The sequence below is a fragment of the Aethalodelphis obliquidens genome, unplaced genomic scaffold (assembly GCF_003676395.1).
Source record: "Aethalodelphis obliquidens isolate GAN/ISIS:26980383/991018 unplaced genomic scaffold, ASM367639v1 scaffold71, whole genome shotgun sequence".
Classification (NCBI taxonomy): domain Eukaryota; kingdom Metazoa; phylum Chordata; class Mammalia; order Artiodactyla; family Delphinidae; genus Aethalodelphis; species Aethalodelphis obliquidens.
In genome coordinates, this window is record NW_020838015.1 from 8641034 (window position 1) to 8713122 (window position 72089).

Here is a 72089-nt window from a genome sequence, read left to right on the forward strand (position 1 = left end):
GCTGATGGCTTGATGGCCTCAACACCCTTTGTTTACTGAAATGGCAGGCAACATTCTTTGTCCGTGCCAATCCTTCTAGGTGCCCTTTTGAATGCTTTTTCTTTGCCTTTAGGCTTTGTCCTCAGTCATCATTTCTTCTCACTCCACATGCTCTGTATTGATGTCACTGTTCCCATGCCTTCAGTTGCCATGTTAACGCAGAGTGCTCTCATGTTGCTATTTCATACTTTTCTCCCTCAAACTCAAAAGAAGCATTTCAGAAAGGGTTCCTTGGAACATGAGTCCTGCAAGATACTCTGTGGGAAGAAAACCAGGTCCATGGTCAAATGATTTTGGGAAATGCCTTTGCTCTTAGAAATTCACAATATACATTAGCATATTAAAGACTATGTACCCGTTTAATTTTGTGAAACCAAACGTTCCCCCTAACTTCTTTTACATGGAGTCCCTGCTCTTTCGTTTTTCAGTTAACATTTGCTAATGCCCTAGAGAACTATCAGTTTTTAGGGCAACTGCTTTGGGAAATGCTGACGTTAACCCATTTATCCAACTATCTGATGGATGTCTCTATTTGGATGTCACACAGATGCAACAAACTCATCTTGCTCAAAACAGATCTCATACTATCCTTCAGTTCTTAGAGGTAATCAGTCATCAGATCCCAGGATTATATTCTTCAAATCTCACTCAACATCCCCAATCCTCACTGTTTCTACTTCAGGCCATTATTACATTTTCTACCTGGACTATTGCAGTAGTATCCTATATGTCTCTCTTATCCCATTCTTTCTCTTTCCTTGAATTCATACCTCACACTGCCACCAAACTGATCGTCTGAAAACGTACAGTGATTATGTTATTCCCACTCGTTAAAACTGAGGATTATTTCTTCATTTGCTTCAGTGAAAAGCTTGAATTCCTTAGTGGGGCCGGCAGGGTGCTCTGTGACTGACCCTTGCCCTGCTCTGAGCCTCTGGTGCCTTCCTTCTCTTCCTCTGTACCGTGTACAGATCACAGAAGGCAACAAATCATTTCCCACCCTCTGCTCCCTCTGCCTAGAATTTCTTTATCATCCTTACAGATTAGTAGAGTCAGAACTGGGTTCCAATTCCCACTTTACACCTTACTAGCTCTGTGACCTTGAACAAGGTACTTTAACACTATGGGCCTAATTTTCCTCATCTGTAAATTGGGGATCATCATAGGCTCAGTGCTTAGCAAAACAAAACCAAACAAAACCAAAAACCCCAAAATATACTTCGTACATTTTATTTTTATTTATTTTTTAAAAATATTTTATTTATTTATTTATTTGACTGTGTTGGGTCTCAGTTTTGGCACGCAGGATCTTCGTTGCTGCATGCGGGCTCTTGTTGAGGCACACGGGCTTCTGTGGTTGCAGCGTGTGGGCTTCTCTCTAGTTGTGGTGCACGGGCTCCGGAGCACGCGGGATCAGTAGTTGTGGTGCACAGGCTTAGTTGCCTTGTGGCATGTGGTATCTTGGTTCCCCGACCAGGGATCAAACCCACGTCCCCTGCATTGGAAGGCAGATTCTTAACCACTGGACCACCAGGGAAGTCCCTACTTCATACATTAAAAAAAATAAAGTTGTGACAACATTATGTTTTAAGACCCAATTTTTTTTTAGTGGCAATTTTGAAGGATCTTTATTCAAGATTGCCTAGCAAGCTGGTGTCATTTTACCTTTAGTAGTTGCTATCTCTTTTTCCTCTCCCAGCTATGTTGAGATATAATTGACATAACAGTGTAATAACATCACATAACAATGTGTTATTTGATACAGTTATAAATTGCAAAATGATTAGCAATATAGCATTAGCTACTACCACTATTCCATTACATAATTCCCATTTCTATTTTTGTGATGAGAACATTTAAGGTGTACTCTTTTAGCAACATTCAAGTATATGATATAGTACCATTAGTGGGATAATGTATCATTAGAATCACCATGCTGTATATTAGATCCCAGAACTTGTTCATCTTATAACTGGAAGTTTGTGCCCTTTGACTAATGTCTCCCCATTTCCCCCACCCCCTGATAACCACAACTCTACTCTCTGCTTCTCTGAGTTCAACTTTTTTAGATTTCACATACAAGTGAGATCATGCAGTATTTGTTATCTCTAAGACCCAATGTGTTGCATATAGCCTTTATTTTAACTTTGAATCTAGCATTTAACCAGTAGTTACACACTTCAAGCTAGGCTCACCCATGGCACTGCTTCTCCAGCAACCTAATCAGCAGCCCTAAGCCCACTGAACTTCAAGCTTTTCAAGGAGGCCCAGGCCTTACAGGGGCCGCTCAGCGTGATGATGCCTTAGAGAAGGTGTGTTATGTCACCATAACACCAGTAGTTGCAGAAGAGGCCATAGTGTGGGTGCCACCATCTTGCTTGAGGGAGAAGGATGCTGAGTGGTGCACACCAGAGCTGTGGGGACTGTTTTGTTAGTTTAAAGCATCTGTCTACAAACTTCAGTCTTCAGTGAGCACTCTAGAAAATTGTCAGCTTCCCGGATGGAGCCTATGGGGATCAGGATTGTTGTGCAAAGTTTAAGAACACAGTCTGATTTCCTGTCACCTTACTGACATCCTCTCCTCCAACCTGTCTTCCCACTCACTTCCTTCAAGACATGTTGGCCTCCTTGCCACGTGCCCTTAATACCCAGGGGCACCCAGTAATTTCCCACCTCAAGCCTCTGTGTTTGACTTTCCCTCTGCTTGGTACACTCTTCCTCTGGTTGCCCACGTGGCTGGCTGCTCCCTCATGCTCTGCTTAAAGGTCACCTTTGCAGAGAGGCCTTCCTTGACCTTCTTTCTCCAAGGCAGAAAACAACCATCCTGAATTTTAAAATGATAGCTTTTCGTGTGTGTGTGTGTGTGTGTGTGTGTGTGTGTGTGTGTGTGTGTGTGAATTTTTTTGCCCTTAATTACTTTCTGTCCACCTATTTGTTTACCTGCTTATTGCTTGTCTTTCCCACTCATATATAAGCTTTATGTGGGTAGGGATTTTTCTCTGTTCTCTTTCACTACTGTATAACCAGCTCCTAGCACACAACAAATAAATAGGTAAAGTACTGGGGGATGGCGTGGAGTTTGTCTTCTCTGGGCCTTAGCAGAATCTCGGGGGGTTCAGAATGGGTTACTAGCCTGGAGTTACCTTCCTGCTGCTGAAGACAATCTCAAGTCCTCCCCCACTGTGCCCCAGTGTATGTCCAGTCTCACGGATGACAAATATCAGTGGGCAAGGACACCAAGATCATGATCCTCACCTCCTGAGACTCTTGTTTCTTCCTCAAGGTATTTATGAGGGTCCTGGGTGATGGTGGTGAATGCTGGTCATTCAGGCAGTGGCCCACCCATTCTGTCCTGGATAGGCCATGAGAAGTGTGCGTTCATGTCTAAGAGCTGAAACTCGCGTCCCTCAGGGTCCAGCATGTGAACCACAGCCAGAACAGGTTGGAGAGACCATAGCCCAGCTGGTCCTGCAGGAGTGAGGAGGGCTGCCTGGGAGGCTGTGGAGGAGAGACAAGGTGGGAAGGATGGTGTCTGAAGGTGAAGGGAGATGTCTGAGGGAAGAGGCCTAAGGATATTTGTGCCCTGACGCCTATGTCCCTACTATTGTTTTCCCTTCCCCTTCAGTGGGCCCTCAGCTGTCTTCCCCACAGCTAACTCTCTGTGCCCACGGGTACCACGTCTCTCCCCTCAATGTGCACTATCTGTCTGGGCAGACTGGAGGAGACCACTTCCCACCTCTTGTCCACCAACACTGCATCTACCTGAGCCTGACACAAGGACCCGAGGACAGGAGATGAGGGCTTGGAGCCTCATGACAAAGTTATCCAGCAGTGGGTGAGGGGCCAGCGGGAGGGGGTCAGAAGAAATGCTTCTGTGTCAGGCTGCCTTGCTCTTCACCTCAGAAGCGGGCCAGATTGCCACGTGGAGGTTCAGACAGGGTCAAGAGTGACAGATGGAGACTAATTTTTACCAGTCAAGACAAGGGTGGGTCTGAAAGCGGAGTCAGCTGGGAGACTCCCCTTGGTGTGCGGGCACCCAGTCGGTTGAGGGCTGCAAGCTTGGGCTTGGTGATCAGTTTGGGGACTTAACATTGCACCTAGGCCTGGGATTTGGGGCCTTGCTTGGAATAAAGCAGCTAAAGTCCCCAGGCTGGAATTTAGCTAGAGTGAAACGCCTAGCAACAAGCCAGACCCTTAGCTACAGCAAGGACACTGGCAATGCAGGCCTGGAACCTCCCCTTGGAATCCTTGGCAAACAGCACTGAGGCCTAGAGATCATGGTCAGAGATGGAACGCTTAGTGGAGAATGGGTATCATGGAGACTGGGGCTTGCACCCAAGCCTGGCAGGGTGGGGTGAGGAAGATTAGATTCAGTCACAGAGCATTTGGGGGAGAGGGAGTTCAGTCACATTTGGGGTGGGCATGGCTAAAAGGAACCACCTCTCTGGAGGGCTGACAGAAGATGGCTGTGCTCAAGAAGAGGCCTGAGTGTGGGTACCACCAGCTTGCTTGAGGTTTAGGGAGGAAGGATGGTAAACGGTGCACAGCAGAGCTATGAGGACTGCTGTGTTGGTTTAAAGTATCCATCTACAACCTTCAGTCCTCAGTGAGTACTCTAGAAAATTGTCAGCTTCCCAGATGGAGCCTACGGGGATCAGGATTGTTATGCTAAGTTTAAGAACTTGGTTAACTTAAAATCTCAATGTCAGACTACACTTCTATTATTTATTTATTTATTAAAATTACTGGACTGAATGTCAATATTATGACATAGTATGAGTGTGTTTCATGTTTGGTAATTGCAATCATTGTTGCTTTTGTTGTGATCATCCATTTACAATGCTTGGTGTCAGTTTATTTATCTCTTGTAAAAATAAAATACAGTTTGTGTGTGTGTGAAAAAAAACTAGGAAAAAAATAAATTAAAAAATGTTAAAAAAAAAGAATAAATTGGATTCTTCATTCCCTTCTGGAAAAAGGGTTGGGAACTAATATTTTTTGAGCACCTGTTAGCATCCATGGTTTGAGAAACCATGCTGGGAATTTTATATATGTTATTGCATTCATTCTTACGGGACAGGGATAAAAGAAAATATATTGAATTCTAAGAGACTGTGGGTGTTTTCCTCCCCCATTTCTAAAGAGGAAGGCTGCTGCCTTGGTTAAGGAGCTACCTTTGTAGTGTAGGATCCAGGTATTCCCAAATGAAAAGAAAATCAAGAGATGGAGAGACTCATCTACATCCTTGGCACATTGATATTTTGTGCCAAATAGTTCTTTGTTTTGGAGGCTGACCTATGCACTGTAGGATGTTTAGCAGCATCCCTGGCCCCCACTTGGGAGTCACAGATATACATGTTTAAGGGTTGAGACTTGGAGGTGAGAAAGGAGCTAGACTAGAGAGGTGGTGGAGTGGGCGTTGAGGACAATTTTGGGTAGAAAGAGAAAAAGGAGAATTTTTTGAGTCACTACTACAGACTGAGGATGAGACAATCCCCCAAAGGATTTTTTGAGAAGTTATTCATTAAGAGTGAATTTTCCCCTTTATAATTTTCTTGAAAGTTTGGATCAGGATTTGAGTTGCTCTGAATTGTGATTTTTATATGGTTGTTGTTTCCTTGAATATGATTCTGTGTTGAAACTGGACCACATGGTTAAGTGTTCGTGTAGATTTTATATGGTTTACACTCATAACAGTCTTTTAAATTCACACTATCCCCATTTTTATAGATGATGCCCTAATCTCTCTGAAAGGTAATATTTCACCTTGTACCATTCTGCCTTCCTCTTCCCTTTGCCTTCACAGAGAGGACCATGTTTCATTTTCTCAAGATTTTAAAAAGACTAGTATGAAAAAACACTTTTTCCTCTTTTTAAATGATGTCATAGCTGACGTTCAGAGGTAATTTAACATCTAACCATCATATGATTCAGGAAGGTATGTCTGCAAGTTTCTTATTGTTGCTATAACAAATAACTACAAATTTAGTGGCTTAAAACAATACAAACATTATCTTACAGTTCTGGAGATCCACAGTCAGTCTCAGTGGGCTAAAATCAAGGCATTGACAAGGCTGCATCCCTTCTGGAGACTCTAAGGGAGAATCCATTCCCTTGCCTTTTCCAGCTTCTAGAGGCTGTGTGCATTCTTGACTCATGACCCTGCATCACTTCAACCTCTGTTTCTTTCATCATATGTACTTTTCTCTTTGACCTGCCTGCCTCCTTCTTAATAAGGACACTTCTGATTACTTTGTGAACCCACCTGAATAATCCAGGACAATCTTTCCATTTCAAGATACTTAATCACATCTGCAAAGTCCCTTCTGCCATGTAAAAGAGCATATTTACAGGTTCCAGAGACTGGGATGTGGGATCTTTGGGGCCATTATTCTGCCTTCCTCAGCAAGGGTGTAAGACCTCGCAGTATGTATGGTCTCATTCTGACAACGTGCTTGAATTGTTCCATCTTGACTTGATTTTTTTTTAATATGAAATTCTTAGGCTTAGCTGACATTTAATTTTCACACTAGAGTCAGAGTCAGTGCCTGGCTCACAATGACCACTTAGTAAATAAAAGCTAATATTTGTCAGGTTGAATTATTACCTATTAACCAGTAAGATTGTAAAACAGGCGTTCTGTACTTTCCTGTGTCCATGACTATTTTGAGGAGATTTTTTGGGAAGAACCTATCCCTCCTCCTGGAGGAGAGTGGGAGAGCGGATGCTTAATGGTTGTAGGATTTTTTTTTGAAGTGATCAAAGTATTTTGTAACTAGATAGAGGTGGTGGTTGTACAACATTGTGAATGTATTAAATGCCACTGAATTGTATACTTTAAAATGGTTAAAATGGTGAGTTTAATGGTATGTGTATTTTGCCACAATTAAAAAAAATCTCAATGTCAGACTACACTTCTATTATTTATTTATTTATTAAAATTAATTAATTAATTTTTGACTGCATTGGGTCTTCGTTGCTGTGTGCGGGCTTTCTCTAGTTGCGACGCACAGGGCCTACTCTTCGTTGCTGTGTGTGGGATTCTCATTGTGGTGGCTTCTCTTGTTGTGGAGCATGGGCTCTAGGCATGTGGGCTTCAGTAGTTGTGACACATAGGCTCGGTAGTTGTGGCTCGCGGGCTCCAGAGTGCAGGCTCAGTAGTTGTGGCTCAGGGGCTTAGTTGCTCTGTGGCATGTGGGATCTTCCTGGACCAGGGCTCAAACCTGTGTCCCCTGCATTGGCAGGAGGATTATTAACCACTGCGCCACAAGGGAAGTCCCAGAATGCCACAGGCTCTTACTATTCTTACCCAGTTTTACTATATTTTTTCTTTCTTTCTTTCTTTCTTTCTTTCTTTCTCTTTCTTTCTTTCTTTCTTTCTTTCTTTCTTTCTTTCTTTCTTTCTTTCTTTCTTTCTTTCTTTCTTTCTTTCTCTTCCTTGCTTCCTTCCTTCCTTCCTTCCTTCCTTTCTTTCTCTCTTTCTTTTTCTTTTTCTTTCTTTCTTTTCTGCACCATGTGGCACGCAGGATCTTAGTTTCCACATTGGAAGCACAGATTCTTAACCACTGAACCACCAGGGAAGTCCTAGATTTTCTTGAATAAATAGTTCTTCATTTGCTGTATGCTCTTAGGAGAATTTGCAGAGACTTTAACTGGTTGCTTTCTTAAAAAAAATTTCACCAACTTTATTAGTTTTGTTGGGAGGGGGTCCATGGAACATCTCACTCTACCACCCTGGAACTCTCCATATATATATTTAACTGACCCAGCTTCAGTAATTGAAAGACTACTATTAACTATCAATAATACTGTATTGCATATTTGAAAGTTGCTAAGAGAGTAGATCTTAAAAGTTCTCATCTCTAGAAAAAATATTTGTAAGTACATATGATGACAGATGTTAACTAGACCTGTGGCCATCATTTTGTAATATATACAAATATCGAATCATTGTATTGTACACCTGAAACTAATATAATGTATGTCAATTATACCTCAATAAAGTTAAAAAGAAAAAGACCATCCTTTTCCCACTGCACTGTACTGTGACTGTGACCTTTGTCATAAATCAGGTGGTGAATTTAAATAAATAAATAAATAAGCAAGTAAGTATATATATATATATATATATATATATATATATATATATATATACACATATATATATTTGTTCTGGACTTTCCATTTTGTTCTGTTGGTCTACTTGTTTATCCTCACACCTATGTCATATTGTCTTAGATCCTGGAGCTTTTTAACAAGGCTTGAAATCAGGTAGTGTAAGTCCTCCAACTTTTTCTTCCTTTTCCTCTTCTCCTCATCCCTCAAGACTGGACTTAGCTATGTTGTTTTTACCATGTACAACCTTTAAGTATTTTTATGTCATTGAATATATGTCTTTCTCTTTATGGTTTCTAGATTTTGAGTCACTGTTAGGAAAGTTTTCATCAGTCCTAGGTTATAAAGGAATTTACTGCCTTTCCTTTTTGTATGTGTATGTGTGTGTGATTTTATTTTATACGTTTAGATCTCTGATCCATATAGGATCTGTCTTAATATACAGTGTGAGGAATGGGTCTAATTTAATTCTCTTTTCCACTTTGCTATCTTTTGTCCTAATACCACCTATCAACTGTGTTCATCTTTTTTATCACTGATTTGAGATGACAGCTGTACCATAATTTCCCTTGTGCACTTGGGTGTGTTTCTATATTTTCTATTCAATTTCACTAGTCTGTGTGCCAGTACCACATGTTTTAATTATAGAGGCTTTATAGTATGATTTAATACCTGGAAGAGTTTGTCCCTCCTCAAGGTTCCTCTCCCCACCCCCAGCTTTGTTGAGATATAATTGACATATAACATTGTATACGTTTCAGGTGTACAACGTGATGATTTGATATATGTACATATTGCAAAATTATTACCACAATAAGGTTAGTTAAGAAATCCATCACCTCACAGAGTTACCTTTTTTTGTGTGATGGGAATGTTAAGATCTGCCCTCTTATTAACTTTCAAGTGTACAGTACAGTATTGTTAACTATAGTCACCATGCTGCACAGTAGCTCCCCAGAACTTATTCATCTTATAACTGGAAGTTTATAGCCTTTGACCAACATCTCCCCATTTCCTCCCCAGCCCCAGGTAACCATCCTTCTACTCTCTGTTTCTCTGAGTCTGTCTTTTTTAGATTCCACATATAAGGGATATCATACAGTATTTGTCTTTCTCTGACTTATTTCACTTAGCATAATGCCCTCAAGTTCCATCCAAGTTTTCATAAACAGCAAGATTTCCTTCTTCCTCATGGCAAATATATATATATATATATATACATATATATATATATGTATATATATATATATATATATATATTTCCCCCTCCCTTTATTCCTTTGTCAGTGAACACTTAGGTTGTTTCCATGTCTTCACTATTGTGACTAATGCTATGGAGGTTCCTCAAGAAATTAAAAATAGAACTACCATATGATCTAGCAGTCCTGCTTCTGGGCATATATCTGAAAGAAATGAAATCGCTATCTTGAAGAGATACCTGCACCCCATGTTCACTGCAGCATTATTCACAATACCCAAGTCATGGTTCCTTTTTTTCAGGGGTTTCTTGGATACTCTTACTTCTATATTCTTTCATATTAACTTTATAATCAACCTGTTTAGCTCCAGGAAGACATATGATATTTTAATTGGGATCATCTTAAATTTAAAATGAACCTAAAGACAATGAAACCTTTATGATGTTAGTTATTCTTTCCATTTTTATTTCCATTTGTTCAAATCTAGTTGTGTGTTTTTCAGGAGTGTTTTGTAGTTTTCCTATTAAATATATGCCTAGGATTTTATTTTGTTTTGTTTTATTGCTGTTGTTCATTTCACCAAAAAGGATATACAGTTGGAAAAACCACAAGAAAATATGATCATTAGCCATTAGGGGAATACAAATTGAAACCAAAATGAGAAACCAGTACACACCTATCAGAATGGCTGAAATAAAATATAGTGATAACACTAAATACTGGCAGTACATAGAAACTGGATCAGTCATATATTGCTAGTGGGAATGTAAAATGGTACAGCCTTTCTGGAAAATAGTTTGTCTGTTTCTTATAAAACTAAACATAATCCAGCAATTTCATTATTGGGCATTTATTCCAGAAAAATGAAAATTTATGTTCACACATAAAAACCTGTACATGAATGTTCACAGAAGTTTTATTCAGAATAGCCCCAAACTGAAAACCACCCAACTATCTTTCAACATTAAGGATGAATGTTTAAACAAACTCTGGTACATCCATACTTTGGAATATTGCTCAGCAATAAAAAGGAACAAACTACTGATACATACAACAACTTGGATGGATTTCAATGGAATTATGCTGAATGAAAAAAGACAATCTTGGGACTTCCCTGGTGGTCCAGTGGCTAAGACTCTGCGGTTGCAATGCAGGGGGCCTGGGTTTGATCCCTGGTGAGGGAACTAGATTTCATATGCTGCCACCAAGAGTTTGCATGATGCAACTGAAGATCCCACACGTGGCAACAAAGATCCTGCCTGCAGCAACTAAGACTCAGAGCAGGCAAAAAAAAAAAAAAAAAAAATAAAAAAAAAATTTAAAAAAAGAGAAAGGAAAAAGGCAATCTCAAAAAGTCACATACTGTATGATTATATTTATGCAATAAGCTGGAAATAACATAGAGATTAGGCGTTGCCAGGGCTTCAAGTGGTGGGGAAGGTGGATGTTTATTCTGGCTATAAAGGGGTAGTAAGGAGAAGCTTTGTGGGGATGGAACACTTTTCTCTCACTCTCTCTTTTTAATATTTATTTATTTATTTAGGCTGTGCTGGGTCTTAGTTGTGGTATGCAATACACAAATGCAATTACAAAATGCAATACAATTTTGGATTAAAAGATCTGAAATGATGTCCTGTCCCCATTGACCACATATTGAGAGTCACAACATTTCCCTGGCAAACCTTTCAAATACCTAACTGCCATCTGAAAGAAAAAGTGTTCTAAATGTAATGTTATACATTGTGGTAATATTAGACATTTCTTCTGTTAAAAAAATAGATACTCAATTCAGTTATTGGAAAACTTTTAAAGTATGTTTGAAACAACCTGTGAATATTAATCTACATTTTCTTTTTTAAAAAAGATTATTTATTTATTTATTTGTTTGGCTGTGCCGGGTTTTAGTTGTGGCATGTGGGACCTAGTTCCCTGATCAGGGATCAAACCCGGGCCCCTTGCATTGGGAGTACGGAGTCTTAACCACTGGACCACCAGGGAAGTCCCTAATCTACATTTTCATCTGTAAATTTTATGAAGTCTACATATAAATCTACATATAAAGTATTTCTGATGAAAATTTAGCATTCAAATTGAGATGTGTTGTAAATGTAAAATACACATCTGATTTCGCAGACTTACTACAACAAAAAGAATGCCAAATATCTCATTAATAATTTTAAAAATTGATTACATGTTGAAATGATAATGTTTTGGATATGTAGTTTAAATATATTATTAAAGTTAATTTCATTTGTTTCTTTTTCTTTAATGTGTCATCTGTCTGCAGCACCTCATGCTAAGTTTCCTCCTCCTTTTCCACCTGTGTTGGAAATTGAGGCTGATGCTCTGTTTGTTTCTTTGTTTTAGTTTGATTTTTTGGCCACGTTGAGCAGCTTGCAGGATCTTAGTTCCCTGACCAGGTATTGAACCCGGGACACGGCAGTGAAAGCACCAAGTCCTAACCGCTGGACCACCAGGGTAATCCCCAGGCTGTTGCTCTGTGTCAAAGTGATTTAGATTCTCCAGGCAGGAGTAAGAAGTTTCATTCTTTTTTTTAACACCTTTATTGGAGTATAATTGCTTTACAATGGTGTGTTAGTTTCTGCTTTATAACAAAGTGAATCAGCTATACATATACATACAATTTGGAACAGCAAAGTTATTTCTACATAGTAACAGATGTTCACATTTCATTAGTCAGGGAGGCTAAATTCTGCCTCCCACACAGAGTCATTGGCCAGCTGCACCACCTGCCCAAAGCAACCTCAAGCCTTTGCTCCCACCCACTTCTACTTCCCTCACACAGCTGTGTCATCTATCTGCACCCCCGAAGGCTATGCACTGCCCCCTCCCTGCACTGGACAATGAGGACCTCACTGATTTACAGACCAGGAAGCCTCATATACCTAGGGAGGCCAGAGCCCCATTCTTACTCAGCCATTGGTTAACTGTGCCTTTTGTCTACAGCCTCTCAGGTGCCACTTTGGCTGCCTTCTTTCACATGGCCGTGGGGGTTACTACCTAGCATCAGTTTACTATAGGCTGAAGAAGCTAAAGCCCAATTTCTGCAGTCATTGGCTAACTATTTGTCTGTAGCAACTCAGGCTAGACCCTGCCTCTTTCACTCTGCACATAGCAACAGGGGCTTCTCCCTAGTAACAGGCTGCTGCTTCATCCCATTGGCCACCAGAAACTAGATCCCACCTTTCGTACACAGCCATTGGACAGCTGTACCATCTATCTAAAACCCCTCAGACTTGGTCTAGACAAGAGAGCTCAAATTGCTGGCTTCCATTAACTCTTCCACCACCACTGCTCAAATGGTAGGACCTTGAATTTGGTCATTTGTTATCTGACCAACCATCAATGACTCTCTTGTCAAAATCTAAAATCCAGGCTCCTGTAATAACATTTCTACTACCTTTGGACCAAATTTCAACCCTATCAGTATTGCTCTAGTCTGACCTGTAATCTACAGCTCTGATAATTCTTCCACCATCAATGCCTTTCTCGTATCTTTTAGCATTCAGCCTTTAATTAACTATTCCTCCATCAGTGTCTCCCTGATCTGGAGCTTGAACCCAGGCCTGTTAATTTCTCCACCATCAATGAATACTAGGACTGATCTCAAACTCGACATCTGTGAACCTTCCAACATTAATGACCTTAATAAAGTCCATCTGATAAAGACCACAAGGGTCACATCCATAGTTGGACAGAAATGGATTTTTTAAAAACAAGTTATTTATTTATTTATTTTTGGCTGCATTGGGTCTTCGTTGCTGCGTGTGGGCTTTCTCTAGTTGCAGCAAGCAGGGGCTACTCTTCATTGCAGTGCGCGAGCTTCACATTGCGGTAGCTTCTCTTGTTGTGGAGCACGGGCCCTAGGCTCACAGGTTTCAGTAGTTGTGGCACGCGGGCTCAGCAGTTGTGGCTTGCGGGCTCTAGAGGGCAGGCTCGGTAGTTGTGGCACACGGGTTTAGTTGCTCCGTGGCATGTGGGATCTTCCCGGACCTGGGCTCGAACCTATGTCCCCTGCATTGGCGGTGGATTCTTAACCACTGCGCCACCAGGGGAGCCCAGAAATGGGTTTTAACTTGCTGCAGCAAGGGAGACCACACACCGTAGGAATTGTGGAGGAGCTCACTTAGGATGGCCAACTTGTTTTAGTTTTGCCTGGGACTTTCCTGATTTTAGCACTGAAGTTCCCTTGTTCCAATAAACCCCTCAGTCCTGGGCAAACAGGTATGGTTGATCACCCTAGTCTCACCAAAGGAAGAAATAGGATTATGGTAAGTCCCCTACATATGAACAAGTTCCGTTCTGAGAGGGCGTTTGTAAGTCCAATTTATTCGTAAGCCCAACAAAGTTAGCCTAGGTACCCAACTAACACAATTGGCTATATAGGACAGTACTGTAATCGCTTTATAATACTTTTCACACAAATAATACATAAAAAAACATACAAAAAATAAAGAAATCATTTTTAATCTTATAGTACAGTACCTTGAAAAGTACCGTAATACAGTACAACAGCTGGCATCCAGGGGCTGGCATCAAGTGAACAGGGAAGAAGAGTTACTGACTGGAGGAGGGAGAGGAGGTGGGAGATGGTAGAGCTGAAGGATCGTCAGCAATAGGAGACGGAAGGCAAGCTGCAATTTCACTCACGCCTGACGGTGATGGCACAGATTCTGGTTCCTTGCTGGATTCAATTCTATCTAGCCTCTTTTTTCATCATAGATGACATGGTAGCACTGGATTGCATTCTGAACGGCTGCTGCAACCTTCGTGTACCATTTTACGTTCGGGTCCTGTGCCTCAAAAACTAACAGTCCCTCTTCAAATAAAGAAAATCCCCTTATCATTTCCTGCATCGTGAATCTCTTCGGTTCTTCAGCAGTACCAGCTACATAACCGCTGCTTTTACACTTGCTTCCGGACATCCTGGCCTTGAAATAAAGATGCTGTACTACTGTATTCTATACAGTATGGTACTGTAAAGTACATAAAAGCACAACCACTTATAGAGGATGCACACACATGACAATGTACACCAGACATATGAGCTAATTTACGTGATTGGACATGTGAACGCACGTCAACATCTTCGAAAGTTCGCAACCTGAAGGTTGTATGTAGGGGACTTACTGTACTACAGGATGTTGGGGAAGAGTGGAGTTCAGTTAAATTTAAATGAAGCAGAGTACTGATTAGCCCAAAGCAAAGTAGGTTGGTATGTAAAAGAGTCAATGTCAAGTCTGGACTGTGAGGTGGATCCAGGGTCCTTTTTATTTAGAAATGCTAAATTAAAAAAAGATGTGACATACTGTCTGCTAAGGTTTCCACTACAGTTGCAAGAAAAAAGTGTCCTTATGCTTTCTGTCTGGTTGTGGCATCCGAGATTGAATGGGGGAATACAGGGGAAAATTGCAACTGACAAATAACCTTGTGAATAGTAAAAGCCTCCTTTATTTCAAAGAAGAGTTTATAAGAGCAGTATTGGAAAATTATTCCCCTACACCCTTGCCTTCTGATTTTACTTTTAAAAGCATAAGCGTTCAGTCTAAGCATGGGGGGGAGGGATAGTCAGGGAGTTTGGGATCAGCATGTACACACTGCTATATGTAAAATGGATAACCAACAAGGACCTACTGTATAGCACAGGGAACTCTGCTCAATGTTATGTGGCAGCCTGGATGGGAGGGTAGTTTGGGGGAGAACGGATATGTGTACATGCAAGGCTGAGTCCCTTTGCTGTGCACCTGAAACTGTCACAACATTGTTAATCAACTATACTCCAATATAAAATAAAAAGTTAAAAAAATAAATGTGACATGTTTGCTTCAGATACCCCTTATTTGAAGCTCTGAACCTGGGTTGGAAATCGAATCTGCTTCTCTGTGTCAAAGTGACTTGGATCCTCCAGGCAAGAGTGGGCTGTTTTATTCTTACTGGCATAATTTCAATTAACAAAGTTTCTGATAGTCTATGATTTTAGAGAACAAGTTTTCTGGGACTAGGGTAAGGCAAGAGAGACACTCCCTTCAAAGTGCAAAATTTAAGGGGGCACCGAAAAACTCAGTAATCAAAATCAATAACATTTTAGTGCAATATGTTCAAAAGTCAAAATACAAGAACATTGATGATTGAATCATTAATAAAGAACATGAAGCCAGATCAGAAAAATGCAACATAGGTGTTGGTAGAGTTAAGAAAGGTTCAGGTTTGAGATCAGCTCAGAGAGGCATTGATGATGGAAGTAAACAGGGTCTAGGATTTGAGAGGTTGACCAGAAGTCACAACAATAATAAGTTTTGGCAATTTATGTCGAGGTGCGTGTGTTACAACAATATTCTCATATTTGCCATTCTGTCTTTCATCCAGTTCATAAATACTGCTGGGGAGACAGAGAAAATGGGATAATCTGAGAGGTTAACATTCTAGCTCTCCAGATTGTTGAGCTGAGGTCCAGAGAAAGGGAATGAATGTCCTCAGGGTACCCAGCAATCCATACTCAAGCTTAGCCAGGGTCTGCCTGCTGGGTTGGAAACACCTTATGCAGGCAAAAGAGCTCTTTACCTCTTGTCAGAGTAGGCTCCCTGCAGGAGGGTATACTAGGACTAGGTTTTAAAGACTGTGTATAAGAGTTCAGAGGTGAAGAACACCCAGAATTCTCTTCTCTCCCAAGAGTCAGTAGCAGCTCCTGAATTTCCATATAAGAGAGGCTAACCTGGTTGACAGCAGGTGTTGGGGGCATGTCTTGGAGATGCATTTTCATCGAAAGTGTGCTTAAAATGTTTTCTAAATAGTTTTCTATTGATAATTTGCTGAAAAACATTAGTTGTCCATATCAAAGGCTAGTATTATTATTCTTACCTACTATCATTTCAGTGGGGTAATGGAGATTGAGGGGGATTAAAGACCCCTCCATATCAGTTCCACAGTCCGTCAAAACGAGACTGTACCACCTTGACTCCTCCCCTATCTTCTACAGTGGTATCGCCCAGGAGGGACTTTTCCCCCCTCTTCCCAGTGGTATCTCCCTTGAAGATCGGGACACATCTCCCCTTCCCCCGTGGTTGGGGTTTGGCACCTCTGCTTCTGTAAACTTTGCACAAACCTATAGAACTCGGTTCCAAAGACCAGCTTCTCCCGGAAGCTTGTCTTCAGAAAGTTTCTACCCATGAACGACACCCCCCCCCCTTGCCTATGGAACAGCCCACTGTACGGAATGGATGCTATGATGGCGGCCCTCATGGTGGAACGCCTCGGCGCAGCCATGTTCCTCTCTCGGCACCGCTGCTCATGGACAAAGTCTCTGCAGATCCATAACTGCACCTTGTTCAGAGTGAGTAGACCACAGTCACACAGCTCTTGTGTGATCGTGTGCGAAATTAACAGCCCCAGAAGGGGCAGGTTCAGAGGTGAGGACAGGAAACGGAAGTGGCCCTCAGAGGCTGTTTAAGTCTTGTTGGCGCGCGGCACTAAAGCGAGTGCACGAGGGTTTGTGGCGTGACAGTCATCAGTGATTTTGAGGTGATGGCTTTGTTGGCTTTTGGGAATGACAGTTTGTGGGGTCAGTTGGTGGGGAATTAAAAAGTCTGGTGAATGGGAGTGTATGCGGGTCAGGGAGGGATGGAGGCTTCTGAGGTAGTCAGTTTTTAGATTCCTTGCTGCATTTTGTTGTCAAGTCCTAATAGTGTGTGTGCGTTTAGATTTTTTCCTCAGTCTCCCCAGAGATTTGCTAATTTTATTAGCCTTTCCAAACAACCAACTTTTGGCTTTGTTGATCCTCTCTGATGTACCTTTGTTTTCTCTTTCCCTAATTCCTGCTATCTGTGCTATTTTCTCTTTTATCTAACTTCTTAAATTGGTTGTTAATTCATTAATGTTCAGCCTTTCTTTGTTAAAATGCATTTGAAAACATGAATTTCCCTTTAAGAGTCTCTTTAGTTGCGTTCCACAAAATGTTATATACACCATCTTATTATTGAGCTTTGTGTTTAATTTTTCTCTTTCATTTATTCTTTACATTACTATAATGTTTTGGGAGAGTTGACATTTTAATTAAATTTTTTATCCAGGGATATGGTATGTTTGTGTGACTATTTTATATTTGTCAATTTTTTTAACTTTTTAAATTTATAGGTGCAGCTCCTTAAAGAGTTTATTTTACATATTTTATATTTTTCTTGTTATCATTACTAACGGATTTTTTTCCCGTTTTCATTTGGTCATTATTATACAGGGAAAAAACTATCTGATCTTGTAATTTTATCTTGTATCCAGCCCCTTATCAAATTACCCTATGACTTCTGGTAGAGTCTGGGGTAGGTTTTCTATGTATAAAATCATATCACTGGCAAAGAAAGCTACATTTTCATTTCTTTGCAATATTTATTCTGATTATTTCGTCTTCTATTGTGTGATCTAGAGCCAGAAAAAACAATTTTGAGTTGTATCAGACATCCCTATCTTTTTACTAATTTTAATGGCAGTTGCTTCATCATTTTACTTTTTAGCATAGTATTTCAGGGATGTGTTTTGTAAATGATTTTTGTGATATTTAAGTGATTTACTTCCTCCCTAATTTTAGTTTGAGTTTTTATTAGTAATGACTGCTGAATTGTGTCAAATGCTTTTTTGGTGTAAGTTAAAACCAGCATGTTTCCTCCACCCCCCTAATTTGTTGATTTAATCAATATTATTAATGTTGAATCATCTTCTGGAAAGAAGAGGCTCAGAGCTTCTCCGCAGAAGAATTTAAGAGGGATTTTTCACCCTAAAATGGTGAAATAATTAAAGTGGACAGAAGAGACCCCTTTCATTAAGATTACCAGGTTTCCAGGTTTTTTGCCGCCACAGTCACTCACCAGGACCCCATGGACAAGTCCTTCCCCTGCCTACCCCATGGGGCTTCAGCACCATTCACTGCCTCACTTTCACCTTCTCCCCAAACCCAGATCTGCCGTGAACCTGGAATTGAGGTATGAGCTGGTTGGCTAAAGTGTGAAGCACCCTCTGTGGAGCCACCCAAGAGTAACGGACTCTGAGTTCATTAATTTGACTCCAAATATCATGATTGTTTCCACAATCTACCCTCACTAATACTCAGAGTGGGAGTTGCTGAACTTTGTGGGGCGAATGTGGAATGACAGTGATGACGTGGATATGTCCTTTTAGGATTTGTTGGTGTCTCTGTGGAGCTGTTGAACTTTCCGCATATTGGAGGCTGCAGGATCTTCCATTTATTCTGACTGCAGCCCACGTACAAAGGCCTCTCCAGCTTTGGAAGGTGGGCTGGTACTCAGAGTCAACATGCCAGCTAATGGGAAATCACCCCAGAGGTTTCCTGCCCTGGTTCCAGGACAACCTGGCAGATCATTTGAGGTAAGTAAGAGGAGCCTACTTTTCCCCATTTTTTAATTTTTAAAAAAATTTTTAGACAAAAATTTGTATTTTTTAGACCAATTTTGATTTTTAGATAACTGTAAATTCAAATGCAATGTACTGATGTACTGTTTACCCAGTTTCCCCCATCATAGCATCTTGCAAAATCTTGGTATTGATACAGTATCACAACCAGGATATTGACATACAGAACATTTCCTTTACCACAAGGATCTCTCATATTGCCCTTTAATAGTCACACCCACTTCCCTCCTCCCCCTCTCCCTCCTTAACCCCTGGCAACCAATAATCTGTGCTCCAGTTCTATAATTTTGTTATTTCAAGAGTGTTATATATGTAGCATCATACAGTATGTAACCTTTTGGGACTGGCTTTTTTTACTCAGCATAATTCTCTGGAGATTCGTCCAGATTGTCGCATATATGAATAGTTTGTTCCTTTTTATTGCTGAATAGCATTCCATGGTATGGATTTACCACAGTTTGCTTAACCAGTCACTAGTTGAAGGACATCTTGGTTGTTTCCAGTTTTTGGCTGATATGAGTAAGGATGCTGTGATTGTGTAAGATTTTTGTATCGAAGGAATGCACGTGAGTGCAATTGCTGGATTGTATGCTAAGAGCATTAAAACAATTAAGTGACCTACTAATTTTTAGTAGTTCTAGATTTACAGAATAATTGAGATGGTAGTATTAGTGTGGTACATTTGTTACAATTAACCAATATTGATACATTATTATTAATTATAGTCAACAGTTTACAGTAAGGTTCACTCTTTGTGTTACACATTCTATGTGTTTTGACAAATACATAATGACATATATCCACCATTACAGTTCATACAGAACAGTTTCATCTGTGCTTTAGCTATTCATTCATCTTTCCTCTCCCCCTGCCTGAAACTCTGGCAACCACACTCTTTTACTGTCTCTATAGCTTTGCCGTTTCTAAAATGTCATATAGTTGGAATCATACAGTCTGTGGCCTTTTCAGATTGGCTTCTTTAACTCAGCAATTTGCATTTAAGTTTCCTCCATGTGTTTTCATGGCTTGATAGCTCATTTATTTTTATCACTGAATAATATTCCATTGTATGGATGTACCACAGGTTGCTTATCCATTCACCTATTGAAGGACACCTTGGTTGTTTCCAGTGTGGGGTGATTATGAATAAAGCTGCTATAAACATATATGTACAGGTTATGGTGTAGACATAAGTTTTCCATTCATTTGGGTAAATGACTAGGAGTGCAATTGTGGGTCACATGGTAAGACTTTGTAAGAAACTACCAAACTGTCTTCCACAGTTTTTCATCATTTTCATTCTCACCAGCAATGAACAAACATTCTTGTTGCTTCACATCTTTGTCAGGATTTAATACTGTCAGTTTTTTGGATTTTAACCATTCTAATAAGTGTGTAGTGGTATCTTATTGTTTTAATTTGAAATTCCATAATGAAAAATGATGTTGGACATGGTTTTACATGCTTATTTCCCATCCGTATATTTTCTTTGGTCAAGTGTCTATTCAGATCTTTTGCCCATTTTGTAATGGGGTTGTTTGTTTTCTTATTGTTGATTTTTAAGAGTTCTTTGTATATTTTATTTTACTATTTAAAAATTTTTTTAAAAATATTATTTATTTATTTATTTATTTATTTATTGGCTGTGTTGGGTGGGTCTTAGTTGCGGCACGCGGGATCTTTCCTTGCAGTGCGTGGGTTCTCTGTTGGGGTGCACGGGCTTCCCTCTAGTTGTGGTGTGTGGGCTCCAGAGTGCATGGGCTCTGTAGTTGTGGCACACTGGCTCCAGAGTGCGTGGGCTCAGTAGTTGCAGCACGTGGGCTTAGTTGCCCTGCAGCATGTGGGATCTTAGTTCCCTGACCAGGGATCAAACTGGCGTGCCCCGAATTGCAAGATGGATTCTTAACCACTGGACCACGGGGGAAGTCCCTCTTTGTATATTTTTAAACACAAGTCATTTTATCAGTTATGTGTCGTGCAAGTATTTTCTCCTGTTCTGGGCTTGTCTCTTTATTCTCTTAACAGTGTCTTTCACAGAGCAGAATTTTAAAATTTTAATAAAGTCCAACTTGTCAGTTTTTCTTTCATGTAACGTAATTTTGGTGTTATATTTTAAAACACTGCCAAACCCAAAGTCACTTAGATTTTCTCCTGTTATTTGCAGAAGTTTTCTTTCTTTCTTTCTTTTTTTTTGGCTGCGTCATGCAGCTTGTGGGATTTCAGTTCCCTGACCAAGGATTGAACCTGGGCCATAGTAGTGAAAGTCTGGAATCCTAACCACTAGGCCACCAGGGAACTCCCTATTTGCAGAAGTTTTATATTTTTGCATTTTGCCTATAAGTCTAAGATCCATTTAGAGTTAATTTTTGTGAAAGTTGTCAGGACTGTGTCTAGATATTTTCTTTTTGCATATGGATAGCAAATTGTTTCAACACCATTTATTGAAAAGGCTGTCCTTTCTCCATTGAATCGCTTTTGTTCCTTTGTCAAAAATCAGTTGTCTCTATTTGTGTGGGTCTATTTTCTGGCTCTCTATTTGTTGCATTGATAAATTTGTCTATTTTTACCAATACCATACTTTCATTTATTTATTTATTTTTAAATTGAGGTATAATTGACTTACAATATTATATTAGTTTCAGATATACAACATAGTGATTCGATATTTGTATGTATTGTTAAATGATCACCATGATAAGTCTAGTTGACATCCATCACCATACATAGTTACAGAATTTTTTTTTCTTGTGATGAGAACTTTTAAGATTTACTCTCTTAGCAGCTTTCAGATATCCAATATAATATTATTAACTATAGTCACCATGCCTGTACATTACATCCCCATGACTTATTTACTTTTTAACTGGAAGTTTGTACCTTTTGACTCCCTTCACCCATTTTACCCTCTCCTCTCACCTCTGGCAACCGCCAATCTGTTCTCTATATCTATGAGTTTGGTTTTTTGTTTGTTTTGTTTTGTTTTAGATTCCACATATAAGTGAGATCATACACTATTTGTCTTTCTCTGTCTGATTTATTTCACTTAGCCTAATGTCCTCAGGGTCCATCCAGGTTGTTGTAAACAGCAGGATGTCTTTCTTACTCATGGCTGAATAATATTCCATTGTGTATGTGTGTATATCTATATCTATATTTATATCTATCTCACATTTTCTTTATCCGTTCATCCATTGGATGGACACTTAGGTTGCTTCCATATCTTGCCTATTGTAAATAATGCTGCAATGAACATGGGAGTGCACATATCTTTTCAAGTTAGTATTTTCATTTTCTTCAGATAAATACTCAGAAGTAGAATTGCTGGATCATATGGTAGTTCTATTTTTAATTTTTTGAGGAACTTCCATACTGTTTTCCATAATGGCTGCACCAATTTGCATTCTCACCAACAGTGCACAAGGATTCTTTTTTCTCTATATCCTCACCAACAATTGTTACTTGTCATCCTTTTGATAATAGGCATTCTAACAGGTGTGAGGTGATAGCTCACTGTGGTTTTGATTCACATTTCACTGATGATTAGTGATGTTGAGCATCTTTTCATGTACCTATTGGCCATTGCTATGTCTTCTTTGGAGAAATGTCTATTCAGATCCTCTGTCCATTTTTAAATTGGATTGTTTTTTGCTATTGAGCTGTATGAGTTCTTTATATATTTTGGATATTAACCCCTTGTCAGATATATAATTTGCAAATATTTTCTCCCATTCAGTAGGTTACCTTTTCATTTTGTTGATGGTTTCCTTTGCTGTGCAGAACCATTTTAGTTTGATGTAGTCCCACTTGTTTATTTTTGCTTTTATTGCCTTTGCTTTTGGAGTCAGATCCAAAAAAATCATTGCTAAGACTGATGTCAAGGAACTTACTGCCCATGATTTCTATGAGTTTTATGGTTTCAGGTCTTACATTCAACTCTTTAATTCATTTTGAGTTAATTTTTTATATGGTGTAAGATAGTAATCCAGTTTCATTTTTTACATGTAGCTGTCCAGTTTTCCCAACACTATTTTTTTGGAGATATTGTCCTTTTCCCATTGTATATTCTTGGATCCTTTGTCATAAATTAATTGACCATATATGCATGGGTTTATCCCTGGGCTCTTTATTCTGTTCTGTTGTTGTTTGTGTCTGTTTTTATGCCAGTACCATACTGGGTTTTTTTCCCTAAATTTATTTATTTAGTTTTATTTTTTTAATTGAAGTATAGTTGATTTAAAATGTTGTATTAGTTTCAGTGTACAGCACAGTGATTCAGGTATATATATATATATATATATATATATAATTTTTTAGATTCTTTTCCCTTATAGGTTATTACAAAATATTGAGTATAGTTCCCTGTGCTATACAGTAGGTCCTTGTTGGTTATCTATTTTATGTAGATAGTAGTGTGTATATGTTAATCCCAAACTCCTAATTTATCCCTTCCCCCTTTCCCCTTTGGTAAAGGGGAGGTAACCATAAGTAACCATAAGTTTGTTTTATGTGTCTGTGAGTCTGTTTCTGTTTTGTAAATAAGTTCATTTGTATCTGTCTGTTTTTGTTTTTTGGCTGCACCACCAGGCTTGCAGGATCTCAGTTCCCCCACCAGGGATTGAACCCAGGCCACGGCAGTGAAAGCACTGAATCCTAACCACTAGGCCACCAGGGAACTCCCTGTGTCTTTTTTTAGATTCCACATATAAGTGATATCATATGATATTTGTCTTTGTCTGGCTTACTTCACTTAGTATTATAATCTCCAGGTCCATCTATGTTGCTGCAAATGGCATTATCTGATTCTTTTTTATGGCGAGTAATATTCCATTGTATATATATACCACATCTTCTTTATCCATTCTTCTGTCGATGGACATTTAGGTTGCTTCCATGTCTTGGCTATTGTAAATAGTGCTGCAGTGAACATTGGGGTGCATGTAACTTTTTGAGTTATAGTTTTCTCCCATACTGTTTTGATTACTGTAGCTTTGTAATATATAGTTGACCTTTGAACAACACAGGTTTGAACTGTGTGGATCCACTTATATGTGGATTATTTTCAATAGTAAATACTACAGTACTACACGATCTACAGTTGGTTGAATCTGTGGATACAGAGAAACTGAGAATAAGGGGGAACAAAGTATATGGTGGGCCAACTATAAGTTATACATGGACTTTCAACTGTGCAGAGGGTCAATGCCCCTAATCCCGCATTGTTCAAGGGTTTTAAATCAGATAGTGTAATGCCTCCAGCTTTGTTCTTCTTTCTCAAGATTGCTAGTGTGTTGCAGTATTTAACTTACTGCAAGAAGTGAACTTACTGCAAATAAGTAAACAACAATTTAACTTACTGCAACGTTTAGTTTTGTTAGGTTTATACTTAAGTGTTTCATACTTCTGAGTAATTATCAATGGTTTCATATTTTTTATTTTGGAGTCCACGTTTTCACTGCTAACATATAGAAAAACACTTGGTTTTTGTATGTTTTTCTATGCTTTCTGTGACCTTTTCATCTGGAAATAGGGACAGTTTAATTTCTTCCTTTGTATTCTGTATGCCTTTCATTTCCATTTCTTGCCTTATTGTAATGGTTAGAACTTCCAGCACTATGTTGAATAAGAGTCATGAGAATAGACATCCTTGCCTTGCTCTTGGTCTTCAGTCTTTTATCATGAAGTATAATGTTAGCTGTAGTTTTGTTTTATATGCTGTTTATCAAATTGAGGGTGTTCCTCTGTATTTCTCTTTCTATTCTGGTTTTTGCAGGAATGAGTGTTGGATTTTTTCAAGTGCTTTTTCTATATTGATTGATACAATCATGTGATTTTTAAAATCCTGTTAACATGGTGGAGTATATGGATTGATTTTTGAATATTGAACCTGCCTTACATCCCTGGAATAAACCCTAATTGGTCATGGTATATAATTCCTTTAATATATTAATGAATTATAGTTGCTAATATTTTGTCAAGAAATTTTGCCTCTATATTCATGAATGATATTGCTGTGTAGTTTTCTTTTTTATACTATATTCATCCAGTTTTGTAATCAGGGAATGTGTTAGTTTCATGTGGTTGCTGCAACAAATTACCACAAACTTGGTGGCTTAAAACAGCAGAAATTTATTCTCTCATAGTTCTAAAGGCCAGAAATCCAAAATAAGCATCACTGGGCCAAAATCAAGGTGTTGACAGGGCTTTACTCCCTGCAGAGGCTCTGGGGGAGAATCTGTTTCTTGCCTCTTCCAGCTTTTGGGGGCTGCAGCTATTCCTTGGATTGTGACTTCATCCCTTCATTCTTCATGGCCAGCATCTTCAAATATCTCTCTACTGTCTTCACATCACTGCCTCTGTGTGCGTCAAATCTTCTTTTGCCTCCCTCTTGTAAGGATACATGTGATCACATTGAGAACCCACCTGGATAATACAAGATACTCTCCTTATCGGAAGATCCTTAATCACATCTGCAAAGACCTTTTTATTTTTGCCATGTAAGGTGATATTCATAGATTCCAAGGATTAGGATGTGGATATATTTGGGGGGCCCCTTTTCACCTATCCTAGGAAAATACTAGCTTCATAGAATGAGTTTGAAAGAATTACCTCCTCTTCTGTTTCCTGTAGGAGATTATGTAATTGTGTTAATTCTTCATTAAAAGTTTGGTAAAATTCTCCAGGGAAACCATCTGGCCAGAGATATCTTTCTTTGGGTGAGTTTTATTTTTTATTTTAAAAAACTTTTATTGGAGTATAGCTGATTTAAAATGTGTTAGTTTCTGCTGTACAGCAAAGTGAATCAGTTATACATATGTCCATTCTTTTTAGATTCTTTTATGAGTTTTAAATTATGGATAAATTTTCCTTATTAGTACAGGGCTACTTAAATTATCTATTTCATATTGGACGACTTGTGGTCGTTTGTGTTTTTTGAAGAATTGGTTCATTTCATCTAAGTTATAAGTGTAGAATTGTTCATAGTAATTTCTCTTTTGATGTCTGCTGGGTCTGTAGTGATATTCATTGTTTCATTCCTGATATTGGTAATTTGTGTCCTTTCTCTTTTTTTTTTGTCAATCTTACTAAAAGTTTATCAATTTTATTGATATTTTCAAAGAACCAGCTCTTTGTTTAATTGACTTTTATCTATTGTTTTTCTGTTCAGCTTCATTAATTTCTCTTCTTTTCTATTATTTTCTTCCCTCTGTGTGCTCTGGGTTTATTTTGGTCTTTTTTTCTTTATTTTTAAATTGAAATATAATTGGCATATAACGTTATGTAAGTTTAAAGTGACAATGTGTTGGGAGTTCCCTGGTGGCCTAGTGGTTAGGATTCCAGGCTTTCACTGCTGCAGCCTGGGTTCAATCCGTGATGGGGGAGCTGAGATCCTGCAAGCTGTCCTGTGCAGCCAAAAAAAAAAAAAAAACCAAGTGACAATGTGTTGACGTGATACATTTATATACTGCAATACGATTACCCCTGTAGCATTAGCAAACACCTCAATCACATCACATAATTATCATGTCTTTTTTGTGGCAGTAACAGTTAAGATCTAGTCTCTTAGCAACTTTGTATAATACAGTATTGTTGACTATAATCACTATTCTGTGCATTAGCTCTCTTGGACTTACTCATCTACTAGTTCCAAGTTTGTACTCTTAACTTATCCTCAATATGGTCTTTTTTTCTAGGTTTTTGGTGTGGGACCTTAAATCTTTGATTTGAGACTTTCCTCTTTCAAATGTATGCATTTAGTACTGTATATTTTCCTCTCAGCAATGCTTTAGATGTGTTCCACAAATTGTAAATATGTATTTTTTTCATTTTCATTCAGTTCATTGTATTTTTTGGATTTCCTTTAGACTTCCTCTTTGAACCATGGATTATTTAGAAGTGTATTGTTTCATTTCTAAGTGTATGGAAATTTTCTTGTTATCTTTCTGTTATTGATTTTTAGTTTGATTCCAGTGTAGTCAGAAAAAATGCCTTGTATAATTTCAATTCTTCTAAAATTGTTGGGGTTTGTTTTACGGCCCAATATATGCTATATGTTCCATGGACACTTGAAAGGAGTGTGTATTCTGCTGTTGTTGGGTGGTGTGTTCTGTAAGTGTCAGTTAGATCCTGTTGGGTCATTGTGTTGTTGAGAATGCTCATTTTCTGTTTAGCTGTTCTGTAAATTGTTGAGAGAAGGGGTGTTGAAGTTTCCAACTATAATTTGTCTACTTCTTTCAGTTTTATCAGCTTTTGCTTCTGTGTTTGCTGCATACACATTTAGAATTGCTTTGTTTTTCTTGATGGATTGACTTTTTTATCATTATATATCTCTGTGTCTGGTAATTTTTTTTCTAAATTCTAATTTATCTGATATTAATATAGCTACTCATGCTTCCTAGCTTTATTGAGGTATAGTGGACAATACTTCTGCTTTCTTTTAATTAATGTTTGCATGATATATCTTTTTCCATACTTTTTCCTTCAACCTGCCTATATTGCTATATTTGAAGTGACTTTCTTTTAGATACTATACAGTTGAGTCATGTTTTTAATCCTTTCTATGAGTCTCTGTCTTTTATTTGGTGTAGTTAGCCCATTCACATTTAATGAAATTAATGATATGTTAGGCCTACATTTACTATTTTTCTTTTCTGTTTGTTCTCTCTGCTTTGTTTTCTGTTTTATTTTTCCCTGTCTTCCTATCAGTTTCTTGAGCATATTTTAGAATTCCATTTTGATTTACATATAGTGTTTTTGAGTGTATTTCTTTGTATAGTTCATTTAATGGTTGCTCTAGATATTACATTATATACACATAACTTATCATTGTCTATTGCTATCATCATTTTGCCAGTTTGAGTGAAATGTAGAAACCTTGCCTCCCTTTAATCCCCTTTGCAGTCTCCTGTTTATCATTGTCTTAAATATCTTGTCTACATACATTTAGAACCAGATCAAACAGTGTTAACATTTTTTCCTTTAATTGTCAAACGTAATTTAAAAACTCCAGAGGGGAAGGAAAGTCTATTGCACTTACCCACATTTTCATTTACTGTATTCTTTTTTACTTTGTGGTGTTCCAAGATTCTTTATTTTATCTTTCATTTTCTGTTTAGGGAATTTCCTTTAGCCATTCTTTTAAGGTAAGTCTGCTGGTGACAAATTCTATTAGTTTTCCTTGATTTGAGAATGTCTTTATTTCTCCTTCATTCCTGAAGGATATTTTCATTAGATATAGGATTCTGTCTTGACAGTTCTTTTCTTTCAGCACTTGAAAAATGTTATGCTACCTCCTATGGCATCTGTGGTTTCTGATGTGAAATCTGCTGTCATTCACATTGTTTTGTAAGGTGTTGTTTCTCTCTCATGGCTTTCAGTGCATATATTTTATTTTATTTTTTTAAAGATTTATTTATTTATTTTATTTATTTTTGGCTGTGTCGGGTCTTAGTTGCAGCACGTGGGATCTTCGTTGAGGCAAGTGCGATCTTTTGTTGTGGTGCGGAGGCTCTTCATTGTGGTGTGTGGGCTTCTCTCTAGCTGTGGCGTGTGGGTTTTCTCTTCTCTAGTTGTGGCACACAGGCTCCAGGGTGCGTGGGCCCTGTAGTTGTGGTGCACTGGTTCCAGAGCACATGAGCCCTGTAGTTTGTGGCATGCAGGCTCTAGCTGAGATGCACGAGCTCAGTAGTTGTGGCATGCGGGCTTAGTTGCCCCACAGCCTGTGGGATCTTAGTTTGCTGACTAGGGATCGAACCCACGTTCCCTGCATTGCAAGGTGGATTCTTTACCATTGGACCACCAGGGAAGTCCCTCAGTACATATATTTTAATATTTAGTTTTCAGAAGTTTAAGGATGTGTCTTGGTGTGGATTTCTTTGGTTTTATCCTATTTGGGGATTGCTCTGTTTCTTGAATCTGTAAATTTATGTCTTTTGCCAAATTGGGATGTTTTCAGCCATTATTTCTTCATGTACTTTTAAAGCCCCATCCTCTTTCTCCTTTCCTTTTTGTGTTCTGATAACATGAATGTTGGTTCTTTTGCTACAGTCCCACAGGTCCCTGAGGCAGTATTTTTCCAGTCAATTTTGTCTGGGTAATTTCTATTCTTCTGTGTTCCATTTCACTGAGTCTTTCCTCTGTCCCATCTGTTCTGTTGTTGAGGCCATCCATTGAGGTTTTTTGTGTGTTTTTTGTTTTTGATTTATTTTTTTGGCTGTGTTGGGTCTTTGTTACTGTGCATGGGCTTTCTCTAGTTGTGGCGAGCGGGGGCTACTCTTCGTTGCTGTGCGAGGGCTTCTCATTGCAATGGCTGCTCTTGCTGCAGAGCGCAGGCTCTAGGCACACAGGCTTCAGTAGTTGTGGCATGTGGGCCTCAGTAATTGTGGCTTGCGGGCTCTAGAGCGCAGGCTCAGTAGTTGTGGTGCATGGACTTAGTTGCTCCATGGCATGTGGGATCTTCCTGGACCAGGGCTGAAACCCGTGTCCCCTGCATTGGCAGGGGATTCTTAACCATTGCACCACCAGGGAAGCCCCCACCCATTGAGTTTTTAATTTTAGTTATTGTGTTTTTAGGTCTAAAATTTCCATTTGGGTCTTCTTTATATCTTCTGTTTTTTTCCTGAGACATGCTCACTGAAGCGTTTTTGTGATGACTGATTCAAAATCTTTGTTGGATAATTATCTCTGTTATGTCAGTCTTGATACCTATCGATTTTTTTTCATTCAGTTTGAGATTTTTTCTGGTTCTTGATATGAGTGATTGTCAATTGAAACCTAGGCATTTTTGGTATTATGCTATGAGAATCTTGTTCTTATTTAAACCTGTTTTAGCTGGCTTCCTCTGACTTCACTCCAGCTGGGGAAGAGAGGGCGTCACCTCATCAGTACCAAGTGGCACTATATATATATGTGTGTGTGTGTGTGTGTGTGTGTGTGTGTATATATATATATATATATATATATATATATATACACACCACATCTTCTTTATCCATTCATCTGTTGATGGATACAAGATGCTTCTGTGTCTTGACTATTGTAAATAGTGCTGCTATGAACATTAGGATGCATGTATTTTTTTGAATTACAACTTTGTTTTGTATATGGTGTTCAGAGTTTTTAGTCATACTTAGCAGGAGGAATGGGGAGAAGTATATTTACTCTATTTTCCCAGAAGCAGAAATCAGCCTACTTCTTAAGAGAGAAAAAAAACACAAAGCTCATTTCCAGTTCAGATTAAAATTACAGAACTTTTACTTCTTTGCTATTATACTTACATATCTTTTTTTGGTGGAGGTGTTATAATGACATTAACACAATTACTTTCTTGGTTTATCCTATAATATAACAAATAATGGCAAATGAAGTAAAACTAATAAGAATGGTTGCCGTTTCTAAAAAAAAGAAACATTGGGAGTGTTAGATATTTTTCCATGTCCAGAAATAATTTTCTACATAATTTTAGTGGTTACATAGCACTCCATCCTTTGAGCACTGGCAATGGTGGTAAGTTTTCATTATAATTGACAATTTGATGGTGAAACTCCTCGATTTGTTTCTTTACATACATCCATGATTATTTGTTAAAGATATTTTTTGGGAAATTGAATTTTTGTGTTACAGGAGAGGGTTCACTAAATTGTAAGGAATTCAGTGGATGACAGTGAAAAATCTTCCTCTTCACACTAAACAGTAATACTGTTTGGAGGCTGATGATTCTGGGCAATGCATGTCACTTTTTCCTGATCAGTGCTCTACCCCTCTCCAGCTCTTCCTTCCCAGATCTTCCAAAAAAGAGTTAGAGATGGCCACATCTCCAGCCAGTTTTTATTTGTTCATTTATTTACTTATTAATTTTGTTTTCCTGTGGTTTTTAGGGCGCTTCTAAGTATAAATAGACAAATATTAGGATAAAAGGAAGGGAAATAAAAAGAAGAAGATATCAAAACAAGTTTTAGAATGTAGCCATGTTGGTCAACAATCCTACACAATTAGAAACTTCGAAGTCTAGATTTATCTCTGGTATTCTGGGATGACATAACAGAGTTAGAAGTCCAATCAAACACATGAATTTCAACACCCCCACAGAGAAATCGATAATTCCTCTATAGTAAAGGTTTCCTGATACTCGAGAGTTAAGAAATCTTTTGATGGATCTTCATATGGATGATGGAAACAGTATCTTCAATTACAACTTTGTCATAAATGCTATTACAGGACTCCTATGGCTCTTTCTCTTTTTGAAAATATTTTTTTCATTCAGTAAGTAAGATTAAAACCTATAAGATTTTGCTTACAGTTAATGAGTGATAAGAGAAAGGGTGAACATTAATTATCCTCTGATTGGGTAATTAAAATGCATCTGACCCAAAGTCAAGTTACTCAGTGATATACCAGTTACTTTGTGTGGGCTTAAGAGTTTTTGACCAAAATACTTCTAAACAAAGCATGCCATCTGAGAGCATAGGGATACTGGGTACATAAAATACTACATAAGAAAGTTGATGGAAGGTAGTTGTGTCAGACCTTTAGATTCTTTTTTGAAAAAAATTGAAGTATAGTTGATTTACAATGTTGTGTTAGTTTCTGGTGTACAGCAAAGTGATTCGGTTATACATATATATATATATGTATATATATGCTTTTTCATTATAGGCTACTACAAGATATTGAATATAGTTCCCTTTGCTATACAGTAGGACCTTATTTATCTATTTTATATATAAGACCTTTAGATTCTTTAGGCTTCTAACAGTTGGTTGCCATATGCAGGGACTTTGCAACCAGTTCATCGTTATTTTCTCTCTTGACTTTTCTGAGTTAGATAGTTTTAACCCACACCCACTAAGCAGGATTAAAGAGACACTTTAAAATAAAGATTAGTTGGAAAACATAAAGCAATCCTACATCCCAGTAGAATTTTAGTTGAATTAAATTGTAAGAGAAATGCAATGATTATTGCACGTATTGTTCTAGTCTCACTACATCTGTTGAGTAGAATTTGCATTCCAAGTGTTTTCATCTTTACCATCATTGAGTCCTTAATCTGTCTCCCTTCCTTTTTGAAGTCTTCCCCATGCTTTTCCGACACTCCTTTCTGGCTGGTTCTCTTTTTTTCTGAGTTGCTAGATGGTGCACAATTTGAGAGTTCTGATGATGTTGTTATCAAAGAAATCTGTGCAGGAGGAGCATTACCAAATAAGAAATTGCTAATCAATGTCCAGATGACGTGGCATGGATAAAGTACCATCCCCAACAGTGTCCAAATGTCTCCACTGGAAGAGTGCACCATGGATGTAGTTGGTCTTTCTGCCTGTGCAGTAAACTGCCATGCTTTTTCTCAAGGAGCATCCAGAGGAAACTGATTTATAAAGGAAGAACCATCAAGAAGTCAGAATTGGGGCTTCCCTGGTGGCACAGTGGTTGAGAGTCTGCCTGCCGATGCAGGGGACACGGTTCATGCCCCAGTCCGAAGATCCCACATGCCGCGGAGCGGCTGGGCCCGTGAGCCATGGCTGCTGAGCCTGCGCGTCCGGAGCCTGTGCTCCGCAATGGGAGAGGCCACAACAGTGAGAGGCCCGTGTACTGCAAAAAAAAAAAAAAAAAAAAAAGACAGAATTGAATTATTGCAACAATGTTTCTTTCTCTAGCATAAGATTCCCTCTTGAATTCCACTTTTGCCTGTTGTCAGCAACATTCCGTTCGTGATGCCCAAAGATATCAAGAGAGCTACCGCTTTTTGCAATTCAGACATAGCTTACTTTTTTTCAGGCCCTTATACAAATATGGCCTTCTTTTGGGTCATTTTATAGAGAGGAGCTAGCAATGTTTGCAGATGTGGACCATGCATCTTGCAAAATCCATGTAATCCAATCATGGGCTGTGTTTCTTCTTAGTACCAAAGGTAGGCAACAACACTTCACTTTTTGTTGCCTGTGGAATGTCACATGTGGCTCCTGCCAAGGGTATTCCTAAGAATTTCACCATTTGAGTGGGCCCTTAGATTTTTGTTGGATTTATCAACTAGCTTCTGTTGATCATATGTGTCACTGTTGCATTTAAGTCAGTCCTTGTTCGATCTTCAGTTTCCAATATTATCATATCATCAATGTAGTATATTATTATACTTGGGACCTGCATTAAGTCTAAATCCCTTCTAACCAAATTATGACAGTTGAATTATGACAGCTGGTGAATTCAAATAACATTTTGACAGTACAGTAAATGTAAATTAGGATCCTTCCCACATGAAAGCAAACTGTAGTTGACTCTTCCTATATTGAGATAGGGAAAAAAGCATTTGCAGGATCAGTCACTGAGAACCAGTCTCCTTTAGCTTCCTGTATTTTTCCACTGTTGAAACCATATCAGGAAGTACTGATGCTATTAGGTGATACTAATTTATTTAAGCCTTGATGATCTGCTGTTAGTCTCCCTGAGCCATCCGCCTTTTTCATGGACCACTCAGGGCTATTCTAAGAGAATTTGTTGGACCAGCACTCCAGCTTCTAACGTGTCATTAAGTAAAATGGTAACTTTTTTTGTCCACCACATTTTCTACACTGCTTCAAAATAACAACTTGTATGAGCTTAGGCAATTATAAAGATTCTCATTTATGATGTGCAATTAATACTGGCCAAGGGATGAACTTATACTCCTCTTGTTTTATAATACTACGTAGGAGAAGTATTCCCCAGTCAGACATAAATATCCATCTCAGGAATACATTTAGATGAAGGAGGTACAGTTCACATAAAGTCTATTCAAATATTCCCATTTTCATGCAGATTTTCACCTTAATTCCATCAACTGTTGCATCCCTATATCCTTTTAATCTAACTGTGGCCCCTGTTAGGACTTGACCAACAGATTTTGGAATCACAGTGCATTATTCTTCCATGTCAAAGAGTCCCAGAAAACTTTCTTCTCTGCCCTCTGGCCATTTACCCACATATGTGCATATGGCCTTTGGGTACTCAGCTGGGTGTTGAGCCTGGCTGAAGACTAAGATAAACCTTGAGTCCATACTGATAGTAAATGTATGAACGAGGGAGAAAGGAAAAGCCCTTCCTTAAGGTCTAGTGGCAACTAGTAATGTGGAAAGAATGATGGAGTTAGAAAAATAACCTTTTGCAACCATTCTAGTTGGTAATAATTAAGCCAAGCAAGAATCATTGATGGATGCCAAAGCTATCGGATGAAAGTTTAATGAGGAACAATACATTTACGTAGTTTCAAGGTATGCTCCTACACATTGCTCATTAATTACATAGGGAAAATTTGTAACTTTGCAGTGGAGAAAACTGACGGACACTACCTTAACTAAATGATCAGAAACATAAAAATTTTAATTTGAAGAGTCCTCATAATCTCACCTTCTGGAGATAACCAGTCTTAACAGTTCAGTAACTATCCCTCAGGAATTCTGAAGTTTTTCTGGATATGACTGATTGATTGTTCCAGAGACGTTTGTTGAGAAGAGTATCCTTTCCCCACTGAATATTCTTTTTTTTTTAACATCTTTATTGGAGTGTAATTGCTTTACAATGTTGTGTTAGTTTCTCCTGTATAACAAAGTGAATCAGCAATACGTATACATATATCCCCATATCTCCTCCCTATTGTGTCTCCCTCCCACCTTCCCTATCCCACCCCTCTAGGTGGTGACAAAGCACTGAGCTGATCTCCTTGTGCTATGCATCTGCTTCCCACTAGCTATCTATTTTACATTTGGTAGTGTATATATGTCAATGCTGCTCTTTCACTTCATCCCAGCTTCCCCTTCCCCTCCCCCCGTGTCCTCAAGTCTATTCTCTACGTCTGTGTCTTTATTCCTGTCCTGCCCCTACGTTCATCAGAACCATTTATTTTTTTTTAGATTTCGTATATATGTGTTAACATATGGTATTTGTTTTTCTCTTTTTGACTTACTTCACTCTGTATGACAGACTCTAGGTCCATCCACCTCCCTACAAATAACTCAATTTCGTTTCTTTTTATGGCTGAGTAATATTCCATTGTATATATGTGCCACATCTTCTTTATCCATTCATCTGTCGATGGACACTTAGTTGCTTCCATGTCCTGGCTTTTATAAATAGTGCTGCAATGAACATTGTGGTACATGACTCTTTTTGAATTATGGTTTTCTCAGGATATATGCCCAGTAGTGGGATTGCTGGGTCATATGCTTGTTCTATTTTTAGTTTTTTAAGGAACCTCCATAGTGGCTGTATCAATTTACATTCCCACCAACAGTGCAAGAGGGTTCCCTTTTCTCCACACCCTCTCCAGCATTTATTGTTTTTAGATCTTTTGATGATGGCCATTCTGACTGGTGTGAGGTGATACCTCATTGTAGTTTTGATTTGCATTTCTCTAATGATTAGTGATGCTGAGCATCCTTTCATGTGTTTGTTGGCCATCTGTGTGTCTTCTTTGGAGAAATGTCTATTTAGGTCTCCTGCCCATGTTTGGATTGGGTTGTTTGTTTTTTTGATATTGAGCTGCATGAGCTGTTTGTATATTTTGGAGATTAATCCTTTGTCAGTTACTTCGTTTGCAAATATTTTCTCCCATTCTGAGGGTCGTCTTTTGGTCTTGTTTATGGTTTCCTTTGCTGTGCAAAAGCTTTTAAGTTTGATTAGGTCCCATTTGTTTATTTTTGTTTTTATTTCCATTTCCCTAGGAGGTCCCCACTGAATATTCTTGACACCTTTGTCAGACATCAATTGATCATATATGTGTGAATCTATTTCTAAATTCTATTTTGTCTCATGGATATCTTTTTTTAAATATTTATTTATTTATTTTGGCTGCGCCAGCTCTTAGTTGTGGAACGCGGGATCTTCATTCCGGCATGCGGGATCTAGTTCCCCGACCAGGAATTGAACCTGGGCCCCCTGCATTGGGAGCGTGGAGTCTTACCCACTGGACCACCAGGGAAGTCCCTCTCATGTATATCTTTACAAAAATACTACACTGTTTTGAAAACTGTAGCTTTATAAGTCTTGAAATGAGGTAATGTAAGTCCTCTAACTTTTTTCTTGTTCAAAATTGCTCTGGCTAATCTAAGTCTTGTGGTTTTATTTCTATATTAATTTTAGAATCAGCTTGTCCATTTTTGGTTCTTAAATTTCTTTATTGATTGTGATCAATGTTGCTTGTAATATTTCAATTTTAAGGAACTTACCGAGATTGTTTTCTTTGTGCCCTAGTGTATGATCAAGTTTTGTGAATGTTCCATGTACACCTGAGAAAAAGTATATTTTGTATGATCTGGGTATAGTGTTTCTTTCTTTTGTTCTTTCCTTCTCTCTCCCTCTCTCCCTCCTTCCCTCCCCCGCCTTTCTCTCTCTCTTTAAAAGTCTCCCATTAGAGAAAGCTTTTATTTCTTCTTGTATCTCTGTAGTTTTCAGCTTATGTAGGCTTTTGCTGTGTTACTTTGTGCATAGATATTTACAGATATCTTTATTGTTATATCTTCATTGTGAACAGGGCTTGTAACATTACGAAGTATCCCACTTTATCTTATATCCTTTTGGAATTCTACTCTGTCCGGTATCAGGATTTCAATCCCTGCTTTTATATTGTTTTCATTTGGTAAATCTTTGCCCATCGTTTTAACTTTAGCCTTTTTGAAAGACCATTTTAAGCATGTCTCTTGTATATAGCATTGTGTTGGGTTCTGCTTTACAAGGCAATGTGAAAACCTTTTTATTTTAATAGATGAAGTAAGCCTATTCACATTTATTTGTATTACTGTTTGGTAATATAAATAATACAAATATGTTCTCAGTTCTCTCATTTTATCTTATGATGTAATTACTGTGTGTATTTGTTATATTTACTGTGTTTCTTTTTCTATTGTTTCCTCTAAACTTTTTTTGGTAGTTAGGAAGACTTGTATTTTTATGCTGGTGGTTACCTTTGTGTTAATCCTTTTTATAGTACTCTTAGTCAACCCTTTTATCTTTCTTTTTATTTACATATTTATTTATAAAATTGTATATATTTAAGGTGTACAGCATGATGATTTGATATACATATACATAGTGAAATGATTCCTACAGTTAAGCTAATTAACATATCATCTCCTTACATAGTTACCATTTTTTGTGTGTGATGAGTGCACCTGAAATTTACTCTCTTAGTATATTTCCATTGTTCAATACAGTGTTAAGTATAGTCATCATGCTTGTATATTAGATCTCTAGACTTTATTCATCCTACATAAATGTAACTTTATACTCTTTGACCAACATCTCTCCTCATTTCCCCCATACCCTTGGTAACCACCATTCTACTCTTTGCTTCTGAGTTTGACTTTTTAATTTTTTTTTTAGATTCCACATATTAGTGAGATCATACAGTATTTGTCTTTCTGTCTGACTTATTTCACTTAGCATAATGTCCTCCATGTTCATCCATGTTGTTGAAAATGGCAGGATTTCCTTCTTTCTCATGGATGAATACTACTCCACTCTATATATACTAGATCTTTTTTATCCATTCATCCACTAATGGACACTTAGGTTATTTCCATATATTGGCTATTGCAAATAATGTTGCAATGAACATGGGAGTGCAGATACCTATTTGGCATAGTGATTTCATTTCCTTTGGACATATACCCAGAAGCAGGACTGCAGGATCATACAGTAGTTCTAGTTTTAATTACTTGAGTAATCTTTACACTGTTTTCCATAATGGCTTTACCAATTTACCTTTTTTTTTTTTCGGTAAGTGGGCCTCTCACTGTTGTGGCCTCTCCTGTTGCGGAGCACAGGCTCCGGACGCGGAGGCTCACGGGCCTAGTTGCTCCACGGCATGTGGAATCTTCCTGGACCGGGGTACGAACCCGTGTCCCCTGCATCAGCAGGTGGACTCTCAACCACTGCGCCACCAGGGAAGCCCCAATTTACCTTTTTTAAATTAATCTTTTACCATCTAATTTGTCTCTGATCTGTTACCTATACAGCAGTAAATGATCTTATTCAGTTTCCCCCTTTCTTTCTCTTCTCCTCCCATATTTTAGTTGTATTTTTTCTACTTTGTCAGAACACTTAATGTGTATACATTATCCATCAACCCATGACCCCAGCCTTATTTTAGTCTTATCTTTACCGTTAAATATATGAAATGCTTACTGTCAGTCCTTTTGCCAGAATTTTCCCATTCATTGTTTTTGGTTGAAGCTCATTGTTTACTATAGTGCTATCCAGTAACACTTCCTTCAGTGATGGGAATGTTCTGTATCTGTGCTGTCCAGTACTGTCCAGTACTGTAACCAGCCACATGTGGCTACTGAGCACTGGAAATGTGCTTTAGTGTGACTGAGGAACTGAATTTTTAATTTTATTCCATTTTAATTCATCAAAATTTAAACTCAAATAGCCACATGTGGTTAGTGGCTACCATATTAAGCAGTGAAGCGCTAGCAAATTCCTTAGGAAGGGCACACATATTCTGGCCTATTCAAAACTTTTTCTGACGGCCTTGATACTTGAAGGGTATCTTGGCTGGATATAGTTTCCTTTATTTGTACTTTCTTTCCTTAATTTTCTTGAATGTGCTGTTCTACTATTGCCTTGCTTTCTGTGTTGTTTTTGAGAAATGGATGCTGATCTAATTCTTTTGCTTGGAGGCCCTGAGGAATATTTTTCTTTGCCTTTAAATTCTAATAGTTTTAATTAGGATATATCTCAGAGTTGATTGCTCCAAGTCAATTTTCCTTGGTACCCAGTGGGCCCTTTGATTGTGTTGAGGTTTGTTTTATGATCCAGGATATGGTCTAGCTTGGTGAATATTCCATGTATACTTGAAGAAACAGTTAATCTCAGTTTTTGAGTGAAATGTTCTACAATTCCTTGGATGGTTGGTGGTGTTCAGTTTTTCTGTATCTTTGTTGATTTTCACTCATCACTAAGAGAGGTGATGAAAGTTGGCAGCCATATTTGTGGATTGTCCCATTTCTTCTTTCAGTTTTGCTTCATGTATTTTGAAGCTATATTGTTAGGGCGATCACCCCCGCACCCCTGTTCCCAGGGCTTCCCCATCTTGGTCCTCTAGCTGGACAGTTGGGGCTTTCATCTCCATCCTGGCACTCACTTTCTGCAACTAGGTTTGCCCTTGAGGCCAAGTGGTGAGAGGTTAGAAGAAAGGCAATGGAGATCCTTCCCATACTCTTCAGACCACTATTCCTCTGGCCAAAGAAGAGGATTCCTCTCCTTTAGAGTTTGAGGAGCCTGCTGCTGCAAGGTTACATCTTTGGCACTGGGATTTACTTTGGGGCAGGACTGCATGAGAAAGAAAAGAGGCTTTCTCTCATTTTCTCTGTCCCACAAGAGCCCCTCCCACCCCCTTTCAGTCTTCATGTCATATTGGTGTACCTGCTGACTCTGTATTTGATGCCTCTCTCAAGCTCTGTGTTCTCTTAGCCACTCAGTTTATTCTGGTGGCTTCAGCTAGTGCTGAAATGCTACTGCCTCTCAATCCTTCGTCTATCCTAGCCTCCTCTCACAGATCCAGCATCATATATGCACCTTCCAGCTGGACGTCTCTATCAGTATGTGACATAAACACTCCAGCTCAGGTCCAAGATCTATCTCAATTTCCCCTTCTGCCAACCCACTGTCTTTCCTGTTTTGCTAATCTCAATATGTGGCACCAGCCTCAACCCAGCTGTTCATCAACCCAGCTGTTCACTCTCAAGGGAGAGTAATATTCTCTGCCTTTGTCCTACTTGACAATACTTCTGTATAACTTATAAATCTAACTATATTGTGGGAAGGTCAGAAAATATTCTGATCATATAAAGAGTCAAGTATTTTGGAGACTGATGATAGATAGAAAAAAAAAGGTGAAAATCCCTCCACTGTCTGCCCCTGAATATCTCTATAGCCCTTTATCTCATCACTGCCCAAAGCACTGTTTTCCTATCATACTGTGCTATTTATAGTTCTCTAACTCACCATGTGTGTTTCATGTCTTCCTGCTTTTTCTCATACTACTGCCCCATATTCGTGAGGGAGGTTATATTCTTGTTTAAGGATTCAAAGCTCTACCTCCCCAATAACACAAGTTGGAAACTTATTCCATCCCTTGTGAAAGCCCATTGCACCCTGTACACATGTCCAGCATAGCTCCTATAACATCTCATTGCAGGTGTGTGTTCACATTTAGGCATACCTCCGGAATATTGGAGGTTTGGTTCCAGACCACTGCAATAAAGAAAATATCGCAATAAAGCGAGACACATGAATTTTTTGGTTTCCCTGTGCATATAAAAGTTACATTGACATTATACTGTAGTCTATTAAGTGTGCAATAACATTATGTTTAAAAAAACCAATGTACATACATTAATTAAAAATTACTTTGTTGCTTAAAAATGCTAACCATCGGGCTTCCCTGGTGGTGCAGTTGTTGAGAGTCCGCCTGCTGATGCAGGGGACACGGGTTCGTGCCCTGGTCTGGGAAGATCCCACATGCCGCGGAGTGGCTGGGCCCATGGGCCATGGCCGCTGAGCCTGCACGTCCGGAGCCTGTGCTCCGCAACGGGAGAGGCCACAACAGTGAGAAGCCCGCGTACCAGAAAAAAAAAAATTGCTAACCATCATCTGACAATTGCAGGGTTGCCACAAACCTTCAATTTGTAAAAAACGTGATATCTGTGAAGCACAATAAAGTGAAGCGCAGTAAAACACGGCATGCCTGTGCAAGTCTCCTTATTGGGGTACGAGCTCCTTGAGAGCAGGCACTCTATCTTTGTTTCCCCAGCAATTGGGACAGGTCCAGGCACAGAGTGTTAACTCAGTAGTCAGTGGTCTTTTCTCCATGAATTGAAAAATTAATACACTAGCAGGACTGTTCTGTGTTTTCCTCCCCCAAAGTATAGTATCAAGCAAGAAAGGGTCAGGTTTCCAGTGCCAGCTAAAAATTGTCACTTGCTATCTGCCCCTACAAGGATGAAGTCACTAGCCACTGCAGTCACTGACCTTCAACATACCCTGAAAGGAATTCAGGGTGGAGATCAGGAATGAGACACTCTGTGCTCTGGGAAAAACAGGCAGAGCAGGCCTTCAGATAGTTAGATATTTTCAGGAGAAAATTTTCTGAACTCAATTTCTTGCATCTTCTCATATCTAGCAAAGCACTAAAACCATTAACGGAGACATCTGCTCCTTCTGACTAGCAGCAACCTTCTACCAAGATGTGTGCTTAATTGCATGTACCCCCTTCACCAAAATCACATATATACTGACCTCCCCCCTTGCCTCTTCAGAGCAGTTCCTCAGAGCTATCTGAGAGGCTGTCTCCTGAGCTGTAGTCCTCATTTTGCCCCAAATAAAACTTAACTCACAACTCTCACATTGTGCTTTTTTTTTTTCAGTTGACACCAGTGTAGCTTTTTCTAGTCAACTGTCAAAAGTGCTCTATTAAAAAAAAAAAAAAAGTGCTCTATTGAAAGAATTAGTTCCCACACATCTTTTCCATGTGTCCCATTCTGATCATTGCAGATTGTTGTTACAGGGATCTGTGTCATTTGAAGACGTGGCTGTGGATTTTACCCGACAGGAGTGGTACAGACTGGACCCTGCCCAGAGGACCATGCACAAGGATGTGATGCTGGAGAACTACAGCAACCTGGCGTCTGTGGGTGAGGATTATTTTCCATGTAACTCCTGGTAGCATGTGTTTCCTTTCTTGGTTGCTGTAACCTGGGCAGCCTTTGCAGAGTTCAGTGATACTTTAGTTCTAGATTCAAGGGGTCACAGATGATTTATCAGTTTGGGGCACCAGGAAGAGTGTGTGTGTTCTCACTTCCCCCAATGAAAGGTTTCAATGGGCACCCTTCCTTGTGCAGCTCATGAAGATGCACTTTTCTCCTCCATCAGAGGCCCTAAAGCTCAGACAACTTGGCCCACGTCCTGTGCCATTTCCCATTAACAGGCCTCTGCGTGGCCAAACCAGAGATGATCTTCAAGTTGGAGCGAGGGGAAGAACTGTGGATATTAGAGGAGGAATCCTCAGACCATGGTTACCCAGGTGAGTGAGCAAGAACTAGACATATGGAAAATAGGGGAAATAAGAGCTCAGGAATTCAGGTCAAAGGTTAAGTTTGGGCAGTGTTTTTCAGGAATCTCTTTTCAGAGGCCCTTGCTCTTTGAAAATGACCAGAGGACAAAGGTCTACATGCTTTCGATACCTAAATCCTACATCCCAATATCATGCTCACACTTAAGTGCTCTCTCCTATTTTATCTCAATTTTTGTAGTCATTTACCACTCTTATCTTTCCCTGCCTGCCTCAGCTTAGACATTTATTCTTAGTTAGTCTGTCTCTCTTTAGTATTCTCAATTGCCTTCCTTCCCTCCATTGCCTTGGATGCCTTCTGTTGTCAAGCAATCATTCATACATTCATTTAGTCATCTACCAAATCCTAAATGAAGTCAACTATATGCTGGTCACATTCTAGGTGTGGGGATCCAGTAGTGAATAAAGTAATATCTCTGTTCTCCTGGAGCTTGCAGTCTAATGAGGGAAAGAGACCAGAAACAAACAAATACATGGTGTTTGGTGGTGAAAAGAAAATCAATTCAAGATAAGAAGAACAGACAGTGATGGAGTTTGTGCTTTTGGGGAATGTGGTCAGAGAAGACTCTTTGGGGAAGTTAACATTAGTGCACCAACATCAGTGAAGTGAGAGAGACAGAGCCATGTGGAATTTTAGTATTCTGAGCAGAGAGAACAGTAAGTGCCAAGCCTAGTCTGAGCAATATATCATAGGAACAGCAAAGATGCTGGTGTGGCTTAATGGTGGGTGGTGAGAGTGTTAAGAGGTGATATCAGAGAGTTAGCCGGGGGCTAAGTTATGTAGAATTTTTATAGGCTTTGTTAAGCATTTTAATTTTACACTGTGACAAGGGAAAGCCTATGTTGGTTTTGAGTGAGAGAGATATGATCTGATTTGTTTTTAAAGGCTCTCTGTCACTGCTGTGTGCCAACAATTCTGTTGCGGGTAATGCCCTCAGTCATGATAATGACCTTCAGCATCAGAAGCTTCAAACTTTGGATCAAACTGTTGAATATGGGAAAGCCTTCTACAAGAGAACAGCCTTTGTTGGACATAAAAGAACACACACAGGAGAGAAAAACTTTGAATGTCATGAATGTGGGAAAACTTACTGCAGGAAATCAAATCTTATTGAACATCTGAGAATACACACAGGCGAGAGACCCTATAAATGTGGTGAATGTGCAAAAACCTTTAGTGCAAGATCATACCTCATTGCTCATCAGAAAACTCACACAGGGGAGAAGCCCTTTGAATGTAATGAATGTGGAAAATCTTTTGGCAGGAAGTCACAACTCATTCTACATCGGAGAACACACACAGGAGAGAGACCCTATGAATGCACTGAGTGTGGGAAAACCTTTTCTGAGAAGGCAACCCTCATGATTCATCAGAGAACTCACACAGGGGAGAAACCCTATGAATGTGGCGAATGTGGGAAAACATTTCGTGTTAAGATATCCCTTACTCAACACCAGAGAACTCACACAGGGGAGAAACCCTATGAATGTGGTGATTGTGGGAAAAACTTTCGTGCAAAAAAATCCCTAAACCAACATCAAAGAATTCACACAGGCGAGAAACCCTATAAATGTGGTGAATGTGGAAAATTCTTCAGAATGAAGATGACTCTCAATAATCACCAGAGAACTCATACAGGTGAAAAACCCTATCAGTGTAACGAATGTGGGAAATCTTTCAGGGTGCACTCATCTCTTGGAATACATCAGCGAATTCACACAGGAGAGAAACCTTATGAATGTAATAAATGTGGTAATGCCTTCTATGTCAAAGCACGCCTCATTGAACATCAGAGAATGCATTCAGGAGAGAAACCCTATGAATGTAGTGAATGTGGAAAAATCTTCAGTATGAAGAAGTCCCTGTGTCAACATCGGAGAACTCATGTAGGAGAGAAACTTTATGAATGAAGTGAATGCAGGAATGCCTTCTATGTGCAAGTATGCCTCATTGACACAGGAGAGAGACCCTTTGAATGTCAAGGATGTGGGAAAGCCTTCTGCCAGAAAGCACACCTCAGAGAACATCAGAGAACTCACTTAGGCCAGCCCTTGCCTTGTACTATGGAGAAAGCTTCTCTAAGAAGATTCCCCTCACCATTTGACCAAACTCTTTGGGCCATCTGATTACTGGTGCACACAGAGTGCACTTGTAACAATTTGGCTCTTATGTTGGTGTGAAAATTGTCCTGATCGCCTTAGGGAGTGGCTCATTGTTGTTTTCATTTCATTTGGATTTCCCTAATTAGTGGTGAGGTTGAACATTGGCTTACCTGTTGACTGGCCATTTGTTTTATTTCGTCTGTGCAATGACTGTTCATATCCTTTGCTCATTGTTTTCTAATGGGCTGTTTATCTTTTACTTCTTGGTTTAAATGTTGTTTTTCTTGTTTTTTTTTAATATGTGAAAATATAAAAATCCTTTTTCAGTCATGTGTGTTGCAAATATCTCCTCTCAGACTGTGACTGGTTATTTAATTTTTTTAACTCTTTTCTTCTGCTGAAGTTTTATGTTTTCATATTATTGGTTTCAAGGTGATAATATTCTCCTATACTTTCCTCTAAAGTGAAGGTTTCACTTTCAACATTTAGAATTTTAATCTACCCTAAATTTTTTCTTTGTAGTATGACGTCTACAATATATAATGCTGTATTTCTTTTAAATACTTTACATCAGTGGTATCACACTATTTTTAAACTTATGCAACTTGCTTTTTTTCACGAAGTGTTACATTTCCAAGATCTATCCATGTTGATAAATATATTTATTTATTTCTCCATTCCCCTAGTGAAAGACATTTGTATCATTTTTGTGTTTTGTGTTTAAATCTAGAAGTGGAAATGATGGGTCCAGGGTGTAGACAGTATGCCAGTTATTAATCTATTGTGCTTCAGCTCCAAACCTACCCTTCTATACTCGGCTTTGTGATGCTGGGGCCATGACTCTACAGAACACGTTTCTGTCTTGCCAGCTGCTACTCCCTGTTGGGTCCTACCAGTAAGAGATACTAAATATAAATATTGAGTCTGCGGAAGGAAGAAGGGACTTGCTCCTTTTTTCCTTCTGGTTGGCTCCCTGTTCATCTGTCAGCCCAGCATTGCTTCTTCACTTGGGCAGCAGCAGTTCCTCATGGTAGCAGCAGTTTAATCCAGTTTTCACTTTTCCAGCACTAACAGCTTTAGGGTACCCCACCCCCTCAGAGACCTAGCAGCATCTGGCTGGTGCCACCTCCTTAGAGGTATGAATCCCAGTCACATGAGACCCTGCTTCCAACCTTCTATTTTTAATAATTCCAACTTCTTCCCTTGTTACCCTAGGCCAGCTGCTTTCTGCAGTTGCTACCTCCATGATAATTTTAATGTTCTCTTTTTGTCTTTTAAGTTACGTGGTTAATAACTTCATCACTAGTTAAAAATTCATTTTAAGTTCTCTCTGTTAAAATAATCAGTATGGTTTCTGTCTCCTAACTGGGTTCTGATTGATATAGAAGTTTTTCAACTTGACTAAATTTTAAAGTTAAAAAAATTGCACTAATTTACACTCTCATGAGCAGTTTGAGAAAAAGTTTACATTTTCACACATATTCACCAGGACTTATCTGTTTTTTTAAAATTGTTGCCGATCTGAAAGGTGTAAAATGGCTTAAGCCCTCCCATCCATGAATATGGTTTGTCTTTTTATTTAACTCACCTTTTAAAATTTTAAATAGTATTGTATGGTTTTCTCTAAGAAATTGTCTTTGAAAGTTAATCTTTTAATAGAAAATTTGCTCATGTACATGTATATACATATATATTAAAAATATTATGTATTATGGGGTATATATATATTTATATGTAATATATGTATCTATATATATGTATATAAGTGTGTGTGTATACATGTGTGTGTATGTCTCCCCAGAAAACATTTTTGTTTTATATATTCATTTTATTTTACCCACATATTTACCACTTTGATTGCTCTTCATTCTTTTCTGCATTTCCTCCAGGATCATTTTCTTCTTTGCCTGAAAAATATCCTTTAGAGTTTTCTTTAGTGGAGGTCTATTAGTGATAAACCTCTCAACCTTGTGAATATTTTCTCTTGCACTTTTTTGATAAGCAAAAGTGAATCCTTTACCTTTAATACTTGGTAGCACTGTGCCATAGTAAATTGATGCAAAATTAAATACTTTTTTTTGCTTTTTTCCCTGAGTGTTCCATAATGATTATGACAACCCAGGATATTTGAATTAATCACCAGATGCCCCCCAATACAGCATACACCTGAATATACATATTACACTTTCTTCACTTTGTATATAGCATGCCCTCATCCTCATTTACTAATTATTAAGTTTATCAAAATGATATCTCATCAGTTCTTCCAATCTTCATCTCATCCATTAAAAAAATTAAATTTGATGTTTTAAAATTATTATTATTATGGAAAATGTCAAACATAAATAAAAGTAATCTATAGTGACAGAAAGCAGATCAGTGATTGCCTCTGGGGTAGGAATTAACTCCTATGAGATAGGAGGGAGCTTCCCAGGGTGATGAAACTATTCTGTATCTTGACTGGAGTGGGTGTTAATGGGGATACACAAGGTCATCAAATGAGTAAACTTAAGATTTGTGCATTTTATTGTATGTAAATTATATCTCAATTAAAATTTTAAAACAACAATAAAGAATTCCTTGTTCCCATATCAGGAGTCAAATGTGGGCTGCTTGGGAGAAAACGAAGAATCTTGACCACTAGATCAGATGAAAGACACTGGCAATGGGAAACTTGGTCCTCCCAAGGCTTTAGAAATGGTTTTGCTCCATGAAAATGACCTTTACTAAGGCCCCATGATGGGTTGTGCTGGCCTTCCATTAGCTACCATCACCTATGTGGTGATCCCTACTGGCCAATACTACTGTATGTATTTGGCTCCCAATAGCCTGAGCACAGTCTCTCCTAATCCTCCATTAGCATTAGCTACCATGATGTAGTTCTTACCCCCATCACATGTCTGCACAGTGTCTACTAACACCCACTCCATTAGCTTATAGCAGTTCTTATCACCACCTTTAGTTAAGAGCACAGTGTCTGCTGACCTTCCATTAGCTCACAATAGCTTGTCTTCCCACACTTTTTATTCCAGCAGAGTCTGCCGACCCCCTTTAGCTCATAGCATCATGTCTCGCCACCCCTTTTAGCTGCTATTACAATTTTTACTGACCTCCATTTGCTCACAGCATAGTGTCTTTTCACTCCTTTAGCCTCCAGCTTAGTGACTGATGATCTATTAGCTCAGTATCATGTCTTTTTGCCCCCTTTTAGACTCAACATGGTGACTGCTGACCTCCCATTAGCTCCCAGCGATGTGTCATCACCTTCATTTATACCTAATGCAGTGGCTGTTGACCCCATGTTGGCTCTCACCACTTTGTTCATTCCCCACTGTCCACTGTACAGTATATTTAATCCAATGAGTTCTAATTGCAGTATCTGCTCATCCTACATTAGATCCCCTCACTGTGTCTGCTGGTTTTTTATTAGCCATGAGTACAGTGTCTCTGACCCCCATGAACCCACAACACAGCACCGTTGCACAAATATTTATCTGCTGTTCCCCAGTTAGCCACCAATATGGTGACTTTGATCTCTTGAGCCCCAGCTTAATGTCTGCAGAACTCACATGACCTTGTCACTCTATCTTCTGATCCCCCATTTACCAAGTTCCAAGTTTTTTACCTGAGGACCCCTAAATAGCCTCCATCACTATGTCGTCCGACCTTACATTATAGCCTATTAGGGCATCTGTTGACCATACGTTAATGTCTTCTGACTTGTCAGACACCCACACAGAGTATGACCTCCTTGAGGACCCATTACCATGTTTTTTTCCTTACAGTAGCTGAATCCCTGTGTCTGCTGCTGAGTCCCTCTCCCTCGCCTTTAACCATGAGTATTGTGTCTTTGACCCCTTGAGGCCTGAGTAGAGTTTGCTGACCCCACGTTAGCTCTGATCCCAGTGTCTGTTGATCCTCCATCAGGCAGCAGTACTGTTTCTTCAATATGCATGAGGTTCCAGCAATGTATTTGCTGATCCCCAATTAGCCACAAGATCAGAGACTAACCTCCATGAGCTTCTGGCACAGTATCTGCTGATTCCACAGTAGTCTCATCTTACTGACCACCCATTAGCAACGAGTACAATGTCTTTGACCTTCATAAGTCCCAATCACAGTGTTGCTGACCCTGCATTAACCATCATCACTGTGCCTGTTGATCCCCCATTAGCCACTAATACAGTGTCTGAATGCAATGATGTCCCAGTACAGTGCATGCTGACCATACATTAGAGCCCATCACCATGTTTGCTAACCCTATACTGGCCTCAACACTGAGACTACTGACTACCACCTACTAGTTTAGAGCCTTTGCCTCACGTTTTTCAATCACAGTATCTGCTACTGATCCTATATTAATTAGTGTCACCACTGTGTCTTCTAATCTTCGCCACAAGTAGAGTGTCTTTGATCTTCATAAAAAATCTGACTAGTGTCTGCTGATCCCATATTAGTACTTTATTACCCTGCTGATTAGCCATTAGCCACCACTAAAGTGATTTTTCTCTCCACCCCAGCATCAGCCCATTCGCTACCCCCATCCCTGTGGATGCAGGTTACTCATCCTCTAATACAATGTATTGACCTCATGAGCCCCAGCATAATGCCTGGGACTCATTAGAGCCTACCCTGCATTAGAGCCCTTTATGGTTTCTGATGATCTTCTATTGGTCACCAGTACAGTGTCTTTAACTCCCATGAGTCCCCATAACCATATCTGCTGGTGCTGTATTAGCTCCCATGATTGTTGAATTCCCACTAGTCATTAATATACTATATTTGATCCCTGTGATTACTCCCCACAGTTTCTGATGACCCTTTATTAGGACCAGTCATTGTTCCCTGATTTCTGTAAATTGGTTTGTTGCTGTTTCAATTGTTCCTTGGACTCTGGTGGTTCCCCAGTCCTGCAGACTGCTTTTTTATTTTTCCTTTCCCAGCACTTCAGAGACTCGTCTTTGATGTTTTTGGCCTGATCCTCTGGATCTAGGCCCTGTTGCTCTCACTCTTTTGTAGCCCGTCTGACTGTCTCCCAAATACAAGGACTGTTTTGTGGTCTCTTCAGATGTTTGATGATCCCTCTGTTCCTCAGGTCCAGACACTATCCCCTTGTCCCATTAGCTGTTTCCTGGTTTCTCTGGCTGTGCCCTCAGCTTGAGATTGTTCCCTTATCTGTCTGGCTGTCTCCTAGGTATTTCTAGCTGTTGCATGACATTTAGGGATGTTTTCTTCTTCCATTTGCCTGTTCTAGAGTCTCTCTGGTTGTCCTCTAACTACAAGGACTGTTTTCTGGTCCTTTGGCCTTTTGATAATTTTTCTGACTGTTCACATCACTGCCATGACAGTTTCCTGGTCCCTATGGCTGTTTTCTAGGGTCCGGGGATGTTTCCTCAGCCTTGACCTATTGTCTGGAACCACAGACTGTTCCTGCTGCTTCTGGCAGTTCCCCAATACATGGAATAGGTTACTTGACCCTCCCTGATGTTACCTCAATCCTGGGTATGTTCACATGTCTTATTGCTTATTTTCTGCTTTCGCCAACTGTTTCTCAACACCAAGGACTGTTGTATACACTGGATGTGGCCTCAGGCATTAAACAGCAAGTGGGAGTTGCAGGCTCCAAAGGGAGCACCTTCCAGGTGCTCCCTTTAGCTGTGGCTGCTATGGAGAAGCAGACCCTACAGAGATGCTATTTAGTTCAGAGTCCTGGTGTGAGTCACTACATTTCCTCCCATTACCCTTCTAGAAAATCCATTAAGGTGAGTAAAATGAGTTACCCCTCACCCCCACATTCCGTGTGTCTGTGTGTGAATCTCTGCTTGGAAAAGAATCTCTGATGGCTGAGAGGAAGTACAAGGGGTTGGCAGTCCTGTGAGGTGTGCAGCATGGGGTCCAGCTCCATGGGTAACCTAGGGGCTGGCCCTACCCTCACCCAGCCCTCAGTACTTCTCCCTGAAAAAAATGGGTCTCACAGTCCCTACCCAGAATCCTTCTGAGATCTGTGATAGGGTTGGAGGATGATTTATGGGTGTATTCACCCCTTGGATATTTTTTCCAATCAAAACACAAAACTCTCATAATAATAACTTCATGTGTAATATTACTAACAGTGACAATTGCTAGACAGGCAATGTAGTGCAATGATGAAGAACATGAACACTGAAGCCAAATCTGTATTCAAATCCGAAGCCTTAATGGTTTCTTAGCTGTGACACCAAAAGCATGTCCTATAAAACAAAAAGGAAATAAATTGGGCTTCATCAAAATTAAAAATTTTTGTGTGGTAAACAGTACTGTCAAGAAAGTAAAATGTCAACCCACAGAATGGGAAAAAATATTTGCAAATCATATATCTGATAAGGGATGTGTATCTCAGATATATAAAGGACTTGTATAACCCAGTAATAAAAAAATAACCCAACTTAAAAATGGGCAAAGGAAAAAAAAATGGGCAAAGGATCTGAATAGACATTTCTCCAAATGAGATATATGAATGACCTAAGTACATGAAAAGCTTCACAGCATCATTAGGCATTAGGGAAATGGAAATCAAAACCACAATGAGAGGGCTTCCCTGGTGGCGCAGTGGTTGGGGGTCCGCCTGCGGATGCAGGGGACGCGGGTTCGTGCCCCGGTCCGGGAGGATCCCACATGCCGCGGAGCGGCTGGGCCCGTGAGCCATGGCCGCTGAGCCTGCGCGTCCGGAGCCTGTGCTCCGCAACGGGAGAGGCCGCGGCAGTGAGAGGCCCGCGTACCGCAAAAAAAAAAAAAAACAAAAAAAAACCACAATGAGATATTTCACAACCACTAGTAGGCTAGAATAAAAAAGATAGACAATAGCAAGTGTTGCCGAGGATGTAGAAAAATTGAACTCATCTTAACATTGCTAATGGGATGTAAAGTGGTGCAGCTGTTTTGGAAGAAAGTTTGGAAGTTTCTTAAAATGTTAAACATAGAGTTACCATATGATCTAGGAATTCTACTCCTGGGTATCCACCCAAGAGAAATTAAAACATATATCCATACAAAAACGTACACACAAATGTTCACAGCAGCATTATTCAGAGTAGTCCCAAAGTGGAAACAGCCCAAATATCCATCAACTAATGAACGGTTGATCAAAATGTGGTATATCCATACAATAAAATATTCAGTAATAAAAAGGGATGATGTAGTGACACATGCTACAAAATTGATGAACTTTGAAAACATGTTACTTGAAAGAAGCCAGTCACAAAAGACTACATATTGTATGATTCCATTTGTATGAGATGTCCAAACTATGGAGACAGAAAGTAGATTAGTGGTTACCTAGGGCTGGGGTTGGGGGAGGTGGGAAAAGTGGAGAGTGACTGCTAATGGGTTTCTTTTTGGGATGATGAAAATATTCTAAAATTCTATTGTGATGGTTGCACAACTTTGTGAATATACTAAAATTAATTGTCATATTAAATGGGTAAATTTTATTGTATGTGGATTGCATCTCAATAAAGTTTTAAGAAATATTATAAAAATAAAAAAGATATTAACTAAGTCAGTATTTCTTAATTTGATTCCTTATAATATTTTTTAAAGAAAAACAATTAATTAGTTCCCACTTACGACTGAGAAAGAAATCCTGCCTTTTCCTAGCTCTGTGTCCTTGGGGAAATCATATTACTTCTCTATGCCTGTTTCTACATCTGTAAAATGGGGATAAAAATAATGCCTAACTCATACGGGCAGTGTGAATATTAAATGATATTATATATGTAAAGTGCTTAAAACAGTGCTAGGCATATAGCTCTCTGTACTAGTTATTGTAAGGTCGGATCTTAACAAACCGCACCGCGAAACAGAGGAAAGCTTCAAGTGAGCTTTATTAGGGAGTGCTCCCGGGCGAGGTTCACTGGTCCGAGAGAAAGGGGCCAGAGAAGTCGCACCCGCGCGAGGGTTGGGCAAGATTTTATAGGGGAAGAAGGGAAAGGGGTGTGGTGAATCCGGGAGGGCGCAGGTTATTCCTTATTTGGTGGTCTCTTCGGGTATCAAGGCAATATCCGGGTGCAGGTTGCATCAGTCTTGGGACCATTAGTCCCGCCCCTCGAAAGGCGGGAAGGCTGGGCGGGGTGGAAAGTCCCCAGGTCAGTCCCTGGAACTGGGTGGTCCGGAAAGTCTCCAGGTCAGTTTCTGGAACTGGGTGGTCCGGAGAGTTTCAGTCTGATGCAACCTGTGAATCTGATTGTGTTCCCCTGCCTCGGGCCAGTTGGCCTTACAGTTATTATTAGTAATAGTAATGGTAAATATATTTTATAACAGTAGTGATAGATCTTAGTAATGACCATTTACATTATTGCAAATAATGTTTTATTAGGAATGATAATTTATAATATTGGAAATAATGTATAATATTAGTAGTAATAATTGCATGCCCTCTGGCATCTTTAGTTTAACTCATGATTTTGACAAACTCAAAGACATTACAAATATTTAATATACTCATTTGTAATGTTTTTCTTATGGTGATGCTCATACACTAATTTCTAGTGTACAAATCCCCCCACTGAAAAATACCAACATTTTCAAAGACTTCTGAGGACAGCCATCCCCCAAGCGATAATGTTCCTGCTTCTATTTCCAAGTGAGGTCACATTCTGAAATGGTGGGGGTTATGTATCTTTTTGGAGGACACAATTCAACCCATAACAATTCTCCATTATGCAGTCCTCACTGTGGACAAATCCCCATGTTTATAAATCTCTACTGTTGCCAAGAACAGATGACAAATCTCCAAGCCCTGTGTAAATAATTCCCTTGAAAAGTACCCTCTCTTCATTGTGGCATATCCCCTCTTTCACAAATACACAGCTGGCAAATACTGTATTAGTTTTCTATCATTGTGTAACAAATTACCACAAACTAAACAGCTTAAATCAACACCCATTTATGACCTCACAGGTCAGAAGTCCAAGTAAGCTTGACTGGGTTCTCTGCTTAGTGGTCTCACAAAACCAAAGTGTTGGCCACACTGGACTCTTCTATGGAGGCTCTTAGGAAGTATCCATTTCAATCTTATTCATGTTATTGGCACAACTTAGTTCCTTGCAGTTGTAGTACTGAGGTTCCCATTTCTTTGTTGGCTGTCGGCCAGTGGTGGTTGCTCTCTGCTTCTAAAGGTTAACTGCATGCCTTACAATGTGGGCCTCTTTGTCTTCAAAGTCAATTAGGACGTGCCAAATGCTTCTCATGCTTCCAATTTCTCCAGCATCCTCTTTTGTCACCAGCAGGAGAAAACTTTGCATTTCTGAAGGGCTAAGGTACTTAACTAGATTAGCCTCACCTGGATAATCTCCCTATTTTAAGGCAAACTGATTAGTAACCTTAATTACATTTGCAATTAATTTGCTACATAATGTAATATAATCATGGAATTATATCTCATCACATTCACAGGTTACATGCACAATCAAGGGGAGATGTTTATATAAAGCCTCCTGCAATCACTTTTGCACTATCTTCGTATTCACAAATATTCATTCCACTGGCATATCTCCATTGACAATTCCCATTGGCAAATTTCCCTTCTCATAAATATCTACTCACTGGAAAATCTTTCATTCCTTAACCTGTTGGGGGAAAAAAATCACCCCATTCCAAAAAAAAAATCCCTTAAAATATCTCCACTCATGACCCCTCTTTACAAATCTCCTCACTGAGAAATAAAAACTATTGACATATCACCAGTCTGCCACTGAAAAATCTTATGCATAAACACCCACTGGCATCTTTCTTATTTATAATCCCTGTTGAAAAATCTCTTTTTATAAATAACCTCCATAATACATACTCCATTGTTGTTGTCCATTGAAAAGTCTTTATAAACACCCACCCGATGGTGTAACCTATTTATAACCTTTGATGACAATTTGCCTTGTTTTTAAACACTTGGCTATTGGCATATGTCCTATTGCCCAGCTCATTTAAAAAATATACCCATTATAAATACCCTTGTTGACATATACCCCATTGACAATATCTTTTGTATATCTCTCCATTCATATACACCTATCAATGTATCCCTAAGTGATAGCTCCACATTTACCAGGATCTATATTCATAAAAACCTCTCCCCCTCAACCAGGTATAACTCTATTGATGATCACTTGTGACAAATTTCTTTATTCTTAAATACTCACCAAAGTCATATCACTCATTGACAACCCAATTTACAAATTACTGATGTGCAAATACCTTCCCATTGGAATTTTTTTACATTAAAAATCCCAGTTGAACATAAATTTTCACCTACTGGAGAATATCTCATTGACAGCCTACATTGACATATCTCCCCTTTCTTAAATACTTCTCAATATATCCCACACTGATGAGCACTTAATAGATACAAGTTCCTTGTTTATAGATACAGGTTCATTGGCATACTTGTCTCAAACCCAGGTTACAATATTCCTCATTCATAAAAATCACACCAACTGAAATATATCTGTTACTGATGATCTCCATGGACAAATCTCCACATTTATAAATTCCTGCCTGTGACTTCTTCTAGCCAAGATGGAGTCCCAGGGCCTGGATTTACCCTCATGCCAGGAACAAACAGAACAAAAACCAGACAAAGTACATTGAGAAAAAAAAAAGGTTTTCAAGACACTGGATATTAGGCAATGAAGAACAATGATCCCTGAGGAAAGGGAAACAAATGAAGTGAGTCATATGATTTTTCCAACATACTTCCTCGAGAGAGTTTCCAGGGTACTGCACAGAGAGGGGAAACTGAGGAAGAGACTGGTGAATTCCCTGAGTTGAGAAGGAACTGAGAGTCTAGGGAGAACAAGGCAGCTAGAATTTGTAGGACACACCACCAAACTGGAGAAAACTGCACAGAGAGAAGATCCAGGTGATCTGCGTAGGGTCCTCCTTGAGTATTCAGTTGAGTATCAATCAGCACATGTGTGTGAGGCCAGGGAGAGAACCATCTGAAAGGATAAGAGGAAATGGTGTCTGATGCTCACACAGGGCTGGGAATAGTGCCTGTTCTCAATAGCTAGACTGGAAAAATAGGGCATTGGGTAGATAATTCAAGAAGCTATTGCCTTAGTAGCAGGGATTAATTAGCCCTAGGCTGAGCACTGCTCCAGATACACCTAAAAAATTATATTAGCAAGATGTGCAAGGATCAAACTCCTTCCAAGTAACTTAGCTGTGTCCCAGAACAAAACTCCAGATGACTTATAGAAATGCATATATGTCCAGTACCCAACAAAATAGAATTCACAATGTCTGGCATTCAATCAAATATTACCAGGCATGAAAAGAGTTAAGAAAATAGGAAAAGTAATGAGAATAATCAAGCAATCAACCAACCCAGAAGTGACACAGAGGTTAGTATTAGCAGACAAGGATATTTTAAAAGTTATTGTAAATGTATTCCACATGCTCAGAAAGTAAGTAGAGATATCGGAAATATTTTTTAAAATTAATTAATTAATTAATTAATTAATTTATTTATTTTTGGCTGAGTTGGGGCTTTGTTGCTGCGCACGGGCTTTCTCTAGTTGTGGCGAGCGGGGGCTACTCCTCCTTGCGGTGTGCGGGCTTCTCATTGCAGTGGCTTCTCTTGTTGCAGAGCATGGGTTCTAGGGCGCGTGGGCTTCAGTAGTTGTGGCACGCAGGCTCAATAGTTGTGGCTTGCAGGCTCTAGAGCACAGGTTCAGTAGTTGTGGTGCACAGGTTTAGTTGCTCTGTGGCATGTGGGATCTTCCTGGACCAGGGCTCAAACCCATTTCCCCTGCATTGGTAGGCGGATTCTTAACCACTGCGCCACCAGGGAAGCCCGGGAAATATTTTAGAAGACCCAATTACACGATTTCCACTTCTGGGAGAATGGAGCAGATGCACTTTTCCCTATTCCTCTTGCTAAGTACAATAAAAAACTTTGGAAATGATATTTATAAAACAAACATAAGCTGACTCAGAAAGGTGGAGTGAAGGAGACAAGCTGGCTAAGGACCTCAGGACCCAAAAGAAAAGAGCACATTGGGAGTTCCCTGGTGGCCTAGTGGTTAGGACTCGGTGTTTCCCTGTCATGGCCTGGGTTCAATCCCTGGTCAGGGAACTGAGATCCCACAGCTGTGTGACACGGCTCGGTGGGGGGGAAGAACATTTGTTCTATGGGTTTTCTTTTTGCCTCTTATATCTGACAATGGTGGAGAACCTGGCAACCTAGAAATGCCAATGGGCCCAGACAAGAAAAAAGACGCTACAAAAGCCAGTTCTGTCTAGTAAAAGAACCAGGGAATGGGCAGCTTAACAATATGGTAAACTTTCAGAAAATAGTTGCTTTACTGCATCCCAACAGTATAGAAAAAAAATGTGGTCCAACTCCCATCCCTGCTAATAAATGCCAAGTGAAGAGCTTATATTTTCACCCTGAACAGACTGTAAAAGTCATGCCAAACCCCTGCCAAGGTGGTGTCAGAAAAAATCGACTATGAAGCCAGGACTTTTGTCCGCACTGGGTGGTAATGAGCCCTCACCTATATGATGTCAGTGGAAACCATACAGGGAGCCTAGACTTCCTTTCTCACATATCAGCATCTCACATATCAGCATCTCACATATCACCCCTCTCTTTTCCCCTAGGGTGGTGTCATTGGAGGCCATGTGGAAAAGAGTAGGGAGGCACTGCTACACCTTCCAGCCAGGGAAATAGTGGAGTCCTACTTGGTTGTGGAACTCCCAGTCTTGCCCAGCAGTAGCAAGGAGCCTCCCAACTCTGTTATTAACAGAGACTGAGTGGGGAAACTAGACTTCTTCCCACAGCTGGCATTAACAAACTGGCATCCTCCACTCCTTTTCCCTGCTGGAGTGGTGTCAGAAAAAGCCAGCTTAGACAGAAGGTTTAGGGAATTCCTTGGTGGTCCAGTGGTTAGGACTTAGCACTTTTACTGCCGTGGGCCTGGGTTCAATCCCTGGTTGGAGAACTAAGATCCCACAAGCCCTGTGGCGCGGCCATAAATAAGAACCAGGATCTTACAACATAATATAGAAAATGTTCATCTTCCTTTGTTTTTTTTCGGCTGTGCAGCTTGTGGGAATTTAGTTCCCTGACCAGGGGTTGAACCCAGGCCATGGCAGTGAGAACGTAAAGTCCTAACCACTGGACCACCAGGGAATTCCATGAAAATGGTCATCTTTCAATTGAAAATCACTTTTCACACCAAGAATCAGGAATACATGTGAACACCAAGATGACAGAGATGTTAGACTTATCTGACAAAGATTTTAAAGTAGCCATAATAAAAATGCTTCAATGATCAATTATGAACACATTTGAAACAGATGACAAAACAGAGTCACAGAAAAGAAATAGAAGGTCTCAGCAAAGATGTAGAAGATATAAATAAAAACCAAATGGAAATTTAGAACTGAAAAATAGAATAACCATAATAAAAAACTCAAAAGATGAGCTCAGTGGAGAAACAGATGAAGAAATCAGTGAGTTGGAAGATAGAAGAACAGAAATTACCCAGTTTGAACAACAGAGAGAAAATAAAATTTTAAAATGAATGGGGGACTTCCCTGGTGGAGCAGTGGTGAAGACTCCACGCTCTCAATGCAGGGGGCCCGGGTTCTATCTCTGGTCAGGGAACTAGATCCCACATGCATGCGCAACCAAGAGTTTGCATGCCACAACTAAGGAGTCCACCTGCTGCAAGTAAGATCTGGTGCAACCAAATAAATAAAGAAATATTTTTTAAAAATGAATGGATCCTCAGGGACTTGTGGGATTATAACAAAATATTTAATAGTCCTGGAGGAGAGGAGAAATAGGGCATGACTGAAGAACTACTCAAAGAAATAATTGCTGGAGACTTCCTAGATTTGGTAAAAGACAAACCTACAGATTCAAGAAGCTGAGTGTTTATCTGGGAATTTGTTTATTCTTCCTTCATTTTTAGAAGATAGTTTTGCTGGATATGAGATTCTTGGTTGGTAGGTTTTTTCCTTCCAGTACTTTGGATATGTCATTCCATTGCCTTCTGGCCTCTGTTTTTTTGCAGTACGCGGGCCTCTCACTGCCGTGGCCTCTCCCGTTGCGGAGCACAGGCTCTGGACGCGCAGGCTCAGCGGCCATGGCTCACGGGCCCAGCCGCTCTGTGGCATGTGGGATATTCCCGGACCGGGGCACGAACCCGTGTCACCTGCATCGGCAGGTGGACTCTCAACCACTGCACCACCAGTGAAGCCCCGGCCTCTGTTGTTTTTGAAGTCAGTTGTGAATGTTATTGGGGTTCTCTTCTATATGAGTCATTTTTCTCTTGCTGCTTTCAAGATTTTCTCTTTGTAGTTGCCCTTCTGCATTTTTATTATGATGTGTCTGGGTAATGATCTTTTTGAATTTATCCTGCTTGGAGTTTGTTGAGCTCTTGGATGTGTAGATTAATGTTTTTCAGCAAATTGGGAGAGGCTACAAATGGGTCCTGACAGGAATAGACACCCTGAACTGAGCTGTGCATACCTGGAGGGAGATGCAAATGCTCAGACTACTATAAAATGACCAGAACAGAAGATATTGTACCAATTTGGACCACCGAGTTACATTCTTCAGACCAAGGAACACACTTTACAACTGTATTAGTCTGCTTGGGCTACCATAACAAGATACCACAGACTGGGTGACTTAAACAACAGAAATTTATTTCCTCACAGTCTGAGAGTCCAAGATCAAGCTGCCAGTAGGATTGGTTTCTGGTGAGACCTGTCTTCCCAATTTATAGATGACCACCTTCTCACTGTGTCCTCACATGGCATTTTCTCTGTGCTTGTACACCACTGGTATTGCTTCCTCTTTTTATAAGGACATTAGTCCTTTTGGATTAGGGCTCTACCCTTACAACCTCATTTAACTTTAATTACCTCCTTGAAGGACCCATCTCCAAATATAAGCACATTGAGGGTTAGGGTTTCCAGATATAAATTTTGAGGGAACACAATTCAGTCCACAATAACAATCTATAGCGTCCAACAATGAGCAAAGAGGTATCCTAGGAGTGGTGCTTTGATAGAGACTTAGAAAAGGCAACTGAAATATTTGTTGTCTAAAACTGGGGGAGATAAGGGCATGCAGGGCTGACTTACACGTCTTTACAGTGTGTGCTCACACTCAACATGAGGGTGGCCAAGAGAGGGTCTCCAATAGATAGATTCCTTCACTTTTCAGAAGAATCTGGGGAAGAGGAGGTGGGAGAAGATGCTGGTATGACTATACAGTTTCCCCCCACAACACTTCAATGTTCTTTTATTCCTACCTGATTCAGTGTCCCAGGACCAGGGCTGCAATTGCAGGGGCCAGAAGCTGGGATGATTCCGAGGCAAGAACTTTAATTGTACTTTCAAACTTTTGCATCAGAATTCCTAAAGGCATAATGTGATTGATAGACTGTGCCTTCACCCAACTTGGCAAACTTGGGGTTGACAGTGAATACAGCTGTATTACCTAGTGGTTGAGATAGACCACTAGTTCTGTACTTGTGATGATACCCTAGATAAATGGGAGTGGACTGAAGGGGAAGCATTTGTTAGACTGGTATTGCTGCTGGCAATCTGGACCAGCACAGTGGCCGAACCTATTGTCCCCTCCAAAGGTGGTAAAGTTTGGATCAAATTCAATGATAAATGGAGAGAAGAATGAATATAGCTGAGAGTAAAAGAATGAATAAATAGGTTATGCAACAAGGGAAATCCATTACATTGGTGCCCAAAAAGCTTAGAGTAAGAGGTGATATTGTCTCTTAACTCAATTAAACCAAATGCCAGAAAGAATGAAGCCATATGTTGCCAAGACTACTCCTACTTTTGGAACCTGAGAAGGTCAAATAGAAGTCTGCAAACCGAGTGATATTGTTCTGGGAGATGAACGTGCCAATATCTTTTGAGTACTTTATTTTAGAAAGAACACTTAACAAGACATCTACTCTCTTGACAAATTTTAAATGCACAGTACATTATGTTGACTATAGGTACGGTGTTGTATGCAGATTACATCTACTATCATGTTATAATATGGTGTAACACTGCTGTTGTTGCTAAGACTATATTTATATTGATGGTCAAATACATGGGGAAATTGAGTTAAAAACTTTTCAGGATATAACACTGATGGCAAATGACTAGCTTAAGGAAGAATTGGATTTAGCTAACCATCAGCTAATCTCTATGCTAAATAGTTCCACACAAGTTTATCATAAGGTATAAATAGAGGTAGATCAGAGAGGAAGAGTAATAAAATTGGTATAAAAATATGAAAATGCATGTAATGGCTTTACAGGATGGATTTGAATTATTGAAACTGAGGGTGAACCCTTGAACTTGCAATTGGTGTCAGAGTGAGGGCAGTCTTGTGTGGGGACTGTTCCAACTTCTGCCCAAGATAAGCATACAAACATCAATTGCTTTTCTATATACTAGTAATTAACAATAAGTAATTGAAACGAAAAATGAATACTACACAATAAAGTGGAAATAAGACAACACCAAGTAAAATAGCATCAGAATGTGAAATGGTTAGGGAATAATTTGTCAGATGTGAAAGACCTGTACACTGAAAATTACAAAATATTGTTGAGAGAAATTAAACAGAGAGATATACCTGATTTATGGGTCAGAAAACTCAATATTGTTAACATTTCAATTCTCCCCAAATTGGTCTATAGATTCAAACCAATCTCAGTAAAAATCACAGCAGCTTTTTTTGTTGTTGAAATGAACAAACTTATTCTACAATTTATATGGAAATGTAAAGGATGTAGAATAGCCAAAACAACTCTGAAAAAGAAACAACTTTATTGAGGTATAATTTAGGATCCATATTTAAATTGTACAGTTCAATGACCTTTTTAAAAAAAACAAAAGTTTATTCTTAAATGTACAACAAGCTCCAAGACAACACTTCATTCTAGATATGGGTGGCAACAGATGTTATGGCAGGGAACCCAGATGTTTAAACAGGAATGGAATTAAGGATCACCTCAATGACCTTTATTAAATTTACCTAGTTGTGCAACCATCATCACAATCAAGTTCTGTAACATTTCAATCACCCCAATAAGATTCCTTGTACTAATTAACAGTTAATGACGATTCCCATTCTCACACCCAGACAACCACTAATCTACAGATCTCTGTATTTTACTTTTGCGGACATTTCATATAAATACAATAGGCAAATACAATACTAGATCTTTTGTGTCTCACTTCTTTCACTTAGCATATTTTTAAAGTTCATCCATAGTTGAACAGTTCATGCTGTAGTATTTATTAGTATTTGTTCTTTTTTATTGCTGAATGTACCACATTTTGTTTATCTACTTGCTGGTTGATGGACATTTGGATTGTCTCCACTTTTTGTCTTGTATGAATAATGCTGTTATGAATATTCAAGTGTAAGTGTTTGCACGAAAACATTACATATCTTTTGGGTAGATAATGGGAATGGCAGTACTGGGTCCTCTGGTAAATTTATGATCAACTTTTTAAGAAACTGCCAAACTTCTCCAAAATGGCTATACCATTTTAATGCAGTCACACCAGAAATGTAGGAAAGTTCCTGATTTTCCATATCCTTGCCAACATTTATTATAATTTTTTTTTTATTTTAGCCGTTTTAGTACATATAAAGTGGTATTTCATTGTGGTTTTAGTTAGAATTTCTCTAATGACTAGTGATGTTGGGCATCTCTTCATGTGCTTATTTGTATATATTTTTTGGTGAAATATCTCTTCAAATCTTCAGCCTAATTTTAAACTGGGTTGCTTGTCCTCTTTTTATTGAGTTGTAAGTGTTCTGTATATATTCTGGATACAAGTCCTTTATCAGGTAAATGATTTACAAGTGTTTTCTCCCTGTCTGTGCTTTGTCTTTTCATTTTCTTAATGGTACCTTTTGAAGTTTAAACCTTTTTCATTTTGATGAAGTCTAATTTATCATTTTTTCTTTATGGATCATGCTCTTGGTGTCCTACTTAAGAATTCCTTGCCTAGTACAAGGTCACAGAGATTTTTCTCCTATGTTTTCTGCTAAAACTTTTATAGTTTTAGCTTTTATATTTACATATCTGATCCATTTTTTTGTTAATTTTTAGTATGGTGTGTAGATTTAAATTCATCTTTTTGCATGTGGATATGTAATTATTCTTGCACCAAATGTTGAAAAGACTTTTCTTTCCCCAATGAATTGCCTTCACACTTTTGTAAAAAATATTTTTACCATAAGTATCAGGGTTTATTCCTAGACTCTCTGTTCTGTTCCATTGATCTATGTCTCTATCCCCATGCCAGTACCATACTGTCTTGATTACTGTAGTTTTATAGTTTTGAAATTGGGAGGTTACTGTCCTTCCACTTTGCTTTTTAGCAAATTCCTGTTTGTTAATCTTGGTCTTTTCTATTTCTATATAAATATTAGGATTAGCTTATCAATTTCTGGGGAACAAAGTCTGCTGGAAATTTGATAAAGTTGTATTGAATTTGTAGATCATGTGATTTTTCTTCTTTACCTTGTATATATAATATGGTAGATTGCGTTGACTGATTTTTGAATGTTGAAGCAGCCTTATATCACTGGAATAAACCCCACTTGGTCATGATGTATAATCCTTTTATATGTTGCTGGATTCATTTTGCTAATATTTTGTTGAAGATTTTTACATCTATGTTCATGAGAAATGTTGGTCTGTAGTTTTATTTTCTTGTGATGTGTTTGTATGGCTTAAGTATCAGGGTAATACTGGCCTCATAAGAGTTGGGGAGTGTTCCTTCCTCCTCTATTTTCTGAAAGATTTTGTGGAGTGTTGATATTATTTCTCCTCAAATGTTTAATGCAATTAACCAGTTAAACCATCAAGCTTTGGGCATTTTTGTGTGGAAAGATTTAGTTACTAATTACTTACTATTGCTGGTGAGATGTAAAATGGTACAGTCACATGAGAGCCATGCCTGGGTTTCAGATCTGAGATATCAGTCAACTGTCTTGGGAAGATGGTGAGATTGGAGGATAAGGAAATAAAAATTAAATCACACTGAGATATCACTATACATCCACCATAATGGCTACAGTAAAAATGATGGAAAATACCAAGTGTTGACAAAGATGTGGAGCAAATAGAACTCATATACTGTGCTGGTGGGAGTGTACATTGGCGAAGCCACTTTGGAAAACTAGTTTTATAAACTAGCTGAGCATGAACACCATATAGCCTGGCAGTTCAACTCCTAGATATATACCTAACAGAAGTTCATAAATATGTTCACCAATAGACAGGTACTAAAGTATTTATAGTAGCACTATTCCCAATAGCCCCAAGCTGCAAACAACACAAATGTCCATTAATAATAGAATGGATAAATATATTGTAGAGTATTCACAGAATGGAATAAAACATGACAATAAGAATTATCCATAACTACATTCAACAATATGGACAAATCTCATATTTACAATGTGAATGAAAGAAGATAAACACTTAAGAGTATATTACCAAAATATGCAATATAATTGTTTGACTCAATTTATATAAAATACCAAGCAGACAAAGCTATTTAAGTCAGGGTAGTGTTCACCTGGTGGGGTAGGTGGACAGTAAGGCCTGGAAGGGAGCACAGGGAGTTTTTCTGGGGTGCTGGTCATGTTCTGTTTCTTGATCAGTGTTCAGTTTGTGAGAATTCATTGAGCTGTATGCTTGATATATGCATTTTCTGTATGCATACTTTAATAAAAAGGTTTAAAAACAAAATAAAATTACATGCTAAAAAGAAAGCCCCTTTCTTATGAGTATTGCAAAAAACATTTAACTGAAATCAAGAAAGCGTTTATATATCAGTGCTTTAAAAAAAGCAGTGTTCTTTCTAGAGAAGTCTTCCAGTTATTCAACTATAATAAACTATAATCATATCTTAGGCTAAAAAACTACAATGCAACATGACTTTATCCCATAGCAATGTACACAAAATTACTCTTAATGTGCATGTAGGAAATGAATATATCAAATTAACTAAATTGGAAGAAAAACCACCAAAGTTTTATGTATTGAAATCCAATTTCTTAACCATTGTTTTTCAAACAGAAATCCCAAAGAAAGCAGAAGCTTCAGTGGATGAGATGGGAAGTCCAGAGTGTTGTGGCTCAGTTTCATTGTCTTAGGGTCAGTTACTAAGGGGATAAGAAGTTTATGGCCTGCAGCTTACATAAATGATAGCTTTTTTGGTACAGGTTAGAAGGTATGCCTACCATTTTCGAGTGTGAATCACCTGCTGCCATAGCATAGAATTAATGAGGGAACAATTGCCACCTTTAGGTGTGTGTAACATTTAATAACTCTATTCCTGTAACATAGGCTAGAGATATGCTTAATTTGCCAATGCATAAAGTCAGACTTTAAGTTTAAAAATTCTATTTAATTTAAAAAAAATACCATGGTGACTTCTCAAAGGGAAGAGAAAGAACGGTTCCTCAGGGCAATATTTTCTGTGTCTTAAATGTCAATGATAACAAGAACTTCTGGCTTCTACTCATAGATTTATTATACATTCCCAAATTGGTTTTTGCCTTGACTTCAGTGCCCTGGAGGTGTTTGAACAATGAATACTCTTCTCCCCACCCTAGAAAGTTGAAAAAAAAATGGCCAGTATTAAGGACTTTTACATCCCAAGGTATGAAGGACAAATCTGTGCTGAATTTATAAAGCCCTTTATCCAAAAAGTGAAACACAGGAGATTACAAGTCATCTCCTGGGGTCTCTATTTCTACCATTTGCAGGAGATTGAGAGTACCTGTGTGAATCATAAAACCAAACAGGGCTATTGCTCAAATGCTTTATTGAAGTGTCTCCCTATGCATATAATTGCATATCAACTTGTATTCCACCTGACTGAAGGATACTTGGCTTTGTTTGCCTTCTGTTCACTTAGGCTGTTTGTAGTCTGTCATATCTACTCCCCCTGCACAATGATTGATGCATCAGGCACTCCTCATCTCTCCACTATGAGACAGCTGATGCATATCCAGTTGTGATTTCCAGCTGAAGGCATTTTCAGTCACTGGCTTTATAGAGTTTTTCTCCACTATGAGTTTTCTGGTGTTTAATGAGATTTGACCTGTCAGTGAAGGCCTTCTGACATTCTGTACAAGCATAAGGTTTCTTCCCTGTATGAATTATCTGATGCAAACTTAGTGTTGCTTTCTGGATGAAAGCTTTCCCACATTTACTGCATTCATAGTGTCTCTCTCCAGTATGAGATTTCTGATGGATAGTGAGGCGTGATTTCCAGGTGAAGGTTTTTCCACAGTCACTGCATTTATAGGGTTTCTCTCTAGTATGGATTTTCTGGTGTGTTATGAGATTTGACCTGTCAGTGAAGGCCTTTCCACATTCAGCACATATATTGGGTTTCTCTCCTGTGTGAATCTTCTGATGCACCCGGAGTTGTGACTTCTTTGTGAAGCATTTCCCACAGTCACTACATTCATAAGGCTTCTCTCCAGTATGAATTCTATGATGTGCAATGAAGTGTGATTTCTGGATGAAGGCCTTCCCACATTCAGGACAAGCATAGGGTTTCTCTCCTGTATGGATTCTCTGATGCACACTGAGTGTTGATTTCTGGATAAAGGCTTTCCCACATTCATTGCATTCATAGTGTCTCTCTCCAATATGAGATTTCTGATGTATTTTGAGGCGTGACTTCCATATGAAGGCCTTTCCACAGCCATTGCATTTATAGGGTTTCTCTCCAGTATGAGTTTTCTGGTGTTTAATGAGATTTGACTGATCACTGAAAGCCTTTCCACATTCGGCACACATATACGGTTTCTCTCCAGTATGAGTTTTCTGATGTGTAGTGAGATTTGTCCTATGAGTAAAGACCTTTCCACATTCTGTACATATATAAGGTTTTTCTCCTGTATGAATTCTTTGATGCACATGGAGTTGTGATTTCTTAATGAACGATTTCCCACAATCACTGCATTCATAAGGTTTTTCTCCAGTATGAATTCTCTGATGTGTATTGAAATGGGATTTCTGGATGAAGGCCTTCCCACATTCAGTGCATACATAAGGTTTCTCTCCTGTGTGAATTCTTTGATGCATCCTGAGTGCTGATTTTCTTGTGAAGGCTTTCCCACATTCACTGCATGCATAGTGTTTCTCTCCAGTATGAGTTTTCTGATGTATATTGAGGTCAGAATTCTGGGAGAAGCCTCTTCCACATTCACTGCATTCATAAGGTTTTTCTCCTGTATGAATTCTCATATGTCTAAAGAGATATGATCTGTGGAAAAAGGCTTTTCCACATTCACTGCATTTATAGGGTTTCTGCCCAGTATGAATTTTCTGATGTGTAATGAGGTTTGACCTGAGTGTAAAGGCCTTCCCACATTGAGTACATATAAAAGGTTTCTCTCTTGTGTAAACACTTTGAGGTACCTCAGTTTGCGGCTTCTGAGTGAAGACGTTCTCACGCTTGTTGCATTCATGGGATTTTTCTCCAGCATGAATTCTCTGATGCTCAAAAAGATGTGACTTTTGGGTGAACGTCTGTACGTATTGAGTACACACATAAAGTTTCTCTTCAGTATGAATTTTCTGATGGTGGGTGAGAACTTGCTTGTGGCCAAGATGTTTTTCACATTGATTAAGTTCACAGGAGTTTGCTCTTGTATTAGCATTCTCATTCTTAGTAGAGGAAGAGCTATGGGCAAAATTGTTGCCATTTCTAAAAATTTTATCAAAGTTCTTTGTTGCATTGCTTTTATTATGATTATGTAAGTTTAAAGTATGCTTCAAACTCTTTCCAAATGTGTCATAGTTATGGAGTCTTTTAATGGAAGGAACAAGCCTGGTACTCACGTGAATTATTTTTTCAATGTTTTTACATTCATAGCCCCTCTCCTTAATCAATACTTTCACATGACTTAAAGGGTTATTTTGGTTTTCTTGATATCTCTCTAGCCGGTCATTATCTTGCCACAGTTCTTCTACAATGGAACACAATGAATCTTTTCCTATGGACTGACCAAATTTCTCACAGTGTAATGAAACTTCTCCAGAAATTCTCTGTTGTTGGGTTTGCCCATTATCCTCATCTAAAAAGAAAGAGAAAAAAATGAAAATGACTCCAGAATAATTATCAGAGAATAGAGGGTACATGGAGTTTGGACAGGATGAACAGAGAAATGGAAGAGTTCTTATGACAATAATGAAAATAGTAATATGAAATTCTTCTAGAACACTTACTCTATGTAAAACAATTATATACCATTTATGATGCACCAGGCACTTCCAAGTGCTTTACACAAAGCAGCTCATTTAATCTTCACTAAACCCTAAGAGGTAGCTATCATTATCAATCATGTTTCACAGATGAGAAAACAGAAGCACAGAGAAGTTATGTAACTTGCTGAAGATCAAATAGCTAAATAAGGCTTCCCTGGTGGCGCAGTGGTTGAGAATCTGCTTGCTAATGCAGGGGACACGGGTTCGAGCCCTGGTCTGGGAGGATCCCACATGCCACGGAGCAACTAGGCCCGTGAGCCACAACTACTGAGCCTGCGCGTCTGGAGCCTGTGCTCCGCAACAAGAGAGGCCGCGATAGTAAGAGGCCCACGCACCGTGATGAAGAGTGGCCCCCGCTTGCCACAACTAGAGAAAGCCCTCGCACAGAAACGAAGATGCAACACAGCAAAAAAAAAAAAAAAAAGAAATTAATCAAAAAAATAGCTAAATAAATAAGAGATGGGATTTGAACCTGGGAATCTATATCCACTATGTAGGAAGTCAGGACAGTGAGTAGAGTAACCAGAAGAAGAAACTGAAGTCCGTTAAAGGTAAGCCTGAATGGAAGAAATATTTCAGAATGTATGTCCTTATTACATATTAGGTCTAAAACATTAATAATCTCTCTGCTTCCTCTTGCTTTTCCCTCTGAACCATTATGAGCATCTACATTAAATTTATAGTCCTCAAATACCAATTCCTCTATATCTATAGGAAAAATATATGCTTTCAACAAGTGTCAAATAGGAGAGGGCAAACCATCTATGGCAGAAACTGCAAGCCATCCACCAAAATCTATTCACCTCTTCTTTTATAGTAATAGAACATAGCTGGGCATTACGTTTACCAGTCTCACTTTGTCCTCACCAGTGGAATATGAGCAGAAGTGATATGTACCACTCCTAGGCCAGGCTTTAAGACAGTGGGCAAATCTCCCCCATTCCCCCTTCCCCAGCCCAGAGGACTCAACAATGACCCAACATCAACCACCCAGCTGACAACAATACTCTAGGAGATGGCAGAGCAATAACTTGGAACATGGTCCTTGAATGACCCAACAAGATCAGAGTTGATTTGTTGAATGCACCCATTCACCTGAGAATGCTTATGTAAGAGAGGATACAGTTATATTAAGCTTGTTGCTTTGCTCCTCTGTGCATATTCAGAAGGTATTGTCCTTGATATCAGCTCTAATTTTAGTACACCTCTAGGGAGGGTATATCTGCTATGAATGTATAAAGCAGACACAGTACCACTCATATTGATACTAAATTTGGCACAGTTTTGTGTTATAACAGAGAGAATTAACACACAGAGCCTGAAATTATTAACATTTCATGCAATTATCTTCCCTTTCCAAATATAATCTATGGTTTTTTGAATTCTTCTGATCAAATATTTGAAGGATCCTTCTGAAAGAGAGAAAAATATCCTCCTCTGCCTATCTTCCCAAATTCAATAAATTTAAGTTTACTAAATATTTTCCATGCTTGGCTTCAGAAAACTGAAGAGTAAGTGTTACAGTTATCAATTTTTTGCCTTTCAACCTCCAATTCACCCTTCCTTGTCCGCTCTACAAAAATGGATCTGAGTCTTTTTTCCTTTGCCATCTGGCATGATGTTGAACCTTGTCAATACAGGGTGATGGGGAAACACTGGAGGAAGGGATTTTGCTTCCTGGTTCTAGTGAGCTCACTCAGCAGGCTCCTCCAGCAAGGGCAGCTTGTCTATTACCAGGCTTCAGCAGTGTGGTGGCTTCAGCAGCATCTGGCTCCTAATGCACATGCAGCTTCCCAAGCACCCAGATCTTGCAGTGCAGGTCACTTCTTTAGCACCCAGCTCCTGCCACTCATATGGCTTCCCAAGCACCCAGCTTCTGCAGTGCATTGCAGCCAGAAGCACCCAGCACCCAGCAGTTTATCCTGGCACCCCTCTCAGGTGGCTTGTAGTGGAATATTTCCAATGAGACACTTCCCTATGATCAGCTTTTTCTGGAACCTCAGAGGGTAGATTTCCAGTAAGTTCAACCAGTGTGGCATGACAGCTGCCATGCTGTGAGCCATGGATATGCCTTCCCTATAAGGTCTGGATTCATCCCTGGGAAGCAGGGGAGGCGCTTCCTTGGGTGTTCCTTCACAGCCTTAGAGATACTCTCCCACACTAATTTGCTATTCCTTTATTCTTTAGAGTTCTCTTTACTTTTGCTGGCTAATCCCTTGTTACCTCAATCCCACAATAGCTAATAATTCTTTTTTTCAAATCTATTTATTTATTTATTTTTGGCTGCGTTGGGTCTTTGTTGCTGCACGTGGGCTTCCTCTAGTTGCAGCGAGTGGGGGCTACTCTTTGTTGCGATGCGTGGGCTTCTCATTGCAGTGGCACTAATAATTCTTTGTTAAACTTTCCGTGTTCAAATTAGTATGTGGTTTCTCTCTCCTGATTAGGTCCCAAGTTATACAATAAGAAACAGGCTCTTTTTTTTCAGTGTAAGAATGGATCTTTTTTAAAATTCTTTTTCATTATGGTTTATCACAGGATATTGAATATAGTTCCCTGTGCTATACAGTTAGACCTTGTTGTTTATCCATTCTATATATAATAGTTTGCATCTGTTAATTCCAAACTCCCAGTCCACCCCTCCCCCACTCAGCAACCACAAGTATGTTCTCTATGTCTGTGAATCTGAGAAATAGGCTCTTAATTCTGGGAGCTTTCTAAAAAACTTAGAGGTAAAAAAAGCCTTAGTTACCACACAGTCTAAAATCCTATGTTTTTCTGTGAGTTCCTGTGGGATGGAGGATGAGAAAAAAGAAAGAGCCATATATTCTGGAGTAATTAAGAGCCATTTCATGAAATAGTGAAATCTGATCACAAGGTGAAAATGTATCATCTAAATAGATAGAGCACAGAATAAAGAGTCAGATTAGGGGAACACTATCAAATATGGCAGACATCAAGAAAACATTAAAAATGCACAGCAGGGGCTTCCCTGGTGGCGCAGTGGTTGGGAGTCCGCCTGCCGATGCAGGGGACACGGGTTCGTGCCCCGGTCCGGGAAGATCCCACATGCCACGGAGCAGCTGGGCCCGTGAGCCATGGCCGCTGAGCCTGCGCGTCCGGAGCCTGTGCTCCGCAACGGGAGAGGCCACAACAGTGAGAGGCCCGCGTACCGCAAGAAAAAAAAAAATGCACAGCAAAGGAAACAATCAACAAAATGAAAAGGCAACCTATGGAATGGGAGAAGATATTTACAAGTCATATATCTGATAAGGAGTTAATATGCAAAATATATAAAGAACATATACAGCTCAATAGCAGAAAAAAAACTGATTAAAAAATGGGCAGAAGAATTGAACAGACAGTTTTCCAAAGAAGACATACAAATGGCAAACAGGTACATGAAAAGGTGCTTGATAGCAGTAATCCTCAGGGAAATGCAAGTCAAAACCACAACGAGATAACACCTCACACCTGTTAGAATGGCTTTCATCAAAAAGACAAGAGATAACAAATGCTGATGAGGGTGTGGAGAAAAGGGAACACTTGTGCACTGTTGGTGGGAGTGTAAATTGGTGCTGCTACTATGGAAAACAGTATGGAGTTTCCTCAAAAAATTCAAAAGAGACCTATTGTATGATCCAGCAATTCCACTTCTGGGTATATATCCCAAGGAATTGAAATCAGGATCTCTTAGAGATATCTGCACTCCCATATTCATTGCAGCATTATTCACAATAGCAAGACATGAAAACAACCCAAGTGTCTGTCCACACTGAATGGATAAAGATGTGGTATATATATACAATGGAATATTATTCAGCCATGAGAAAGAAGGACATTGTGCCATTTGCTACAACTTGTCTGAACGTTGAGGGCATCATGCTAAGTGAAATAAGTCAGAGAAAGACAAATACTGCATGGTATTATCACTTGTATGTGGAATCTAAGAAAGTCAAACTCAGAGAAGCAGAGAGTAGAGTGGTGGTTCCCAGGGACTGGAGGGTGGAGGGAATGGAGAGCTATTGGTCAAAGGGTACAAACTTCCAGTTATAAGATGAACAAGTTCTGGAAATCTAATGTGCAGCATGGTGACTATAGATAATGATACTGTGTCATATACTTGAATGTTGCCTAGAGAGTAGACCTTAAATGTTCTCACCACAAAAAAGAAATGGTAACTATGTGATGGGATGGAGGTGTTGGCTAATGCTATGGTGGTAATCAGTTTGCAATATATAAATTATCAAATCATTTATATATTTGGATTGGAAGAGTTGATAATGTTAAGATGTTAATTCTCTCCAAACTGACTTATAGATTCAATGTAATCACAATCAAAATTCACTTTCATAGAAATTGAAAAATTGACTGTAAAATTCAAATGGATACACAAAGTACTTAGAATAGCCAAAACAATTTGAAAGAGAAGAACAAAGTTGGAGGACTAATATGACACGATTTCAAATTTATTACATAGCTACACTTATCAAGACAGTGTGGGAATGGTGTAAAGATACATGAATAGATCAATGGAACAGAATGAAGAGTCCAGAAAGAGACCCACATATATATGACAACTGATCTTCAATAAAGGTGCAAAGGCAATTCAGTTGAGAGAAGGATAGCTTTTTTTTTAAAATAAATGATGCTGAAATGATTGGATAGCCATGTGCAAAAATGAACAAACACAAAACTCTGATCCATACTTTAAATCACATATAAAAATTAATGCAAAATGCATCACAGAACTAAATGTAAGACCTAATTTTT

General features: G+C 39.1%; 2 protein-coding genes across 3 annotated transcripts in view; one reads left to right on the top strand and one right to left on the bottom strand.

Moving 5' to 3' along the window:
* The first annotated feature begins 16717 nt into the window (after nucleotides 1–16717).
* ZNF157 (zinc finger protein 157) lies at nucleotides 16718–45700 on the top strand. The gene is made up of 5 exons (XM_027091389.1): nucleotides 16718–18343; nucleotides 18540–18746; nucleotides 41310–41449; nucleotides 41743–41838; nucleotides 42773–45700. Exons 1-5 carry the CDS (start codon nucleotides 18267–18269, stop codon nucleotides 43795–43797), a joined length of 1545 nt encoding a protein of 514 aa, XP_026947190.1. The 5' UTR covers nucleotides 16718–18266; the 3' UTR covers nucleotides 43798–45700.
* A 19143-nt stretch (nucleotides 45701–64843) lies between these two features.
* ZNF41 (zinc finger protein 41) overlaps nucleotides 64844–72089 on the bottom strand; it is a 52100-nt gene continuing 44854 nt past the window's right edge. For both annotated transcript variants that reach the window (XM_027091374.1, XM_027091375.1), the window contains one exon: nucleotides 64844–67129. In XM_027091374.1, coding sequence (XP_026947175.1) covers nucleotides 65076–67129 — 2054 coding nt within the window. In that variant the 3' untranslated portion in view covers nucleotides 64844–65075. The remainder of the gene's footprint in view (nucleotides 67130–72089) is intronic.

What these genes read in the sequence shown, in the direction of transcription:
- ZNF157 (XM_027091389.1), top strand. Translation starts at nt 18,267, where the DNA reads ATGGGGCTTCAGCACCATTCACTGCCTCACTTTCACCTTCTCCCCAAA. An exon ending in AACCTGGCAGATCATTTGAG is followed by an intron (nt 18,747 to 41,309) that starts GTAAGTAAGAGG and finishes TGATCATTGCAG; the next exon opens with ATTGTTGTTACAGGGATCTG. An exon ending in CAGCAACCTGGCGTCTGTGG is followed by an intron (nt 41,450 to 41,742) that starts GTGAGGATTATT and finishes TCCCATTAACAG; the next exon opens with GCCTCTGCGTGGCCAAACCA.